The following is a 65,425-nucleotide window of genomic DNA, read 5'->3' as shown; positions in this document are numbered from 1 at the left end:
TGTAATTTAGAGTAGCAAGTCGACTGGCCCATGTTTTTTGCATACCCACATGATCGATGTCCAACCCATATGATTAAAAACAGAATTGATTCTTCTATTATTTCCATATAAAGATTATACACCGATCAGCCATACCATTAAACCACGTCCTTGATTCTACACTCACTGTCCATTTTACAGTGGTGTTCAAAATAATAGCAGTCCAACACCATTAACCTGATAAATCACTGTTTTTAGTAGAAATGCTATTTCTACATATCAAAAAATTTACTTGAAAGTGTAGTAGAGTAATGACAACAAAACAAACCCAACAATTAGAACATGCATCCCACTCATTCTGAGTAATCAAAGCATTGATTGAAAGTGGGTTGTTCAAAATAAAAGCAGTGAGGTTTTTAATTGGTGAAGTCATTCATTCTGCAGAAGAACGGGTGTCAGTTTTGGTCCTTATTTAAGGTAGGATGGTGGCAAATGTTGCACAGCTTGGTCATAGCGTGTTTCCTTCTGAAATACTGGGTAAAATGGGTTGTTCCAGACATTGTTCTGATGAACAGCGTACTTTTATTAAAAAGTTGATTGTAGAGGAAAAAACATACAGAGAAGTGCAGCAAATTCTAGGCTGCTCAGCTAAAATGATCTCAAATGCCTTAAAGTGACAACCAAAACCTGAAAGACGCAGAAGGAAGCGTGGAACTACTGTTCGAATGGATCGAAGAATAGCCAAAATGGCAAATACTCAGCCAATGATCACCTCCAGAAAGATCAAGGAACATCTGAAGTTAGCAGTGAGTACAGAAGATGATTAAGTGAAGCCAATTTACCAGCAAGAACTCCTGTAAAGTCCCGTTGTTAAGACAAAGACAAGTCCTGAATGGGTTCAAATCTGCCAAGGAACACATTGACTGGTCCAAAGAGAAACGGCTCAACATTTTGTGGACTGGTAAAAGCAAAATTGTTCTTTTTGGGTCTAGTGGCCGTAGACAGTATGTCAGAGGACCCTCGAGCACTGAATTCAAGCCACAGTCACTGTGAAGGTAGTAAAGCACGGTGGTACAAAATGATGATATGGGGATGTTTTTCATACCATGGTGTTACGCCTATTTATCACATACGAGGGATCATGGATCAGATTAAATATATCAGAATACTTGAGGAGATCATGTTGCCCTATGTCAAAGAAGAAATGTCCTCAAAATGGGTGTTTCAACATGACAATGACCCAAACCATCCTGGTTACAGACAAACAAGATTGAGGTAATAGAGTGGCCAGCCCAATCCCCTGACTTCAATCCCATAGAGAAGTTGTGGGCTGATATCTGAAACACGTTTTTTTGAGGCAAAACCCAAAAATGCAGAAGAACTGTGGAATGTCGTCTAATCATCCTGGACTGGATACCTGTTCAGAGGAGCCATGCAACACAGATCTCAGAAACAATTGTTATGCCACTAAATATTAGTTATTATTAGTTAAATATTAAAGTAAAGTGAAACCTCAAACATTTTTTTCAGTTTATAGATACATTTTTTGAGTTTTTAAAGAAAAATGCTGGCACTGCTATTTTTTTGAACAGCCTAATATTTATTTTTCTTAACTTTCTGTAAAGGATAAACACAAACTGGCTACATTTTGTTAATGTTTTGAATTAGAATTGAAAGTGTAGTATTTTCAGTGCATTTGCATTTATGGAAATAAAAGTTATCATAATGATTTTGTGCTTTATTCACTTTTTTAAAACCACTGCTATTTTTTTTAACACTACTGTATCTGCTCCACTTACCATATAGAAGCACTTTGTAGTTCTACAATTACTGACTGTAGTCCATCTGTTTCTCTGCATGCTTTTTTAACCTGCTTTCACCCTGTTCTTCAATGGTCAGGACCCCCACAGAGCAGGTATTATTCGGGTGGTGGATCATTCTGAGCACTGCAGTGACACTGACAATGGTGGTGGTGTGTTAGTGTGTGTTGTGCTGGTATGAGTGGATCAGACACAGCAGCGCTGCTGGAGTTTTTAAATTCCATGTCCACTCACTGTTCACTCTATTAGACACTCCTACCTAGTTGGTCCACCTTGTAGATGTAAAGTCAGAGACGATCGCTCATCTATTGCTGCTGTTTGAGTTGGTCATCTTCTAGACCTTCATCAGTGATCACAGGACGCTGCCAACGGGGCACTGTTGGCTGGATATATTTTTGGTTGGTGAACTATTCTCAGTCCAGCAGTGACAGGGAGGTGTTTAAAACTCCATCAGCGCTGCTGTGTCTGATCCACTCATACCAGCTCAACACACACTAACACACCACCACCATGTCAGTGCAGTGCTGAGAATGATCCACCACCTAAATAATACCTGCTCTGTGGTGGTCTTGTGGGGGTCCTGACTACTGAAAAACAGCATGAAAGGGGGCTAACAAGCATGCAGAGAAACTACAGTCAGTAATTGTAGAACTACAAAGTGCTTCTATGTGGTAAGTGGAGCTGATAAAATGGACAGTGAGTATAGAAACAAGGAGGTGGTTTTAATGTTATTGCTGATCGGTGTAATTGGTAAATGTAATTTTCTGGCATCACTGAAAACCTTATTCATCTGCCAGGCTGCCAAATGGCAAAGTGTTAAAGTTGCAAGCCAAAGCTCACTGACATGATAAGGGAATTTTCTACATTTGGACAGACTGAACGTACGTCTGGCGCCAAGTGTTCTGTAGTTTAGGGGATCCGTATGTCATGGCCAGCAATGGCACAAAGCAATGATATATGACAATAAATCATAAATTAATTTTAGAGGACCTGGCAACCCAACAGTGCAAATGCTCTTATATTCCCATATTTCATGATTATAATGCTCCCATAGGTGCTTGGGTGGCACAAAAGTCTGTCCGGGCTCGAATCTCAGCCGTGCTATCTGTCGGATACAACTGGCTAGGTCTAGGTGGTGAAGCCATGCGATGGATTGGCCCTGTCCAGTGTATCTTTGCCCATAACAATTCTGACCAGGAAATGAATAATGCATCCATACTTAATTCAATAAGACGTCAAGTGCCTTTCATGGCCTCAACAGCACTGAACCTTTAAAGGAAATTCTTGCCAATCCAGTTCAAAGAGAATTTGTGAGGTCTACAGTGCAGGTCAATTGAGTTCCCTTGTCCCAAACACCTTAACTAAAATATTAGCAAGGGTGTCCATATACTTTAGGCATTATAGTGTATTGTTAATCTTCTGTACTGTACACAGATTAGGCATGACATTAAAACCACCTCCTTGTTTCTGCACTTACTGTCCATTTTATCAGCTCCACTTACCATATAGAAGCACTTTGTAGTTCTACAATTACTGACTGTAGTCCATCTGTTTCTCTGCATGCTTTTTTAGCCTGCTTTCATGCTGTTCTTCAATGGTCAGGACCACCACAGAGCAGGTATTATTTGGGTGGTGGATCATTCTCAGCACTGCATTTACACTGACATGGTGGTGGTGTGTTAGTGTGTGTTGTGCTGGTATGAGTGGATAGGACACAGCAATGCTGCTGGAGTTTTTAAACACCTCAATGTCCCTGCTGGACTGAGAATAGTCCACCAACCAAAAATATCCAGCCAACAGCCATGGGCAGCGTCCTGTGACCACTGATGAAGGTCTAGGAGATGACCAACTCAAACAGCAGCAATAGATGAGCGATCAGCTCTGACTTTACATCTACAAGGTGAACCAACTAGTGCTGAGAATGATCCACCACCCAAATAATACCTGCTCTGCAGGGGTCCTGACCATTGAAGAACAGGGTGAAAGCAGGCTAAAAAAGCATGCAGAGAAACAGATGGACTACAGTTAGTAATTGTAGAACTACAAAGTGCTTCTATATGGTAAGTGGAGCTGATTAAATGAAGTTAGTGTAGAAACAATGAGGTAGTTTTAATGTTATGGCTGATCGGTGTAAATTACTATAGTATGGTGCTTCCCCCTGCAGGTAGTGCTATGAAATGCAAGTTTTCGTAATTTAATTTATTTAAACTTTGAAAAACAATGTATCTTAGTAACTGCCATTGTGAATACAAACATGCTAACATGGAATGCTAAATGCTAATTTTCATTATATGATATTTTGTGGTTTAAAAACTGCCAATACGATTATTTAAATTAAAAGCTAAATGCTGAAACATTTAGTTTTTAACTAGTTAAAGTTAAATAGTTAATTAATCTTAATACACAAAATACACTATATGGTCAAAAGTGTGTGGACACCCCTCAAGATGTTTCAGCCAAATTCAATACTAATGGGTGTATAAAATCAACTATATAAAACAAATGCAATGACTTCCATTAGACGGCCACTTTCTGTCTCAGGACAACAGTACACAAAGGTAAATAAGGATGGTTTGGAGAAACTAAAGCTGTTAGCGCAAAGGCCTGATCTCAACCCAAAAACCTGATGTAATGGGTACAAATTTCCCAAAACGCCTCTAAAATATGAATATTTTGGATTAGCAATGATATTAAAGTACTAAAATATGTATAATGAGATATTTTATTTATTATATAAATATATTAAAAGAATATTTAAACTCCAATATGGGTCTTGAGGACCTGGAAGTGTTCACTGCCTCTGGTCACATTGGCTATGAGGAGTTTTGTATGTTCTTCTCATGTCATGTACGTCTGGATTTGTTGATGCTTTTATACTTATAATAATAATAATAACAATATCAATAGTATTATTGTTGTTATATTTACTCATCTTTTAACATGCTATTTATAATATTACTACTATTATTATTATTATTAATAATAATAATAATAATAATGATAATAATAATAATAAATGATAATTTATTACACCCTGACCAAGATAAAATGGAAATAAAAATAAAAATGATATAAATAAATATAAAATCCGATATTCCACCTCTATAGAGGCCCATTCCCATTTCAACATTTCTGCTATTTATAATAATAATAATAATAATAATAACAATAGTATTATTGTTATTATATTTCCTCATCTTTTAACATGTCTGCTATTTATAATATTACTACTATTAATAATAATAATAACAATAATAAATGATAATTTATTACACCCTGACCAAGATAAAATGGAAATAAAAATAAAAATGATATAAATAAATATAAAATCCGATATTCCACCTCTATGGAAGCCCATTCCCATTTTTTGATTTTTTTGTCATCATTTTAAGATAATAAATCATTATTTAAGGACGTAGTATCTCCAAATAATGACAAAGCAGTTTATTTTATAATTTAAAAAATAATTAAGGGCTTGATAATAAGCTTCCATACGCCACAGCTGAGATTCGAATTTGGCTTACATAAACTTTTTCTTTTCAGTGGCGTATTAATATGGAATGATGTGAGGTGGTCGGTCATAGGTTTGCGTTTATCGGGGATTTTTACAACGGCTTCAAACGCGGCTCAGCCAATCAGATTTTAGGAACGGAACTATCCGTTTTATAATTAAAATGACATCTCGAAGGTTTTCTTTGGGTCATTTAGTGAAAGTCACAACACTTGTAACCTTGACTTGTTTTGAGTTATGAGATTTGCAGTATGACTGTTGTTTGGTATTTGTTGGTGATGAAAAAAAGGCTGGTCTATAGAATCCACAATTAATGCCAACTTCAGTGGTTATAGTTTGAAAAAGTTTTATGGGATGGTCTGTACTAAAATGACACATTACACATCCCTAAATGTTTTAAATGTTGTATCAACATGTTTTTTCTATTATATTTTAATTAAAAACAACTATTGTGAGATTTATATCCACTTGTCCTGTTTGCATTACACAGGAGAGACACCCCTCCTTCTGTTAAAAAAGTAACGTTTACTCTGAGTACATTTTAAATGAGTTACTTTTTACTTTTTACTTGAGTAGATTTTTATACTAGTAATTTTACTCGTACTTAAGTAAAAATTCATTAAAGAAATAGTACTTTTACTTGAGTACAATATTTTAGTACTCTTTCCACCTCTGATTATTATTATTATTAGCATCATTAGCATTATTATTAGCATCATTAGCATTATTATTAGCAACTGCGCTACAACAACTATCACTGGCATGTCGGTCAGTATTATGTTTATACGTGTTTCCAGGAGTCTCATTTGAGCGGTGCACCATCGCGTGTGAGTTTTGGAATGTCATTTGTTTGTGTCTTAATATAAACCATACATGAATAATAATAAATAATAATAATAGTAATAATAATAATAACCTATTTGAAAGAGCACAATGAAACGGAGTTTTTTCGCTGTAATGTAGCAGTTTATTAGCTAGAGAACGGAGCTGAGTTCACGTCAGAATAATGAGCAGTAAATATTTCAGTTCTGATTGATTAACATCACATTTACCGATGCAGTCTGGAGTGACATTTAGCGTCCTACGTGGGGTAAGAACCTTTACATGTGTCTAATATCACCAATTACTAATTATTATTATTATTATATTTTACACTAAAGCTCTCTATTACAGCCTAACAGACCATCCATGATACAAGTCTATACATTTGTATGGGAAGAGGCTATCAACATTACATTGCTAATTGTGGATTAGTAGGCAATTTTGACTAACCAGAATATTGTTTGTAGATTATTCTTAAATAGTTAAAACGTTTGTTTATCTATTTTTTAACCTTAACCTGATTAGGGTCATGGTGGTCCCAGAACCAGCATTACACCCTGGACAGGGCACCAGTCCATCTTAGGGCACTTTAGTTACTCCTACACCCTCCCACAAACAATAAGACGGTTAAGTAAACTTTACAGAATGACCCATTCTTTTACAAATGTTTGTAAAGGATGTAGCCTAGTGGTTAAGATACTGGACTAGTAATCAGAAGTAAACAGTGGCACCACCATTGCCAGGTTGCTGCTGTTGAGCCCTTAAGCAAGGCCCTTAACCCTGAATTGCTCAGACTGTATACTATAACAGTACTGAAAGTCGCTTTGGATAAAGGCATCTACTCAATACCAAAAATGTAAGTCAAGTTTATTTATATAGCGCTTTTTACAATGACATTGTCTCAAAGCAACTTTACAGAATCCAGGACCAACAGACCAAAAAAGACCCTATTGAGCAAGCCGAGGGCAACAGTGGCAAGGTAAAACTCCCTTAAAATTACAGGAAGAAACCTTGAGAGGAACCAGACTCAGCAGGGCCCATCCTCTTTGGGTGGTCTGGAGGATAATTTAAATAAATAGGATTTACACAAATTATACAAGTAAACTTTACAGAATAACCCATTCTTTCTTAAATGTTTATAAAGGTAGACTGCATCATGGCTAGATGCTTGATTTTATACACCTATGGCAATGAGACTGAATGAAACACCTGAATCCAATGATTTAAAGGCATCCCAATACTTTCGTCTATACAGTGTACAGTACTGTGGTGGAAAAACCCTTATTTAAATACCTTCAAAGACTGGATTATGAGGAGAAAAGAGTTTCACACAAGCAATAAATCAGCCTTTATATTCCTGTCTGTGTCCCGGTAGGACTGGAAGATTCCACCATTAACAGATTTCTTGGCTAGAACACAGGAACTGGTCTAAATCAGCTAGAACTGGGTTTCGGATGTTATACAATGCAACTGACGCACCTCTTATCATGTACAGTGTATCACAAAAGTGAGTACACCCCTCACATTTCTGCAAATATTTCATTATATCTTTTCATGGGACAACACTATAGACATGAAACTTGGATATAAGTTAGAGTAGTCAGTGTACAACTTGTATAGCAGTGTAGATTTACTGTCTTCTGAAAATAACTCAACACACAGCCATTAATGTCTAAATGGCTGGCAACATAAGGGAGTACACCCCACAGTGAACATGTCCAAATTGTGCCCAAAGTGTCAATATTTTGTGTGACCACCATTATTATCCAGCACTGCCTTAACCCTCCTGGGCATGGAATTCACCAGAGCTGCACAGGTTGCTACTGGAATCCTCTTCCACTCCTCCATGATGACATCACGGAGCTGGTGGATGTTAGACACCTTGAACTCCTCCACCTTCCACTTGAGGATGCGCCACAGGTGCTCAATTGAGTTTAGTCCATCACCTTTACCTTCAGCTTCCTCAGCAAGGCAGTTGTCATCTTGGAGGTTGTGTTTGGGGTCGTTATCCTGTTGGAAAACTGCCATGAGGCCCAGTTTTCGAAGGGAGGGGATCATGCTCTGTTTCAGAATGTCACAGTACATGTTGGAATTCATGTTTCCCTCAATGAACTGCAGCTCCCCAGTGCCAGCAACACTCATGCAGCCCAAGACCATGATGCTACCACCACCATGCTTGACTGTAGGCAAGATACAGTTGTCTTGGTACTTCTCACCAGGGCGCCGCCACACATGCTGGACACCATCTGAGCCAAACAAGTTTATCTTGGTCTCGTCAGACCACAGGGCATTCCAGTAATCCATGTTCTTGGACTGCTTGTTTTCAGCAAACTGTTTGCTGGCTTTCTTGTGCGTCAGCTTCCTTCTGGGATGACGACCATGCAGACTGAGTTGATGCAGTGTGCGGCGTATGGTCTGAGCACTGACAGGCTGACCTCCCACGTCTTCAACCTCTGCAGCAATGCTGGCAGCACTCGTGTCTATTTTTTAAAGCCAACCTCTGGATATGACGCCGAACACATGGACTCAACTTCTTTGGTCGACCCTGGCGAAGCCTGTTCCGAGTGGAACCTGTCCTGGAAAACCGCTGTATGACCTTGGCCACCATGCTGTAGCTCAGTTTCAGGGTGTTAGCAATCTTCTTATAGCCCAGGCCATCTTTGTGGAGAGCAACAATTCTATTTCTCACATTCTCAGAGAGTTCTTTGCCATGAGGTGCCATGTTGAATATCCAGTAGCCAGTATGAGAGAATTGTACCCAAAACACCAAATTTAACAGCCCTGCTCCCCATTTACACCTGGGACCTTGACACATGACACCAGGGAGGGACAACGACACATTTGGGCACAATTTGGACATGTTCACTGTGGGGTGTACTCACTTATGTTGCCAGCTATTTAGACATTAATGGCTGTGTGTTCAGTTATTTTCAGAAGACAGTAAATCTACACTGCTATACAAGCTGTACACTGACTACTCTAAGTTATATCCAAGTTTCATGTCTATAGTGTTGTCCCATGAAAAGATATAATGAAATATTTGCAGAAATGTGAGGGGTGTACTCACTTTTGTGATACACTGTACACATCCAGTAACATCCTATTGTAGCAGTGTTCTTGGAATATTGGAATATGACCACTGACAACCATGCCCTAAGCATATCTACTAGGGCTGTCACACGATAATTTTTTTTATTCGAGATTAATCACGATTAAAGAACCAAACTAATCGCAATTAAAGAACCAAATTAATCGCGATTAATCGACTCCAAAAATAGCTAAGCACAATTTGAACAGTTATGCACATTTTTATTGCAAGAAAATGTTTACCAATAAAAATAATTCATAAAATTATGATAAAATTATTAAATCTAATTTATTTTTAGAAAGCCAGCCAATGCCTGCCTATACAGAGTTGTTAAAAGCTACCCAGCTTTTAGCCCGTTATTTAAAATGACAAATCTGTTCACATTATCCGGCAAAAGTGAGGATCCTTTCCTGTTCGTAACCCTGCCACTGTAAACAGGTGCTCAGGGTACTAATACGAACCATTTCTAGATGCAACACCTACACTTATCTACACGTTCTAAGTGGTAATTCATTATGTATTAATACTTTTAGTGTAAATTAATGTTTTTCACGTTATCTTTGTGTTGAAATGGTTGTTGACTTTGTGTTTCAGTAATGCTGTTTCATATTTATGCCATGCTGACACTGTTTAAGCATCACTACATTTGTGTTTGCAGTGGGTGCGACTCTGTGGGTGTTCATCATCCCGTCCATGGAGCACACAATGGAGAAGATGCTACAGTTTCCTTAAAGGTAAAAATTGAAGATATGTACATAATAATGTGCTTTTTAATGCTTATTCCATACGTTTATTATCACTGTAGCAACACACACTTACTATTTATTTGTTTTGCAGATGATGTTAAGTCTCCTCGAGCTGTGGTCAGCCCAGACATCTCAAAGTAAGCCCCTAATTATAGCACAGTGCAAACAGTTGGTAAAGAGGAATGTATGTGCATGGGGTGGTTTCACTTTCCAGATAGAAATATTAGTTTGTAAATAATGTAGTAGTAGTAGTAGAACTTTGTGTCTAATATACACGAATTGGGCATAACATTATGATCACCTCCTTGTTTCTACACTCACTGTCCATTTTATCAGCTCCACTTACCACATAGAAGCACTTTGTAGTTCTACAAGTACTGACTGTTCCCATCTGTTTCTCTGAATGCTTTGTTAGCCTGCTTTCATGCTGTTCTTCAATGGTCAGGACTCTCCCAGGACCACTACAGAGCAGGTATTATTTGGGTGGTGGATCATTCTCAGCACTGCAGTGACACTGGGATGGTGGTGTGTTAGTGTGTGTGTTAGAGTTCTGTAAAAGCATCCTAAAGGTGCACAGACACACCACGAACAATGCATGCAGGGCAGAATTAGGCCGATTTCCACTAATTATCAACATACAGAGAAGAGCAATCAACTTCTGGAACCATCTAAATAAGAGCGACCCCCAATCTTATCATTATAAAGCCCTGAAACACCAAGAGCTGAGCAAACATACCAGTCCCCTCATCCAACTGGTCCTGAGTCACTACAGCCATACACCACTAACACACACAGATACACCACTAACACACACCGATACACCACTAACACACACAGACACTGTAATAACACACGCCGACACACCACTAACACACACTAACACAATAAAGACTCAGGAACAGGAGAAATCTGCAAACCCAATTAGAATAAACCAAATTACACAAAAACTCCGAACTAAATATCTGAATTATTGGGAAACTGAAACTAAAACTCAAAGTAAAATGCAGTGTTATTTGGCCCTAAACAGACACTACAGTGCAGCAGATTATCTGAGCGCAGTATCCGACCCTAAATTAAGAAACACCCTGACGAGGTACAGACTGAGCGCACACGACCTGGCCGTGGAGACGGGGCGACACACCCGGTCCTGGCTGCCAGTACAGTAGAGACGGAGCTGCACTTCCTCACCCGGTGTACCAAGTACCACCACGTCCGCTCCCAATTCTTTCCTAAATTTAATAACATCATCCCCAACTTTACCTCCCTCCCAGACCCCGACAAACTGCCCCACCTACTGGGGGAGCACAGAGAGAGCTGCACACTAGCAGCACTCTATACACACACCTGCTGCACCAGGTGAGGGACAGTGGGTGACCATGTCTCATACACACATACACACACGCACACACAAACTGATCGTTTTTCTACCTCATTAATGTAAATATTATAATTTTTATTGTTATTATTTTTGCACTGTTTTTATTAATATTTTATTCTATTTTATAATATTTTTTGCACATGTAACTGTTCTGTATATTTTTGTTTTTTCTTATTTTTATTTTTATATTTCCCTGTAACTTGCTTTGGCAATACGAATGTCCTTATTTGTCATGCCAATAAAGCTTCTTTTGAGTTTGAGTTTGAGTGTGTTGTGCTGGTATGAGTGGATCAGACACAGCAGTGCTGATGGAGTTTTTAAATACCTCACTGTCACTGCTGAACTGAGAATGTCCACCAACCAAAAATATCCAGCCAACAGCGCCCCGTGGGCAGCGTCCTGTGACCACTGATGACGGTCTAGAAGATGACCAACTCAAACAGCAGCAATAGATGAGCGATCGTCTCTGACTTTACATCTACAAGGTCTCTAATAGAGTGGACAGTGAGTGGACACTGTATTTAAAAACTCCACCAGCACTGCTGTGTCTGATCCACTGTCACTGCAGTGCTGAGAATGATCCACAACCTAAATAGTACCTACTCTGTAGTGGTCCTGTAGGGGGTCCTGACCATTTTAGAACAAGGTGAAAGTAGACTCAAAAGGTATGTAGAGAAGTTCTCCTAAGTGAAGCTGATAAAATGGACAGTGAGTGTAGAAACAAGGAGGTGGTTTTTATGTTATGGCTGATCAGTGTATAGTTGTAATACTAAATGTATACAGGCATCTTTGAACATCATTCAGCACATTGCTGCCATAATTTAATTCAGCTTACATAAAAGCATTCCTGATATTAATACTGCATACAAAGTATATGGTCATGTGATCCTTGCTTCATTTTATTAATTGTATTTGTAATTTCTTAACATGTAGAATCCGTAACATTGGCATTATGGCCCACATAGACGCTGGGAAAACCACTACAACCGAGAGGATGCTTTACTACTCTGGATACACACGTGCCCTTGGAGGTAAAAGTTCTACATTCTGCTCAGTGTTGAACAAATCTTGTAGTTTTGTTGGGCAATAAGTGCTGTATGTTATTTTGGTGAATAACATACATACGTTGCATAGACGTGGACGATGGGGACACTGTGACCGACTACATGGCCCAGGAGAGAGAGCGCGGGATCACGATCCAGTCAGCCGCGGTCACATTCGACTGGAAGGAGCACAGGATTAATCTCATCGACACACCAGGTATGATCGCACACCCATATATAGAAATAAAACATAGACAGGAACTCGTATTAGAGACTCTGGTGTGTTTCAGGCCATGTGGATTTTACTCTGGAGGTGGAGAGAGCTCTGCGTGTGCTGGATGGAGCAGTGGCTGTGTTTGATGCCTCAGCTGGCGTGGAGGTGACCTTTTTAATATTTCAGAAAGTAGTCAGACCCTTTTATTTTTTTGCGGACTTTGTTGTTGTGTGAATTTGATTTGAACTGAAATTTCTTATACACAAAAGTATTCAGACCCTTTGCAGAAGCACTTCAAATTGCAATCAGGTGCATCCTGTTTGCTTTAATTATTTACAAGATGTGTCACTGTACATCATTTGGCTCATACCATCCCTACAGTGAAACATGCTGGTGGCAGCATCATGCTTTGGTGTGCTTCTCAGCAGCAGGGACATGAAGATAAGTATTGTGGAATATATAAACACAGTTAGACTGGGCTGACAATACACCTTTCAACACAACAATGACCCAAAGCAAACAATCAAAACAACACTAGAGTGGCTGTAGTGTACATTTCTGAATGTCCTTAGGTGTCCCAACCAAAGCCCAGAATCAAATCCAATAAAAAAATGTTGGACGATCGGGATGAACTGCCCAAATCTAGTTGTGCAAAGCTTGTAGAGAAGTATCTTAGAAAACATGCGGCTGAATATTAAGGTTCTGATCATTTCTGTAAATAAGAGATTGAGAAAACGTTTTTACTTTGTCATTAGGAGGGATTAAGGGGTGACTGAGGAGTAAAATACCAATTATGTCCATTTAAAATCAACCAGTTCATTTTGTATTTCAATCTATTGATATCTTTAGATATTAGGCTAAGATCAAGTGTAGTGTAGCACTGTCGCCTCACAGCAAGAAGGTCCTGGGTTCGATCCCCAGGTGGGGCGGTCCGGGTCCTTTCTGTGTGGAGTTTGCATGTTCTCCCTGTGTCTGTGTGGGTTTCCTCCGGGTGCTCCGGTTTCCTCCCACAGTCCAAAGACATGCAAGTGAGGTGAATTGGAGATATAAAATTATCCATGACTGTGTTTGATATAACCTTGTGAACTGATGAATCTTGTGTAATGAGTAACTACCATTCCTATAATGAACGTAACCAAAGTGTGTTAAACATGACGTTTAAATCCTCAAGTGTAGTATCTAGGCTTCGAGGGACAGTGGTAGCCTAGTAGATAGAGCTTTGGGCTATCATTCGGAAAGTCATAGGGTTGAATCCAGGCACTGTCATCGGCTCCAGGGGTGTGCAGTACAATGGCTGACCCTTTGCTCTGACCCCAGCTTTCAAACAATCTGGAAAACGTACTTGTGTACATGTATATATGACAATAAAGGCATTCTGTCACCTTCACAAATATTGGCACCCTTGAACACATGAACAAAACATCTTTACTGTGCATCCTTTCAATCATTTGACTTTTAATAAACAAGAACATTTTGTTAATATTTCGAATAAGAGATCAAAATGATGGTCAGTAAGAATGTTTTAATAAAGAATATTAAAATAGTGTAGGAGGTAAAAGTGGTGATTCTGCTATTTAGGCTGTCAGGTCTGTTGGGTTTTATCTTAATTGGTCTGTGCTGGATGAGCACACATTTATTGTGTGACCATTTATTTATACATGAATATTTTTTACACCCTCTGTCTCAAAAAAATAGTTATAAGTATAAGTGTGTGTTCCTCATTGAATTTCAGGCACAAACTATGACGGTGTGGCGACAGGCAGAAAAACATGAAATACCCTGTGTGTGCTTTCTTAACAAGATGGATAAATCAGGAGCCAGGTAATCAACACAGTAACACAAACACATTATTTAAAAGTCTATATATTACCCAAAGTTACTACAGACCCAGTTTCCAGAATAGTTGAGCCTTTTGTATAAACAAGAATCAGTGACTACTTAATTCTCTCGAACCTTTAACTAATAAAAGTACAAAGAAAAGATTTGGGAACTGAAGGCTGTAGTTGTGCAAGTGGATTTTGCGCTGTTTTTGCTTTAATACAATCTAATACAATTTGTGATGCACCAAACATTTTCAATGGAAGACATATCTGGACTGCAGGCAGAATGCAGAATGAGGTCATTGTCTTGCTGAAATAACCATGGACTTCTCATGAAAGACATAGTTACTTACCACTGTCTGTATGAAACTTACTCTTTACGCTATAGAGTTTCAGGTAGCATTGGTTGATGCACCAGTGGGTGACAACGCTTTTCTGAAGTACCCACGAGCCCATGTGGCTGTATTTATTACAGTAGCATGACAGTTTCTTATGCAATGCCAGAAGGGTTTGAAGGTCACACACAATCAACGGTGGTTTCCAGCTTTACCACTCACAGACTTCTCTGGGATTCTTTGAATCTTTTTACAATATTTTGTATGGTAGATGTTAAAATCCTTATCTGTTTGCAATATGCATTGAAAAATTGTCTTTTTTTTAATGCATTTTCTCCCCATTTTTCTCCCGATTTAGCGCACTCAATTTTTGTCTTCTGCTGCGTACAGCCCTCCTCTTCTCGCCCCTGCTTTCTGCAGAGGCGTCTCTTCCGCCAATCAGGGTCCTTACACAGTGTATGAAGAACCACCCACCCACACATACTACAGCCCCCACCCTGCAGACACGGTGCAGCCAGTTAGTATCTGCTCCAGGCACTGCCAATTATGCCCGCCGGATGGCGCCCAGCCGACCAGTGGCAACACCGAGTTTCGAACCGAGGAGTTCAGAAACTCAGTGCTGGTGTGCTAGCGGAATATCCCACTGCGCCACCTGGGCGTAAAATAAAGCAATAAGCCACGAGAGACCGTGCGTTGCTGCGATTTTATCACGGGGAAGGTTGTTTCATAGCAGTAACGCACGGTCTCGAGTGGCTTATTGCTTTTATAAAACGGTGGTCAACGTAAAATATAATAAAATACAACAATGTTCAATTTATAAATGTTTTTATTTACAAAAACACTTACAAAAAGCATTCTTCTGCGACCCCAGGTAGTTCGTTAAGTGTTGCTAGGCAACATGAGGGCGAACATAACATTCACTTTTTCTTTTCAGTGGCGTATTAATATGGAATGATGTGAGGTGGTCATAGGTGTGCGTTTATCAGGGATTTTACAACGGCTTTGAACGCGGCTCAGCCAATCAGATTTTAGGAACGGAACTATCCGTTTTATAATGTTCTTTAATGTTAATAATACTCTCTTGATGTTTGGCACAAAGTGGTCACCCACAACCCATCTATCCTTTCATATCCAATTATAAAACCCACAACAATTATTATATCATCTGTGGAATGTTTCAAAACAGTGTAACTTGAATATTTTATGGACTTTTTACGTGTTGCAGGCATCAAATTCAAAATACAGTACAATCAAGTTAGTCAGTCGAAACATGTAGTCATTTTTAATGCTGTTTTATTCTGTTAAATAAAGGTTCAAATTAATTTCCAAGTCACAGACTCTTGTTTTTATTGCTTTTTACAAAATGTCCCAACTTTCCTGGAAATGGGGCGTGTACATAACGCAAAACCTCAATACAGTATCTGCAGTAGTACTCCAAAAATACATGAACTTAAAGGAGTTTGAAATGATGTTTACCATAATTAAACAGCACTTCCATTAAGTTCCATGTGAAATGTCCTTTATTGTCTTTCATCAGCCTGAGTTACTGTGTAGAGAGCATCAAGACAAAACTGAAGGCCAACCCTGTTGTCCTCCAGGTAAGCCTCTTTATGTCTTTAAGTAACTCATTAATAAAATGAAAATCTTTATTTATTGATACGTTTCTGTAACTGACTTCTTCAGCTTCCGATTGGCTCAGGAAAAGACTTCACTGGATTGGTGGATTTGATCACCAAGCAGCAGATTACGTGGCAGGGCAAGTCCCGGGCCGAGGACGGGCGAGTTTTTGAGACGAGAGAAGTCCAGACTGCTGATGACCGGATGACAGAATTCCATGAAGAGGTCATCCAGGCCAGAGCAGCACTTATAGAGCAGGTATTATACAAATACTGATAACTGCCAGTGGTTCATCCTATCAAAACACACAATTAAATAAGAATGTGTTTGTACACACTGTGTGCAGGTTGCAGATCTGGATGATGAGTTTGCTGAGTTGCTTCTGAGTGAATATGGAGAGAACTTTGATGCAGTACCTGCTGAGAAGGTTAACTTCATGTTTTTATATGCATTTCATCATGTATGTGTTTATGATCTGACCTAGCATTTTTTTCACCACTATTACCATACAATAATCACCCAAAACTATAACAACTAAAATACATTTACACAAAGTTGGCCAGTATTATAATTTTATATTTTAATTTAATAATATTTAATAATTACCTATTATTTAATTTCTATACATACTGTATATATTTTTATTTTTAGTTAATTTAGTTGTGTTACTTTAGTTTTGGTTATATTTCAAAAGGTCAAATCATTTGTTTAGAGCTTTTTACAATAGTTTTAAAGCAACTTTACAGAAGGTTTACAGACCAAAAACTCCTGTTGAGCAAGCCGAGGGCGACAGTGACAAAAAAAAAAAACCTCCCTTAAAATTACAGGAAGAAACCTTGACAGGAACCAGACTCAGCAGGGACCCCCATCCTTCTGGTGTGGCCTGGAGAATAAGTTGAATTAATTTAAACTAAAAGTTATAATTAGCGAAAAGAATAAACAAGCAATTAAGAGTTCTTAGTCTAGTCTGTGAAGTCTGTAGTGAGTTCTAGACATTTTTGGTGCAAACACACCAGGTTTCCGTCATATCTAGCAGGAGCAGCATTGTTGGCACAGCAAATTATTTGTTTTATTTTTTGTAATTGTTTAATTTTTACAAATTTTTTTTTTTTTACATTATTAGTTTAGGTATTAGCATGAAAGGACTTATCATTTCTTCAAAATAATTGTGTAATTTAAGCTAACAAGTGCATTATTTAACTGTTAATTCAAGGTTGATAAAATATAAAGGTATAAAGGAGTAATTTTATATACTGTATGTCATTTTAACTTGTTAAAAACAGCTTTTTAGATATGCAAGACTCTCAGTATCAACTTATGTAAAGAAATATTAATTGCTGATTGCTTAACCAGTAGGCTATAAATGCAATTTATTATTGTCATGGTAAGAAAGTTCCATAGCAAACTTCCACAAACGTCCTAGTCCCAACTTTTTTTTGTAATTGGGTTTGTGTTAATAACTTCACGTAATAATAATGTGGGTATAAATAATGGGTTCTAAACTAATGGTAATGTCATTTGTAGTTGCAAGAGGCTGTAAGGAGAGTAACTCTGTCTCGCAAAGGAGTGCCTGTGCTGTGTGGAAGCTCTTTAAAAAATAAAGGAGTTCAGCCTTTACTAGACGCCATCACAGCATACCTCCCCGCACCTGATGAAAGGAACCATGACCTGGTGTAAGTCCTGTTCTCCTCCTCTATGATACCTGGACTGCTTTTACTGCTCCTAAAAAAGATAGCTTTTCATTATCCCACAATAGGAAATTTGCATTGTTACAGGAAGAGTGAAAACAGAACATACAGAAATTTAGCACAAAATTTATTTATAACTGGGCGGCACGGTGGCTAAGTGGGTAGCACTGTCGCCTCACAGCAAGTAGGTCCTGGGTTCGATCCCCAGGTGGGGCGGTCCGGGTCCTTTCTGTGTGGAGTTTGCATGTTCTCCCCGTGTCTGCGTGGGTTTCCTCTTGGGTGCTCTGGTTTCCTCCCACAGTCCAAAACAATGCAGCCGGGCTAATTGGCGACACTGAATTGTCGTATAGATACCAGCCGCTAGGATTAATAAACCAGTGCATTGTAGTGCTGCTTCCAAGCCCAGATAAATAGGGAGAGTCGTGCCAGGAAGGGCATCCGGCGTAAAAACTGTGCCAAATCAATGATGCTGATCACGATCCGCCTGCGACCCGCAGTGGGAGCAGCCGAGGAAATAGATATATATAAACTATAAACTCTAATAATGTAAAGATACAAATAAAATAGAAATATAAAGATATAAATGGTACAGAACATAAAATTACACTCAAGAATAAATAGCACTCTCTCTCACATACTTGTCTTTAGTACGCAGTGTATTATTATTATAACAGAATTAGCATTTACATACAGTGTAGACTATTAAAACAGATCCACATAAGTGGAAAAACTGTAGCAACTTGACATACACCATATTTCCGAAGGTACGAGGGCTCCCTACTTATTAAAATCAGTTGTTTCAGCCACACCTATTGTTAACAGGTGAATGACAAATTATATTACATACGTTATATGCTTCTGTTCGGCTAAGACCTATCATTTACATTTACATCTTCGGCATTTAGCGGACGCTCTTATCCAGAGCGACTTACAGAAGTGCTTCCATAGTAAACATTACCTTACTCTAGTTTAAGTAAACAACAGTCCAAGAACACAAATCTGCTAAAACCCTGTTGGAACCAATCAAGTTGAGCGAGACTAGTGGCTCGGAGGTTGCGTGGTACAGAGCGGGGTTTGATTAGACCACGAAGGTAACTTGGGGCTGGTCCATTTTTGGCTTTGTAGGCGAGCATCAGTGTTTTAAACCGTACGCGTGCAGCTACAGGAAGCCAGTGAAGAGAACGAAGCAGTGGGGTGATGTGGCGGTGTTTAGGTTGGTTAAAAACCAGGCGAGCAGCTGCATTTTGGATGAGTTGTGAGGGTTCAATAGTGGACATGGGAGCACCTTCCAGGAGGGAGTTACAGTAGTCCAACTGTGAGATTACAAGTGACTGCACAAGAATCTGAGTGGCTTCCATGGAAAGAAATAGCCGAATCTTCCTGATGTTGTACAGGAGGAACCGGCACGATCTTGTCATGTTGGCTACATGAGAAGAGAAGGTCAGCTGGTTATCCAGGACAACACCAAGGCATTGACAAAAAGACAGGAGAAAGAACTGGAAGTGGCAGAACTGAAGATGTTGAGGTTCTCCTTGGGAGTGACAAGGATGGATAAGGTTAGGAATGAGATAATCAGAGGTACAGCACAGGTTAAACAACTAGGAGATAAAGTTAGAGAGGCCAGGCTGAGATGGTTTGGACATGTCCAGAGGAGGGACAGCGGGTATATTGGTAGAAGGATGTTAGAAATGCAGCTGCCAGGAAAAAGACAAAGAGGAAGGCCAAGGAGGAGATATATGGATGCAGTTAGAGAAGACATGGAAGCAGTTGGGGTGAGGACAGAGGACGCAGTGGACAGAGTGAGATGGAGGAGGATGACTCGCTGCGGCGACCCCTGAAAAGGGAAAAGCCGAAAGAAGAAGAAGAAAAAGATAAAGACATGTACCACTATATTAATGTTTATGGCTGTGGAATTAGAGTGTCCAGCAAGCTCATGTTAAGTTGTCCACATACCTAGTGTGACAGTAATAGTGTGGAAAGATTCTCGGTCCGGGGAGTTCACAGGTCCCTGAGGACTTTTATTTTTTTACTTCTAGTGTCCACATATTGCCCATACGTTTGTTTGAGTGAATACATTATGCTTTGTAATGACACCCTGGACATGGTGTGTATATAGAGGTCATATTCCATCTGGCTCTTGCTCCCACTGACGAGGCCGATTTTGTCCGTTGGGCACCCAGTCAGGCTGGTTGTCTGGTTGTCTAGTCAGTCTAACTGAGATTTTAAGAACAAACTCTCAGAATAAAAATACACTTACAGTGGGTTGGTTGAAATCACTTTGCAATTATCAAAAGTATGTGGACATTGATATGGAATTGCACATCTTTTTCAGCTTTAAAATTTAGTAATTTCTTTTGGAATGGCTTGCCACAAGATTTTGGATTGTGTGTCTGGTAGGATTTGTGCCCATTCAAAAGGGCATTTTAAATCTTAGATAAGTTAATAAGAAGGCCTGGCTCACACTCAGTGCTCCAATACATCCCAAAATTCTTCTCTGTGGTTGAGGTCAGTGTTTTGCCTGTGTGTGTTCAGGCGCTGGTACAAGGATGACTTGTGTGCCCTGGCATTTAAGGTGGTCCATGACAAGCAGAGAGGTCCACTGGTGTTTCTGAGGATCTACTCCGGCTCTATGAAACCTCAGTCGGCAGTGTACAACATCAACCGGAATGGAACGTAGGTCTAAAATTCCACATTTTCCTGATCTGTTTCTCTCTTATCGACTTGTAATCTGAATTTGACAATAATGAAAATCAAGCTAAACTGAATGCTTTGTATTTTTTATTTATTTTGGCAGCGAGAGAATGAGTCGCCTGTTACTGCCATTCGCAGATCAGCATGTTGAAATCTCCTCACTTCCTGCAGGCAACATCGCCCTCACCGTGGGCCTTAAACAGGTATGATTATTAATAATCTCAGGAATGTTCCTGCCTTAGAATTCCAGTGGCCTCCAATTGGTCCTTCTCAGCTCCACAGATCTGCTCCCTCTTCTTGCTAGGAGTTTCAACCCAATGCTAATGCCCATAGTTTAGGAATAGTATGTCCAGCAGGCTTATTGATAGATGTGTGTATACACCGATCAGCCATAACATTAAAACCACCTCCGTGTTTCTACACTTATTGTCCATTTTATTAGCAGTTTATTACCATATAGGAGCACTTTGTAGTTCTACATTTACTGACTGTAGTCCATCTGTTTCTCTGCATGCTTTGTTAGCCCCCTGTCATGCTTTTCTTCAAAAAAGCAGCTATTATTTAGGTGGCAGATGATTCTCAGCACTGCAGTGACACTGGCATGGTGGTGGTGTGTTAGTGTGTGTTGTGCTGGTATGAGTGGATCACAGTAATGCCGATGGAGTTTTTAAAACACCTCACTGTCACTGCTGGACTGAGAATAGTCCACCAACCAAAAACATCCAGCCAACAGCACAGCCTGCCAACAGTAGGCAGCGTCCGGTGACCACTGATGAAGGTCTAGAAGATGACCAACTCAAACAGCAGCAATAGATGAGCGATCATCTCTGACTTCACATCTACAAGGTGGACCAACTAGGTAGGAGTGTCTAATAGAGTGGACAGTGAGTGGACACTGTATTTAAAAACTCCAGCAGCGCTGCTGTGTCTGATCCACTCATACCAGTACAACACACACTAACACACCACCACGACGTCACTGTCACTGCGGTACTGAGAATGATCCACCACCTAAATAATACCTGCTCTGTTGTGCTCCTGTGGGGGTCCTGACCATTAAAGAACAGCATGCAGAGAAACAGATGCACTACAGTCAGTAATTGTAGAACTACAAAGTGCTTCTATTTGGTAAAAAAAATGCTAATAAAATGGACAGCTAGATTGGTGATATCTAGTACAATTACTGGCATGTTTCTGGAATGGCTCATGTATGAACCACAGCTATCGACATGATGTCTTTATTTGAAGTGAGTAAACTACAAAATAAATTGCCCACTTTTATGCTGTCAGCCAGCTGGGCGACTACACAGACATGATTGGCTTTGTCTGAATGGCTCGTCCAGTGTTTCCTGGTGAAACTGGAGCTATTGGTTCTAAAAAAATGTTTTTTTTTTTTTTTTATTGCCACAGGTTGCCATTATTAGTAGACCAGTAGGCAAAGTAGTATTTGAATCAGTATATCTTGTGCCCACTCAGACAGTGACGGGAGACACCATTGTTTCATCCAAAGCCTCGGTGGCAGCTGCTACACAGAGGGCGCAACAAAGTGGAAAGAAAGGGACAGGAAGTCTGGTACTGGCAGGGGTCGAGGTGCCTGAACCTGTCTTTTTTTGCTCTATAGAGCTACCTTCCATGGCCAAACAAGCAGGTAAGCTCCCAGTCTTTTATTTACGTATTAGGTCATTTTAGATATTTAAATATTTCTGGGCATTTCTTGCTTCCAAGGAGGGTATATTGCCGGACACACACAGTCTATCGACACCTTCTCATTCACCCATACTTTGGTGGATTTGCATGTGAGGCCAGTATGCCACACAGAGAGTCACACACTGATCTCCACGTTCCTCCGATTCAATCCAGGTGCCTCTGGTTACTAAAAAGGGTCCTTACACAGCATTGAAGACCCCACTTCTTTTCAGTCAAGTATTTTCCTACCCTGTAGACTTGGTGGCCAATTTTGTCTGCTGTAGTTACTGTCTGTAATTGTGCCTGTTAGGGGCTGCCCAGCCGCCCGGTAGCAAAGCTGAGATTTAAACTTTAAACTTGGGGAGTTCAGAATCCCAGTGCTGATGCATTCGCAGAATAATATAGAATTGTATAGGAGGGACAGTATGATATGTTTTCTTCATCTGCAGATCTTGAGCATGCTCTGAACTGCCTTCAAAGGGAAGATCCCAGTCTAAAAGTCAGGACCGACCCTGACTCTGGACAGGTAATCTCTCACTACCACTATTAATAAAATATTTGTTTATGAACTCAAGCTTGAATCTTACATTTTTAAATAGACAGTTCTGTGTGGTATGGGGGAGCTTCACATCGAGATTCTACACGATCGCATTAAGAGAGAGTACAACCTGGAAACACACCTCGGACCCCTACAGGTAGCCTACAGAGAGACCATCCTCCAATCAGCAACCACCACAGGTAGGAGTTCTGATCAATTAGTCACTCAATATGACTGTTTTGACTCAGAAATGTAGTGAAATCAGGAATGTGTTCCTCCAAAGAGTCAGTGAACTCCATAAAATACCAAAACATTTAAAATCAATCTGTCTGCCTGAGTTTCTGAAGAAACTAAGAATTGGTTGTTTTTGGATCTTCTGGCAGGACAAAAATCAAAAATATTTGTCCAGAACTACAAGAAATGCATCAAGTGTTAGAATTGACCTTCTCAGTGCACTTATCTGAAACCTATAGACAACCTGTAGGGTGAGCTAAAGAGAGGACCAAGGACCCTGGATGATCTGGAGAGATTCTGTCTCAGTTTCCGAATTCTGGTCTCAAATTCCTATAGGATGTTACAGGAAAAGACTTGGTGCTGTTTTATTGGTTGTGGTTGGCACTAGGGCTGGGTATCGCCACTAATTTCCTGTATTGATTCGATTCCGATTCACAAGGTCCCGATTCGATTCGATCTTCGATCTTCGATTTTCGATTCAATTTCGATTCAACACATTTAGGCATATTTGAGTTACATTAACAGGTTTTGTTTAAATATGTAAAGATGTTCAGAGAACGAATGTGATAATTGTACAAAGAACATTTATTATTAAAAATATTTGTGTATTTTGTTTACATAAATAATTAATCCAAAACAGAAAACAGTAACATTCAACAGCCAGGTGTATGTTTACATTACATTTACAATGTTGTAGCATGTCAGACAAATGAAATAATAATAAAAAATGAATGTTACTGTTTTCTTTCATTTGTCTGACATGCTACAACATTGTAAATGTAATGTAAACATACACCTGGCTGTTGTACAGCTTATGCCAAGTTTACACTACACGACACTCTGATTAACACCTGGTCACTGTAATGTTCACACTACACGACTGATCGGCGATGGGGAGTTTTACACTACACCATCCATCACCAGGGGGAATCACAGGCGAGCTTCTCTGCTCTCCAAAACTACGTTTTGTCACGAAAACACACGTGAGAAGTGATGAAAGGTTTAATGATACCACGTCCAAACATGCACATCAACAAGTAGCGAGCAATCAAAGTTTGTGCGCTGATGAAATAAATGAATCTGAGTGGATTTGGCAACACGAGCAGCATGGATCGTTCTGTAGTGAGTTGGAGGTTAATAAATATTTTGTTTTGTAGAGAACGATCTCGCGTGTGCTGATGTATTCTGATAGAAACTATATTGCGCTCCACCACCTGTTTCCAACCTCTCCCCTGTGTTTCCCCTCGCTGTTTCTCACATTGATTGAGAGCCGAGTTTTGATCGCAGAGCGAACACCGAGTTCCTCCCGAATCCAGAGCCGAGCGAAAATCAGTGCAAAAAGTTGTGTAGTGGTCATAACTTGAGCTTCTGCCATGCTAAACTGATGTGCAGGTCAGATCTCGTTGCATGAAAAAACAGTGGCTGGTCACGCGAAATTAAAGGGGGTAACAATAGTAATAGATTTCCGTGTGCACCGTAAAAAGGGGCGTATTTAAAAAATCGATCTCGCATTTATATGAATCGATATCGGATCGTTCAAATAAAGATCGATTAAAATCGAAAAATCGATTTTATAAACCCACCCCTAGTTGGCACATATGGTTTTATAAAAATAATTCTTTCCTGGTGAGGGATTTTTGAATACATCCTCTGAACACATTTACTTCAGTTAAATCCTTCTTAATCCTCTTTATAAGGGGTGCAGTTGTGAAGGGGACTGTACAAATACTGTATTCGGTCACTTGCTCTGTACACTTGGTGACCCATCTACACCATCCATAGTGTGGAATCCTAAAGAACCATCATAGACCAAAGATCTGTCTGAAAACCGAGTGAGCTGCCGTGCTGCCTACTGCCCACCTAGGCAGCTGCCTAAGTAGAGAGGATTCTATTAAGACATCAAACTTATAAGGCACTACATAGCTTCGAAATAAGACACCTTAGTAGGCAGCAGTTTAAGGTATATAAGAATTCAGACAGCCTTCTTCTGGGGAGCATGTAGGTTGACGTAAAATGTGTCTATGTAGAGAGATCACTAGGTTTTTAGACAGACACGAGATAGTATTTGGGTAGTAGACTTTTCTAAGCACTGCAAAGACACTAATACAGTAATGACATGGTGGCGTACTAATAATAGGGGGTCATGTATAGCAGTCACTGGCTATACTCGTTACTTATTAGAAACACCTTCCTTCTTAGTACACCGATCACAGGATGCTGGTGGCTTCAGAGTTTTGAGTGCTTTTGTGTTCTGCCATTAGAGTCAAGGTGTTTAAAATTCCCATCAACACTGCTGCATCTGATACACTCAGCTAAATGCAACACAAATTATATTAGTGTCACTGAGAGTTGAAAATGGTCACCACCCAAATAATATGTGGTCAGTGCAGTCATATAGTCATTTTTCATTAATAGATGGGCTAGTGGTAGTTAAAAGTGTACAGCTCTGCAGTGCTGTAGGAAAAATGCCTGCATCTAAGCTATTGCTTAATGTTCTTTTCTTTTTACAAAATAAAAGTAAACAAACCTAGTGCAGCATTGTAGTAGTAAAACTAGAACACTCAAAATGAGTGACATAATTACAGTTTCACTTTGAACTTTACATTCAAAGAACATAATTCTGTTTAATGCAGTGATACACTAAAAATGAACAAAAATCTCCACTCACAAGTGGTGTAGCAGCTTAACTTGAATATAAAAAAAAACAAATAAGTTACTTAACAGCATTACAGTAAAACCTGAATACCAAAATAAAATGGAAAGTCACTATTTTGTTATGAAGGAAAGCCAGTTCTTAAAGTGCTTGTATTGTGATAATGGTTTGATGGAAGTTTCTATGCGAAGTGAGTGTGTTTTGACCCTTTGGGGCTTCCATAGTGCATGGAATCGCGTGCTTGGCTCTAGCTGTCCGCTATTCGGTACCGTAACAGAAGAAGTTAATAAAGTGTTTTGCTCCTGACAATTTGTGAATATAGAGTGTATTTATTTCTTTATTAAGCGAGTGCATCACTACGACGCTCGGTTACATAACTAAGCCAATCAGAGTGCTTGATACTTGATACTGTCGTTCAGTCTTGTAACACATACAGTGTATCACAAAAGTGAGTACACCCCTCACATTTCTGCAGATATTTAAGTATATCTTTTCATGGGACAACACTGACAAAATGACACTTTGACACAATGAAAAGTAGTCTGTGTGCAGCTTATATAACAGTGTAAATTTATTCTTCCCTCAAAATAACTCAATATACAGCCATTAATGTCTAAACCACCGGCAACAAAAGTGAGTACACCCCTAAGAGACTACACCCATAAATGTCCAAATTGAGCACTGCTTGTCATTTTCCCTCCAAAATGTCATGTGATTTGTTAGTGTTACTAGGTCTCAGGTGTGCATAGGGAGCAGGTGTGTAGTACAGCTCTCACACTCTCTCATACTGGTCACTGAAAGTTCCAACATGGCACCTCATGGCAAAGAACTCTCTGAGGATCTTAAAAGACGAATTGTTGCGCTACATGAAGATGGCCAAGGCTACAAGAAGATTGCCAACACCCTGAAACTGAGCTGCAGCACAGTGGCCAAGATCATCCAGCGTTTTAAAAGAGCAGGGTCCACTCAGAACAGACCTCGCGTTGGTCGTCCAAAGAAGCTGAGTGCACGTGCTCAGCGTCACATCCAACTGCTGTCTTTGAAAGATAGGCGCAGGAGTGCTGTCAGCATTGCTGCAGAGATTGAAAAGGTGGGGGGTCAGCCTGTCAGTGCTCAGACCATACGCCGCACACTACATCAAATTGGTCTGCATGGCTGTCACCCCAGAAGGAAGCCTCTTCTGAAGTCTCTACACAAGAAAGCCCGCAAACAGTTTGCTGAAGACATGTCAACAAAGGACTTGGATTACTGGAACGATGTCCTATGGTCTGATGAGACCAAGATTAATTTGTTTGGTTCAGATGGTCTCAAGCATGTGTGGCGGCAATCAGGTGAGGAGTACAAAGATAAGTGTGTCATGCCTACAGTCAAGCATGGTGGTGGGAATGCCATGGTCTGGGGCTGCATGAGTGCAGCAGGTGTTGGGGAGTTACATTTCATTGAGGGACACATGAACTCCAATATGTACTGTGAAATACTGAAGCAGAGCATGATCCCCTCCCTCCGGAAACTGCGTCGCAGGGCAGTGTTCCAGCATGATAATGACCCCAAACACACCTCTAAGACGACCACTGCTTTATTGAAGAGGCTGAGGGTAAAGGTGATGGACTGGCCAAGCATGTCTCCAGACCTAAACCCAATAGAACATCTTTGGGGCATCCTCAAGCGGAAGGTGGAGGAGCGCAAAGTCTCGAATATCCGCCAGCTCCGTGATGTCGTCATGGAGGAGTGGAAAAGCATTCCAGTGGCAACCTGTGAAGCTCTGGTAAACTCCATGCCCAGGAGAGTTAAGGCAGTTCTGGGAAATAATGGTGGCCACACAAAATATTGACACTTTAGGAACTTTCACTAAGGGGTGTACTCACTTTTGTTGCCGGTGGTTTAGACATTAATGGCTGTATATTGAGTTATTTTGAGGGAAGAATAAATTTACACTGTTATATAAGCTGCACACAGACTACTTTTCATTGTGTCAAAGTGTCATTTTGTCAGTGTTGTCCCATGAAAAGATATACTTAAATATCTGCAGAAATGTGAGGGGTGTACTCACTTTTGTGATACACTGTATGTATGTTATGGTCCTGAAGTTTTCATACTCGGATTAAAAGTTATTGTTTTGTAAACCGGTGTAAAACAAAAGATCGGGATTACGATCGGCATTAGTAAAGCCGATACCGATCAGTTAAAAAATGCCTTGATCGGCCCCGATTCCGATCTTTGACATCGGATCGGGACATCCCTAGCTATTATTGTTTGTATGTAAAATATGGTAGTACATGGAACAGCGGTTTCTTGCCAAGGATGAAATGAAAACTCTATAATGAACAGCAGATTGTGTCGGTTTGCTGTGTGATGGTTGGCTCTGAATGAAGCTGTTGGAACAGTAGTGACACTGTCCATGGTCACGCAATGCCTACATCTCCATTGGCTTAGAAGGTGCTGCATTAAAAACAAACCACTAGTTCAAACTTAGCTAATAGACAAAATGAAAGCAGCAAAGTAAAGCACTTGTACCTTGTAAGATCTTGAATCAATCCAAAATGATTAAACACTAACTGTTCTTTTTGTTTCAGACACTCTGGATCGCACACTGGGTGAAAAGAGACATGTAGTGACTGTAGAGCTGACTGTAAGCCCACAGGAGGAATCTGACGCTCCGGGCGCTTCCTGTCATTTAGCCTATGAGGAGGAGGTGAAGGCTCAACTTTCTGCTGACATTAAAGAGGCAGTGGATACTGGGGTTCAGAGTGCCTATCTTCAGGGTAAGCATGAGTATTTCTGAAAATCCTAGTACTAGTATGAAAAAGACACTGGTACTCGTGAGGTACCTGAAGAATAAACAAATTATACTATATGAATGTCACAAATCTCTGGGTCTTACACAGAGTTGAAAACATACAGTATAATAAAAGTAACTGAAGTGCCACCCCATAAACATGATGTTAAAATCCTAATAAAACAAACATCTGTTTTTTTTTTTGTATGTTACCACTATTATACTCATTTATACTTATATCTGATACTATATTTTTATATTTAGTATTTATATTTATAGCAATGTATATTATTGCTCCTACTGTATATATTTATACCTATAACTGATGTATTATATGTACTTATATCTATAACAATATATTTTTCTTTATTTATATATCTGTATATATACTTATATATCTGTATATACTGTATTGTTTATATGAATTTATATAAGAATATAAGTTAGTTCCGACCTTACAATCTGATTGGTTGAGAAGCGTTCTAACTGTGCTGATACAGTGCCTTGCAAAAGTATTCAGCCCCCTTGAACTTTTCAACCTTTTGCCACATTTCAGGCTTCAAACATAACGATATGAAATTGTAATTTTTTGTGAAGAATCAACAACAAGTGGGACACAATCGTGAAGTGGAACGAAATTTATTGGATATTTTAAACTTTTTTTAGAAATAAAAAACTGAAAAGTGGGGCGTGCAATATTATTCAGCCCCCTTGCGTTAATACTTTGTAGCGCCACCTTTTGCTGCGATTACAGCTGCAAGTCCCTTGGGGTATGTCTCTATCAGTTTTGCACATCGAGAGACAGAAATTTTTGCCCATTCTTCCTTGCAAAACAGCTCGAGCTCAGTGAGGTTGGATGGAGAGCGTTTGTGAACAGCAGTTTTCAGCACTTTCCACAGATTCTCGATGGGATTCAGGTCTGGACTTTGACTTGGCCATTCTAACACCTGGATACGTTTATTTGTGAACCATTCCATTGTAGATTTTGCTTTATGTTTTGGATCATTGTCTTGTTGGAAGATAAATCTCCGTCCCAGTCTCAGGTCTTTTGCAGACTGCAACAGGTTTTCTTCCAGAATGGTCCTGTATTTGGCTCCATCCATCTTCCCATCAATTTTAACCATCTTCCCTGTCCCTGCTGAAGAAAAGCAGGCCCAAACCATGATGCTGCCACCACCATGTTTGACAGTGGGGATGGTGTGTTCAGGGTGATGAGCTGTGTTGCTTTTACGCCAAACATAACGTTTTGCATTGTGGCCAAAAAGTTCGATTTTGGTTTCATCTGACCAGAGCACCTTCTTCCACATGTTTGGTGTGTCTCCCAGGTGACTTTTTATAGATATCTTTGAGAAATGGCCTTCTTCTTGCCACTCTTCCATAAAGGCCAGATTTGTGCAGTGTACGACTGATTGTGTCCTATGGACAGAGTCTCCCACCTCAGCTGTAGATCTCTGCAGTTCATTCAGAGTGATCATGGGCCTCTTGGCTGCATCTCTTTAGTTTAGAGGGACGGCCGGGTCTTGGTAGATTTGCAGTGGTCTGATACTCCTTCCATTTCAATATGATCGCTTGCACAGTGCTCCTTGAGATGTTTAAAGCTTGGGAAATCTTTTTGTATCCAAATCCGGCTTTAAACTTCTCCACAACAGTATCTCGGACCTGCCTGGTGTGTTCCTTGGTCTTCATGATGCTCTCTGCGCTTTAAACAGAACTCTGAGACTGTCACAGAGCAGGTGCATTTATACGGAGACTTGATTACACACAGGTGGATTCTATTTATCACCATCAGTCATTTAGGTCAACATTGGATCATTCAGAGATCCTCACTGAACTTCTGGAGTGAGTTTGCTGCACTGAAAGTAAAGGGGCTGAATAATATTGCACGCCCCACTTTTTAGTTTTTTATTTCTAAAAAAAGTTTAAAATATCCAATAAATTTTGTTCTACTTCACGATTGTGTCCCACTTGTTGTTGATTCTTCACAAAAAATTACAATTTCATATCGTTATGTTTGAAGCCTGAAATGTGGCAAAAGGTTGAAAAGTTCAAGGGGGCTGAATACTTTTGCAAGGCACTGTATTCGTGATAACAGCACGGTCTTTTCACACCACAACTGTATAACTCCGCTGGCGCGTTGCCAGTAACGACAAGCTTCATGCACACTAACGCGCACGCAGGCGACACAGACTTTATTCCCGATCGCGTTTTAAATCCGTTATCTGATATACAATCTAGCGCAACTGTGTTGGGAACATAAATCAATTGTCTAATATATTGTCTAGTGCACTATGTAGTGAACATGAATGCGTTATCTGATACAGGGCTCTAGAGTGCGACCAATTTGGTCGCACATGCGACCTAATTTCTCAATGGTGCGACTAAAAAAAATCTCAGGTCGCACCGGTGCGACCAGCAGTTCAAGGGGAAAAAAGTCTCCGCTACTCTGAAAGTTTTCCCGTGGTTCAACAACAGACACACATCAGGCCCATATCATGGTCTAAACCAATCAGAGACAGTGAAGAGCGGGACAATATTGTATCGGTGATATGTGAGCGACATTCAGCTCAACCAATCAGAATGCAGCACCGGACGTTCAGTTAGTTTAGTTTTGTATATGAGACTCGCCGGACGGCCAAAGTATAAAAGTTCGGTTTCTGGAGCTAGGCAGTTTAAAGTGTTGTAACGCTTACTGAAGTACTGACTAAACCGTTACAGTGAAGTCTACCTTGTCGTGTGCTTTTATTCCCACACATTCATCACCACACAGCAAGAGACCCGTAACAGTGGTGAGCCGACCCTCTAGTAGCAATAGGCTAATGCTAGCGGTTAAGTGCGACGATAGCGAAAGTAAAAACACAATAATATTTTCGTTAAGTAAAATATAAAAATAACTAAAAGACAGTGAAGTGTTAGAATACATGTAATCAAAATACACAGTGAGTCCACCGCAATCGATTTTGGGAATCTGTGTAAAAGATCCAGTAAAGCCGATAATATAATGCACTTTATTTAAGATTACACTCTAACACTAGAGCCCCATACACACACACACACACACACACAAAAATAAAAAAATTATATCTATATCTATCTATATATATATATATATATATATATATATATATATATATATATATATATATATACATACATACATACATACATACATACATGAATAGATATACTCTATTATTATTGTTATAATTTTTATAATAGTGTACTATAATGAGATTATAATACTATAATTAACTGTAAAGAGCATGGGAAAACCATGGCCGTCAAAATTGTATTTGTGACTGGTTCTAATACATTTTGAATTGAAAGGATGAAAAGCACAATGCATCTATAAAACACATTACATGCCGCAGTAAATGCACTGCCCATGGGTCCCCTCTCCCCACTGCCTTTCAGCGGCAGACAGCAACAAACATCAACAGACGAGGCCATGTTGACCAGACTGTTATTTAATCATTTACAAGTCAATATTGCCTATATGGACAGCGAAAAAACAAGTGAACCTGTAAAACTAAGGTGTTAAATGCGATGCAGTTGAAAATTAGGGTGCACCTAACTTTTGTGCTGGTGCACCTAAGAAAAAAAGTTAGGCGCACCAGTGCAACCAGTGCAAAAAGTTAGTCTAGAGCCCTGTGATATACAATCTAGCGCACTATGTGGGGAACATAACCAATTGTCTAATTCACTATGTAGTGCACTATGTAGGGAACATAAATCCGCGATCTGATACACAATCTAGTGCACTATGTAGGGAACTTTAATGTGTTTGTAACGCGAACATTTAGCTTAATAGCCCAGTTAGCAGCTCCTAAGAGTTCTGTTATCACCCATATCCTTTGGTGTGTGTGAGAGCTTTTTTATTTCTTTTTTTCCCTTCGGAGGTTCTTGCCTTTTTCTTCTTCTTGTTCTTACCACTCTGAAATGAGTTTTTGCAACTTAAGATGTCTGCTTTGTAGTGTTAAACTTTATATCCGTTGTGGAACTACTTTTTGGCGGAAGGTATTGTCAATATTAAAGCATATTTAATATGAAATTCAGGGCTTCTTTGATTTATTTTCTTTCTTTATTTTGTAAAAACTGTTGTATAAAAGCAATAGAACACTTGAGGTCGTGTGTTATCGCGAATAACATAACATCACAGCTGTGATGTTATTCGCGATACACTACTGCTCCTATTATTGTTATTATTACAGATGCACAATTTGGGGTGTGCCTGTGGACAGTTATGCCTATTCATTTAAAAGAACACTTGTGAGGTTAGGTACCCATGTTAAGCAAAAAACATTGTACATATTTGGAGAAATGTATTATATTTAACATAATTGATTTTAGACCTCTGATGGTAATGATTTTGATCGATATATCTGAGTTCAATAATTAGAAGGGGTATCCCAATACTTTTGTCCATATAGTGTATTTCTTGCTGATGTGTTGTTAAGTACTGAATCTCGTCAAACACGGCTCTGCCGTCTCATAAAAGACCAACAGTCTGTTTTCTTGACTTTGTTTTGTAGGTCCCATGCTGGGTTACCCTGTGCAGGGGGTGAGCACAGTGATCCACAGTGTGTGTATAGAACCCGGTACATCTCTAGCCATGGTGTCCGCCTGTGTGTCCCGCTGCATGCTTAAGGTACTTCAACATACATTGTGTGTATCTATGTGATAGTCACTATAGATCATAGAGTCAATGATTCATGTTATTAGTAGTCACATTTGTTACAGGCTGACAGGAGTGGGATTTTACTATTTAATTTAATTATTAATATTTAATATTAGACAAAGATAACCCAAGTCACCTTTGTGAATGATTATTTAATTTATTAATAAGGAAAAATGCTGTAGAAAAAATAACCACTGCACCAACCAATAAGAGCTGCAAAAAATATCTTTTGGTATAATCTGTAATGTCTGTGGACCAATACACAGATTAGCCATAACATTAAAACCACCTCCTTGTTTCTACACATACTGTCCATTTTATCAGCTCCACTTACCATATACATAGAAGCACTTTGTAGTTCTACAATTACTGACTGTAGTCCATCTGTTTCTCTACATACTTTTTAAGCCTGCTTTCACCCTGTTCTTCAATGGTCAGGACCCCCACAGGACCACTACAGAGTAGGTATTACTTGGGTGGTGGATCATTCTCAGCACTTTTTTAAACACCTCACTGTCACTGCTGGACTGAAAATAGTCCACCAAACAAAAATATCCAGCCAACAGCGCCCCGTGTGCAGCAACCTGTGACCACTGATGAAGGTCTAAAAGATGACCAACTCAAACAGCAGCAATAGATGAGCGATCGTCTCCGACTTTACATCTACAAGGTGGACCAACTAGGTAGGAGTGTCTAATAGAGTGGACAGTGAGTGGACACGGTATTTAAAAACTCCAGCAGTGCTGCTGTGTCTGATTCACTCATACCAGCACAACACACACTAACACACCACCACCATGTCAGTGTCACTGCAGTGTTGAGAATCATCCACCACCTAAATAATACCTACCCTGTGTTGGTCCTGTGGAGGTCCTGACCATTGGAGAACAGGGTGAAAGCAGGCTAAAAAGATATGTAGAGAAACAGATAGACTACAGTCAGTAATTGTAGAACTGCAAAGTGCTTCTATATGGAAAGTGGAGCTGATAAAATGGACAGTGAATGAAGAAACAAGGGGGTGGTCATAATGTTATGGCTGATCGGTGTAAATCAAAGGTGGAATATTTTGGAAGACACAGCTCTAGTTACATCTGTCTTGACGCTAACATCACATTCCACCATAAGAAAAACCAACAGTCAAACATGATAGTTTAACTCTGCAACCTTAAATTCTATCAGAGAATGCCAATCTATCAGTTTGTGACCTAAAGCTTAAACACTGTTGGGTTATGCAGCAGGACAGTGATCCCAAGCACACGTCTACCTCTTAATGGCTCAGAAGCAGCCGAGTCAAGGTCCTGACTTAAATTCCAATGAGATGATGTGGCAAGACCTTAAAACAGGCAGTTTATGCTCAAAAACTCTCCAATGTAGCTCAATGCAACAATTGGTTGCAGTTTTTACTGCCAAGGGTTGCACAACCAGTTATTAGGTTTATTATTAGTGGGGAATTTCTTTTTTTACATAGGTGATAAAGGTTTTGAATTAATCTTTTATCTATAATAAATGGAATTATCATTTAAGTTAAAATGAGTTGGCAGATTTGAAACATTTTAATGTGACAGTAGCAAAATTAAAAGAAATCTGGTGATGGATTTTGTAAATAATGGTAGCTGAATTGTGTGTGTAGGGGCTGAAGCAGGCAGGAGGGCAGGTGTTAGAGCCTGTAATGTCACTAGAGGTGATGGTAGGGGAGGAGTATTTGAGCTCTATACTCGGTGACCTTGCTCAGCGCAGAGGATCGGTGCAGGACATCCAGAGCCGCCATGACAACAAGGTGCTTTTGGCCATCGTTCCCCTGGCAGAGATGATGGTGAGTATATCTAAGTATATGCCCCCCCTCCCTTTAATTCATTCTGATCAGCATACATCATGTATATATATATACAGTGCCTTGCAAAAGTATTCAGCCCCCTTGAACTTTTCAACCTTTTGCCACATTTCAGGCTTCAAACATAACGATATGAAATTTTAATTTTTTGTGAAGAATCAACAACAAGTGGGACACAATCGTGAAGTAGATTAAAATGTATTGGATATTTTAAACTTTTTTTAGAAATAAAAAACTAAAAAGTGGGGCGTGCAATATTATTCAGCCCCTTTACTTTCAGTGCAGCAAACTCACTCCAGAAGTTCAGTGAGGATCTCTGAATGATCCAATGTTGACCTAAATGACTGATGGTGATAAATAGAATCCACCTGTGTGTAATCAAGTCTCCGTATAAATGCACCTGCTCTGTGACAGTCTCAGAGTTCTGTTTAAAGCGCAGAGAGCATCACGAAGACCAAGAAACACACCAGGCAGGTCCGAGATACTGTTGTGGAGAAGTTTAAAGCCGGATTTGGATACAAAAAGATTTCCCAAGCTTTAAACATCTCAAGGAGCACTGTGCAAGCGATCATATTGAAATGGAAGGAGTATCAGACCACTGCAAATCTACCAAGACCCGGCCGTCCCTCTAAACTTTCAGCTCAAACAAGGAGAAGACTGATCAGAGATGCAGCCAAGAGGCCCATGATCACTCTGAATGAACTGCAGAGATCTACAGCTGAGGTGGGAGACTCTGTCCATAGGACACAATCAGTCGTACACTGCACAAATCTGGCCTTTATGGAAGAGTGGCAAGAAGAAAGCCATTTCTCAAAGATATCTATAAAAAGTCACCTGGGAGACACACCAAACATGTGGAAGAAGGTGCTCTGGTCAGATGAAACCAAAATCGAACTTTTTGGCCACAATGCAAAACGTTATGTTTGGCATAAAAGCAACACAGCTCATCACCCTGAACACACCATCCCCACTGTCAAACATGGTGGTGGCAGCATCATGGTTTGGGCCTGCTTTTCTTCAGCAGGGACAGGGAAGATGGTTAAAATTGATGGGAAGATGGATGGAGCCAAATACAGGACCATTCTGGAAGAAAATCTGTTGCAGTCTGCAAAAGACCTGAGACTGGGACGGAGATTTATCTTCCAACAAGACAATGATCCAAAACATAAAGCAAAATCTACAATGGAATGGTTCACAAATGAACGTATCCAGGTGTTAGAATGGCCAAGTCAAAGTCCAGACCTGAATCCCATCGAGAATCTGTGGAAAGAGCTGAAAACTGCTGTTCACAAACGCTCTCCATCCAACCTCACTGAGCTCGAGCTGTTTTGCAAGGAAGAATGGGCAAAAATTTCTGTCTCTCGATGTGCAAAACTGATAGAGACATACCCCAAGGGACTTGCAACTGTAATCGCAGCAAAAGGTGGCGCTACAAAGTATTAACGCAAGGGGGCTGAATAATATTGCACGCCCCACTTTTCAGTTTTTTATTTCTAAAAAAAGTTTAAAATATCCAATAAATTTCGTTCCACTTCACGATTGTGTCCCACTTGTTGTTGATTCTTCACAAAAAATTACAATTTCATATCGTTATGTTTGAAGCCTGAAATGTGGCAAAAGGTTGAAAAGTTCAAAGGGGCTGAATACTTTTGCAAGGCACTGTATATACAGGGGTTGGACAAAATAACTGAAACACCTGTCATTTTAGTGTGGGAGGTTTCATGGCTAAATTGGACCAGTCTGGTGGCCAATCTTCATTAATTGCACATTACACCAGTAAGAGCAGAGTGTGAAGGTTCAATTAGCAGGGTAAGAGCACAGTTTTGCTCAAAATATTGCAATGCACACAACATTATGGGTGACATACCAGAGTTCAAAAGAGGACAAATTGTTGGTGCACGTCTTGCTGGCGCATCTGTGACCAAGACAGCAAGTCTTTGTGATGTATCAAGAGCCACGGTATCCAGGGTAATGTCAGCATACCACCAAAAAGGACAAACCACATCCAACAGGATTAACTGTGGACGCAAGAGGAAGCTGTCTGAAAGGGATGTTCGGGTGCTAACCCGGATTGTATCCAAAAAAACATAAAACCACGGCTGCCCAAATCACGGCAGAATTAAATGTGCACCTCAACTCTCCTGTTTCTACCGGAACTGTCCGTCGGGAGCTCCACAGGGTCGATATACACGGCCGGGCTGCTATAGCCAAACCTTTGGTCACTCGTGCCAATGCCAAACGTCGGTTTCAATGGTGCAAGGAGCGCAAATCTTGGGCTGTGGACAATGTGAAACATGTATTGTTCTCTGATGAGTCCACCTTTACTGTTTTCCCCACATCCGGGAGAGTTACGGTGTGGAGAAGCCCCAAAGAAGCGTACCACCCAGACTGTTGCATGCCCAGAGTGAAGCATGGGGGTGGATCAGTGATGGTTTGGGCTGCCATATCATGGCATTCCCTTGGCCCAATACTTGTGCTAGATGGGCGCGTCACTGCCAAGGACTACCGAACCATTCTGGAGGACCATGTGCATCCAATGGCGGTGCCGTGTATCAGGATGACAATGCACCAATACACACAGCAAGACTGGTGAAAGATTGGTTTGATGAACATGAAAGTGAAGTTGAACATCTCCCATGGCCTGCACAGTCACCAGATCTAAATATTATTGAGCCACTTTGGGGTGTTTTGGAGAAGCGAGTCAGGAAACGTTTTCCTCCACCAGCATCACGTAGTGACCTGGCCACTTTCCTGCAAGAAGAATGGCTTAAAATCCCTCTGACCACTGTGCAGGACTTGTATATGTCATTTCCAAGACGAATTGACGCTGTATTGGCCGCAAAAGGAGGCCCTACACCATACTAATAAATTATTGTGGTCTAAAACCAGGTGTTTCAGTTATTTTGTCCAACCCCTGTATATACTGTATATATATACAGTGTATCACAAAAGTGAGTACACCCCTCACATTTCTGCAGATATTTAAGTATATCTTTTCATGGGACAACACTGACAAAATGACACTTTGACACAATGAAAAGTAGTCTGTGTGCAGCTTATATAACAGTGTAAATTTATTCTTCCCTCAAAATAATTAAATATACAGCCATTAATGTCTAAACCACCGGCAACAAAAGTGAGTACACCTCTAAGAGACTACACCCCTAAATGTCCAAATTGAGCACTGCTTGTCATTTTCCCTCCAAAATGTCATGTGATTTGTTAGTGTTACTAGGTCTCAGGTGTGCATAGGGAGCAGGTGTGTTCAGTTTAGTAGTACAGCTCTCACACTCTCTCATACTGGTCACTGAAAGTTCCAACATGGCACCTCATGGCAAAGAACTCTCTGAGGATCTTAAAAGACGAATTGTTGCGCTACATGAAGATGGCCAAGGTTACAAGAAGATTGCCAACACCCTGAAACTGAGCTGCAGCACAGTGGCCAAGATCATCCAGCGTTTTAAAAGAGCAGGGTCCACTCAGAACAGACCTCGCGTTGGTCGTCCAAAGAAGCTGAGTGCACGTGCTCAGCGTCACATCCAACTGCTGTCTTTGAAAGATAGGCGCAGGAGTGCTGTCAGCATTGCTGCAGAGATTGAAAAGGTGGGGGGTCAGCCTGTCAGTGCTCAGACCATACGCCGCACACTACATCAAATTGGTCTGCATGGCTGTCACCCCAGAAGGAAGCCTCTTCTGAAGTCTCTACACAAGAAAGCCCGCAAACAGTTTGCTGAAGACATGTCAACAAAGGACATGGATTACTGGAACCATGTCCTATGGTCTGATGAGACCAAGATTAATTTGTTTGGTTCAGATGGTCTCAAGCATGTGTGGCGGCAATCAGGTGAGGAGTACAAAGATAAGTGTGTCATGCCTACAGTCAAGCATGGTGGTGGGAATGCCATGGTCTGGGGCTGCATGAGTGCAGCAGGTGTTGGGGAGTTACATTTCATTGAGGGACACATGAACTCCAATATGTACTGTGAAATACTGAAGCAGAGCATGATCCCCTCCCTCCGGAAACTGGGTCGCAGGGCAGTGTTCCAGCATGATAATGACCCCAAACACACCTTTAAGACGACCACTGCTTTATTGAAGAGGCTGAGGGTAAAGGTGATGGACTGGCCAAGCATGTCTCCAGACCATAGAACATCTTTGGGGCATCCTCAAGCGGAAGGTGGAGGAGCGCAAAGTCTCGAATATCCGCCAGCTCCGTGATGTCATCATGGAGGAGTGGAAAAGCATTCCAGTGGCAACCTGTGAAGCTCTGGTAAACTCCATGCCCAGGAGAGTTAAGGCAGTTCTGGAAAATAATGGTGGCCACACAAAATATTGACACTTCAGGAACTTTCACTAAGGGGTGTACTCACTTTTGTTGTCGGTGGTTTAGACATTAATGGCTGTATATTGAGTTATTTTGAGGGAAGAATAAATTTACACTGTTATATAAGCTGCACACAGACTACTTTTCATTGTGTCAAAGTGTCATTTTGTCAGTGTTGTCCCATGAAAAGATATACTTAAATATCTGCAGAAATGTGAGGGGTGTACTCACTTTTGTGATACACTGTATATATACGTATATACAGTATATACAGTGTATCACAAAAGTGAGTACACCCCTCACATTTCTGCAGATATTTAAGTATATCTTTTCATGGGACAACACTGACAAAATGACACTTTGACACAATGAAAAGTAGTCTGTGTGCAGCTTATATAACAGTGTAAATTTATTCTTCCCCCAAAATAACTCAATATACAGCCATTAATGTCTAAACCACCGGCAACAAAAGTGAGTACACCCCTTAGTGAAAGTTCCTGAAGTGTCAATATTTTGTGTGGCCACCATTACCACCCAGAACTGCCTTAACTCTCCTGGGCATGGAGTTTACCAGAGCTTCACAGGTTGCCACTGGAATGCTTTTCCATGACGACATCACGGAGCTGGCGGATATTCGAGACTTTGCGTTCATCCACCTTCCGCTTGAGGATGCCCCAAAGATGTTCTATTGGGTTTAGGTCTGGAGACATGCTTGGCCAGTCCATCACCTTTACCCTCAGCCTCTTCAATAAAGCAGTGGTCGTCTTAGAGGTGTGTTTGGGGTCATTATCATGCTGGAACACTGCCCTGCGACCCAGTTTCCGGAGGGAGGGGATCATGCTCTGCTTCAGTATTTCACAGTACATATTGGAGTTCATGTGTCCCTCAATGAAATGTAACTCCCCAACACCTGCTGCACTCATGCAGCCCCAGACCATGGCATTCCCACCACCATGCTTGACTGTAGGCATGACACACTTATCTTTGTACTCCTCACCTGATTGCCGCCACACATGCTTGAGACCATCTGAACCAAACAAATTAATCTTGGTCTCATCAGACCATAGGACATGGTTCCAGTAATCCATGTCCTTTGTTGACATGTCTTCAGCAAACTGTTTGCAGGCTTTCTTGTGTAGAGACTTCAGAAGAGGCTTCCTTCTGGGGTGACAGCCATGCAGACCAATTTGATGTAGTGTGCGGCGTATGGTCTGAGCACTGACAGGCTGACCCCCCACCTTTTCAATCTCTGCAGCAATGCTGACAGCACTCCTGCGCCTATCTTTCAAAGACAGCAGTTGGATGTGACGCTGAGCACGTGCACTCAGCTTCTTTGGACGACCAACGCGAGGTCTCTTCTGAGTGGACCCTGCTCTTTTAAAATGCTGGATGATCTTGGCCACTGTGCTGCAGCTCAGTTTCAGGGTGTTGGCAATCTTCTTGTAGCCTTGGCCATCTTCATGTAGCGCAACAATTCGTCTTTTAAGATCCTCAGAGAGTTCTTTGCCATGAGGTGCCATGTTGGAACTTTCAGTGACCAGTATGAGAGAGTGTGAGAGCTGTACTACTAAATTGAACACACCTGCTCCCTATGCACACCTGAGACCTAGTAACACTAACAAATTACATGACATTTTGGAGGGAAAATGACAAGCAGTGCTCAATTTGGACATTTAGGGGTGTAGTCTCTTAGGGGTGTACTCACTTTTGTTGCCGGTGGTTTAGACATTAATGGCTGTATATTGAGTTATTTTGAGGGAAGAATAAATTTACACTGTTATATAAGCTGCACACAGACTACTTTTCATTGTGTCAAAGTGTCATTTTGTCAGTGTTGTCCCATGAAAAGATATACTTAAATATCTGCAGAAATGTGAGGGGTGTACTCACTTTTGTGATACACTGTATATATACATATATACATATATATACATGATGTATGCTGATCAGAATGAATTAAAGGTACTCACTCAGAAGCCCCAGTGCACCTGCACCACCCCGCCCCCCCGGTAGTTACGCCCCTGATCGTTGCACCTGGTCTGCTCACCTAGTAGCTTTATGTATTGTTGCATTTAAGTCTTTGTAAATTGGACAAAAAGGAGTGAATCAACAATATCTAGGGCCCTACTAAATTCGCAGGAAAATGTGCTTAAATTCACAGACCTCGTTACTAGATCATAAATAGAAGCTACAATACACAACACAGCCTGTTTTAGCTGCTTTACACTTCGACATCTTGGACATTTTGACTAACCGTTGAATAATTGAATTGCTGTAAGATTGCTAGGACCACCTCATAGTGCAAATTAACCAGTAAATGTGAAGCACTTGAACGATACATGAATGAACAATGTTAAATTGCTAAACACAAACCTTAAATTTAAATTACACAGCAAATTGCATAGTCCATGGTAAAAGGCTCATTTCAAGTAGGACCTACTGTCACCTCACAGCAAGAAGGTCCTGGGTTCGATCCCCAAGTGGGGCTGTCTGGGTCCTTTCTGTGTGGAGTTTGCATTGTTCTCCCCGTGTCCGTGTGGGGTTTCCTCCGGGTGCTCCGGTTTTCTCCCAGTCCAAAGACATGCAAGTGAGGTGAATTGGAGATATTAAATTGTCCATGACTGACTGTTTGATATAACCTTAAGGAACTGATGAACCTTGTGTAATGAGTAACTACCGTTCCTGTCATGAATGTAAGTGTAAAACAGGACATCAAAATCCTAATAAACAAACAAGTAGGGCCTTAGCAATATCCAACTAGACAGGATACATTTACCTGTCTGTCAAATCTCTATCACTAATGTGCATCAGTTTCAACTTTGCTGCTTCAGTGAACTACAACCTAAATTGCTGACTGACCATGTCTGTGTTTTTTTTTTTCCAGGGCTACTCCACCGCTCTACGCACTTTGACCTCAGGAAATGCCACCTTCTCACTTGAGCTTTCCAGATATGAACCAATGAACCCTCAGGACCAGAACACATTACTCAACAAGATGGCTGGACTGGCCTAGTTTACAGTGACTGGACAAGGCTGGGTCACTTTGGGGGTAAAAACAGACAGTTAGCTTTGTGGACTTAATGTTTTATTTATTCATTAATAAAATCATGAAATATTTCTTCATATTAATAAAATTACCATTTTCCCAGATTTGCTGTGAGGTACAGGGTAGTGTTCATATAAAAAAAAAAAACTTATCAAAAGTGTCTCAAACCCAGAGAACATAATAAAGATTCCAGTTCCTACATTTTGTAAAATTGTCAAAGTGCACAAAGTAAAAAAAAAACAAAAACAAAAAAACCAGAAGACTGGCACAAATCTTGCAGCTTCACTTTGGTCGTGTTGGTGCTTACAAGCCATCGTACTCATGACGACAATAACCCACAAACAGAGGCTCGGCAGGTATACCTCTCCTGAAAACATAAAAATGGAACCAGTTAAAAAAAATTGTTTTTAATGCAAGGCAGAAATGAATCTTTAATTATTTATTAAAGAACCAGGCGTTTTATTGGGCACATTGACTATACACTCACTCACTTTCTTAATCATTTATCCAATCAGGGTCATGGGGGGTGCTGGAGCCTATCCCAGCTTTTCAATGGACGCAAGGCACACAGTAACACCCTGGACGGAGAGCGCCAGTCCATCGCAGGGCAGACACACACCCATTCACCTATAGAGCAATTCGGTGTCTCCAATTAACCTGACCATGTTTTTGGACTGTGGGAGGAAACCCACACAGACACGGGAAGAACATGCAAACTCCGCACAGAAAGGACCCGGACCGCCCCGCCTGGGGTCTAGGACTCACCTGAGCATGCGACAGCGATGTTTGGCCAGACGGGTGTAAGCGCTGTTGACATCTTTTACATTCTCATCACTCCACAGTCTTTCACCTACTGCACTTGCTCTGGGCCTGCAAAGACCAAACAAGCTGTGCTTAGTGACTGAAGGTCAAATGTACTCTGTTTCAACTTGGAGAGTAAAGGCTAGCACATGAGATCTGTAAATCCAGCCACGACAGAACTAATACTTCACACTAACATATGGCCATGGCATCATCTGGCCATGAATTCGGAATAGAATGAACAATTATTGCTTTTTATTGTATTAGGATTTTAACATCATGTTTTACACACTCTGGTTACACTCATGACAAAACAGGTAGTTACTGGTTACACAAGACTCATCAGTTCAGGTTTTTAATGTCAAACACATTCACAGACAATTTTGAATCTCCAATTCACCTCACTTGCATGTGTTTGGACCGTGTGGGGAAACCGGAGCTCCTGGAGAAAACCCAAGCAGACACAGAGAGAACATGCACACAGAAAGGACCCAGAACGCTTCACCTGAGAATCGAACCCAGGACCTTCTTGCTGTAAGGCGACAGCGCTACCCACTGATTTACCGTGCCGCCCCAATTTTTGTTATTACTTATACATTTGACATTTAGCAGACGCCTTTATCCAAAGCGACTTACAGTACTGTGACAGTATACATTCTAAGCAATCGAGGGTTAAGGGCCTTGCTAAAAGGCCCAACAGTGGCAACTTGGCAGTGGTGGGGTTTGAACCAGCAACCATATGGTTACTACTCCAGTACTTTAACCATTAGGCTACAACTGCCCAGTGTATTAGTATAGATTTATATATAGTACTAACTTATATAATACATTGTCTTACACCAAACTGACCAATAGAGCTAAACAGTGATCACAGACTTTCATCAGGAAAATAATTAAAATAAGATGTACCAAAACAATAAACAACAGAAAATTCAATCCAAATTATTATAATCCAAAAAGCATGAATAAAATTGTCCTAGTTTATATACTGTATGTTGGAGATAAAACCTTCATAACTGCTTCATAATTTTATCGTTTAACATTTATTGTGTCATTTATTTATTAGGATTGTAATGTCTTGTTTTACACTTTGGTTACATTCATGACAGGACAGGTATTTACTGGTTACACGTGATTCATTAGTTCAATTTCAATGTCAAACACAAGCATCAAGGGCAATTTGTATCTCGAATTCACCCAGTCTTTGGACTGACGCAGGGAGAACAAGCAAACTCCACACAAGGACCCGGTCTGTGCTACCTGGGAATCGAACCCAGGACCTTCTCGCTGTGTGCGACAGTGCTGCCCACTGCATTGTGTGTTTATATTTATAGTAGCTTGACTGAGTTTGTTTGGTTAGCTGGTTTCATTACTCTATTGCAATCTTTCCTAAGAAAACGAAACGTACCAGAGGCGAGGAGTAAGGTTGGTGGCATCCACGTACTCCCCCCACAGACAGGCCTCTCCACCAATCACAAGCTGCTTCTGCTCTGCTGTGCCTGAAATGAGAAATTGGAATCTGTTAGACAAAATGTTAAGTGCTCGTTTATAAAATGAGCCAGCTGCGCAGATTGTTCACAGGAAGCTGGACTAAATAGACATAATGTCCTTTATGTCCCAGTGTAGTCATATCCAATTCCCAATTGTGAATCCACTGCTGATCTGATCAGGGACAGCCGAATCACCACACCCCCTCTGACAAGTGTCTTATTTTAACACAGACGGTATCAGGTACGAAGAAACCCACAAATCCATCGAACAAGCTGGCATATGATTTTGTTAACGTTATTATGGTGGGTGACAGAAAATAATCCATTCATTTTACATAAACAAAATATTTTGCCACGGCATGTAAACCTAACCTACTAGATTGTAGCTCAGAACTGTTCTGTTTTGGCCGTTCTTTGGCTCAACCCATCAACCTCCAGAAACACTATAAAAAATGATTTCCCGTTTCCCTTTACACACCGTTGAAGCTCTGAGGGTCGGCCCTGTAAATGCCTTGCCAGTCTTGGCCGTAGCTGATGCGGTTAAGGTACCAGGGAGTCGAAAGGAGGGCGTGAAACCCAGCCGCGGTTACCCGCGCCATCTCGTTCTCATACTGCGGCTTTTCCTTCCACACGTGGATCAGTGTGTCCGCGTTCAGCTACGCACGACACACACATACATACATGCATACAGTTACTTAAATGATTGCAAAGCATGCATCAGCAAGTTCCAAGCAAAACCACTGGGGTGAGGATTAGGATGCGAGAATTGGAACGCTGTTGAATTTTGGGTGTTTTAGATGCATGAAATGGAATTTTAAAGCCAATTTGTTGACAAACTAGTGTCATTATAACAAGGTAGCATTTCAATCACAGTCGATTTTAGACTGATTCTAAAAAACAAACAAAAAAAATAGGAGGCTAGGCTAAATATTTAACTCTATTGTTTACACTGATCAGCCATAACATTTAAACCACCTCCTTGTTTCTACACTTACTGTCCATTTGATCAGCTCCACTTACCATATAGAAGCACTTTGTAGTTTTACAATTACTGACTGTAGTCCATCCATTTCTCTGCATGCTTTGTTGGCCCCCTTTCATGCTGTTTTTCAATGGTCAGGACTCTCCCAGGACCACCACAGATCAGGTATTATTTGGGTGGTGGATCATTCTCAGCACTGCAGTGACACTGACATGGTGGTGGTGTGTTAGTGTGTGTTGTGCTGGTATGAGTGGATCAAACACAGCAGCGCTGCTGGAGTTTATAATCACCTCACTGTCACTGCAGTGCTGAGAATGACCCACCATCCAAACATATCCAGCCAACAGCGCCCTGTGGGCAGCGTCCTGTGACCACTGATGAAGGTCTAGAGGATGACCAACTCAAACAGCAGCAATAGATGAGCGATCGTCTCTGACTTTATATCTACAGGGTGGACCGACTAGGTAGGAGTGTCTAATAGAGTGGACAGTAAGTGGACACGGTATTTAAAAACTTTAGCAGCGCTGCTGTGTCTGATCCACTCATACCAGCACAACACACACTAACACACCACCACCATGTCAGTGTCACTGCAGTGCTGGGAATGATCCACCACCTAAATAATACCTGCTCTGTGGTGGTCCTGACCATTGAAGAAGCAGGCTAAAACAGTATGTAGAGAAACAGATGGACTACAATCAGTAATTGTAGAACTACAAAGTGCTTCCACATGGTAAGTGGAGCTGATAAAATGGACAGTAAGTGTAAAAACAAGAAGGTGGTTTTAATGGTATGGCTGATCAGTGTATAACAGTCCAAGTTTATCCAAATAGGGTCAGTATGGCTGAAGATTTCATCAAGCTGGTGGGAACTACACTACACTGACATAACACCAGAAGAGACCGACAAACTGATTCATGATTCCAATAAAATGTAGCTTACCCAGTACTGAGTCACACATTTTTAAAAATTGAAAGAAGAATGACTCCTGACAATCTCTAAAGCCAAGTGTGATACAAAATCCGAGGGAAGTGCTGGATAGTGCTAGATTATAGTAAAATCAAGACTAGGGGGTGAAAATACTAAATCTGTGAAAGCAGAAGTTTCATTAAGAGCACCAACCATCGAAACTGAGCGGCTCGACCTTGTAGTACTTCTGCCAGTCCTGTCCATAGCCAATGTAGTCCAGGTACCAGGGGGCGGAGAGAATGGTGGCATAACCTGCCTTAGTCACATTCTGAAGCTCCTGCTCCACCTTGTTGTTGATCCATACTTCCACCACTGTGTCGGCCTTTAACTGCAACAAGCACACACTCGTTCACGCCAGCTTCAAAATACAACAGAGCCTGACAAAATCTAGACTTTGGGTGCTGCATGCAAAGTGTGAAAACACTTGAGCAAACCATTTCTGCATCTTTAGTTTAGTACTGAAGTTCTGAGCCTGATGTAGCTAACTATTATATAAAGTGTGCAATGCACAAGGCCTTTACATCTACACTGATCAGCTATAACAATATAACCACCTCCTTGTTTCTACACTCACTGTCCATTTTATCAGCTCCACTTACCATATAAAAGCACTTTGTAGTTCTACAATTACTGACTGTAGTCCATCTGTTTCTCTGCATGCTTTTTAACCTGCTTTTATCCTGTTCATAAATGGTTAGAACCACCCTCCACCCTGCTGGCTGAATATTTTTGGTTAGTGGACTATTCTCAGTCCAGCAGAGACAGTGAGGTGTTTAAAACTCCATCAGCGCTGCCGTGTCTGATCCACTCGTATCAGCACAACACACACTAACACGCCACCACCATGTCAGTGTCACTGCAGTGCTGAGAGAGATCCACCACCCAAATAATACCTGCTCTGTAGTGGTCCTGGGAGAGTCCTGACCATTGAAGAACAGCATGAAAGGGGGCTAACAAAGCATGCAGAGAAACAGATGGACAACAGTCAGTAATTGTAGAACTACAAAGTGCTTCTATATGGTAAGTGGGGCTGATAAAATGGACAGTGAGTGTAGAAACAAGGAGGTGGTTTTAATGCTATGGCTGATCGGTGTATATTACAGTAAGTAGTTCAATAATAGTTCACATAAGCATTTCTAATAGGCTTAGTTAGTCCATTTAGGAGGGACTGTGGGAAGTAGACCACCACAACCTAAAGTGCTTACATAGCACAAGCGGCTCCATACAATTCTAATATTTCTAGCATATTTCTAATGGAGATTTTAATGTCAAGACAAGGACTTTATGCACATATTCGGCTGCTCATGTTTATATATAGGGGTTGCAACATCGGATCTGGACTGTACACCTAACTTGGCGCAGTTTTTACTGCTGGTTGCTCTCCCTGAAGCCACCCATTCTATTTCTATTTGGGACAGGGACTGGCACTAAGAGTGCATTGACAAGTGCAACTCCCAGTGGCCAGGCTGTTTTGACCACCTCGAGGAGAGCCGTACCAACCACACCCCCCTCCGACACGTGTGTGGCAGTGAAGCGGTCTTCTTTTCACACAGAGAGCAGTATCACGTACAGTTGGTACTGTCTGGTTTAAAAACAATCATAATGGGAGTTTGGGATTAATTATAATAATGGGAGTTTAGTAACTAGGCTTTTAGCAGAATTCCTGGACAAGGATGGGCATACGGCTACAGTGTTGAGATGTCTGAGGGACCTAATTCTAACTGGAACCTGACTGCCAGGTTCTGCAGGTTTAGACCCATGCAAACAAAACATAAAGCTGTTTTTTAAGGTGGAAATCAATGTTTACACAGACACAAAAGAACAAAGAGTGCTTGTGAATGTCAGTGCTATTTTACATACATCAGCCATAACATTAAAACCACCTCCTTGTTTCTACACTCACTGTCCATTTGATCAGCTCCACTTACCATATAGAAGCACTTTGTAGTTCTACAATTACTGACTGTAGTCCATCTGTTTCTCTGCATACTTTGTTAGCCCCCTTTCATGCTGTTCTTCAATGGTCAGGACTCTCCCAGGACCACTACAGAGTAGGGTGGGTCATTCTCAGCACTGCAGTGACACTGACATGGTGGTGGTGCGTTAGTGTGTGTTGTGCTGGATAAGACACAGCAGCGCTGATGGAGTTTTTAAACACCTCACTGTCACTGCTGGACTGAGAATAGTCCACCAACCAAAAATATATCCAGCCAACAGCCCTCTGTGGGCAGCGTCCTGTGACCACTGATGAAGGTCTAGAAGATGACCAACTCGAACAGCAGCAATAGATGAGCGATCGTCTCTGACTTTACATCTACAAGGTGGAACAACTAGGTAGGAGTGTCACAGTGAGTGGACACGGTACTTAAAAACTCCAGCAGCGCTGCTGTGTCTGATCCACTCATACCAGCACAACACACACTAACACACCACCACCATGTCAGTCACTGCAGGGCTGAGACTGATCCAACACTCAAATAATACCTACTCTGTGGTGGTCCTGTGGAGGTCTTGACCATTGAAGTTCTACAATTATTGACTGTAGTCCATCTGTTTCTCTACATACCTTTTTAGCCTGCTTTCACCCTGTTCTTCAAAGTGCACACATATGGTAAGTGGAGCTGATAAAATGGACATTGAGTGTAGAAACAAGGAGGTGGTTTTAATGTTATGGCTGATCAGTGTATATGCTCATTCAAAATTTGCTTATACTTTGATTATAATAAGCCATAGTTTCAGTGTGAGTCAGGTCTGGACTGCAGGCCTGCTGTTGCAAAAGGTGCTAAATACGGGTTGCTGTTGTCATGTTGAACTACATACAGGTGTCTACGTGCAGGTACCTTTTATTACATTAATGGTGCACAGGCTACCCATGCCATCTGCCATAAGCATTAATATACCACAATAGCCTCGACCCATGCTTGCTTGCAAAAACTGGGTCTTTCCAAGCGTTTATACACACATACGCACTAATACACAGCATATACTTACAAAGACTTCATTAAATTAACAAAATTATTGTATTATTTTAAACCCAGTGATTTTGCTTGGAATTTAATCACAATCATAATCAAAGCTCAGAATTTTGTTATGTAACTATCATGACAGCCTGCCAGGTAGGATCTCTTACCTTAACCTCATTGTCAAAGACCTCCTGCCAAACCATGTAGCCTTTATTGGTGGCCTTCACAATGTCAAGGATACTGAAGTTGAATATAAATAAAGCATTATTTACAACATATAGAGGTTTATTATACTTGTCATAATGATTATTTATAAAAATTGAATAGCCTACCGTTGAATATAATAGGATTCAAGCTTGCTATAGTCCTGACCAAAGCCCTGCTGGGCCATAAACTTCTGAATATCAGGGTTTGACTTCCTAAAGACAGAATAGGTAAAAACAATGTAAGAGTATAATAATTCTGATTAAAACTGGAGTTTCAATGATGGCCACCAATTCTGCCTGAGATTAGGTTGCAGATTTTCCCCTAGAGTCCGAGTCCGAGTCTCCACTGAAATAACACAGTCAAGTGCATTTTACATTTGAAAAATAGCCAAAATAAGATAAATGTTATGCTTTATACCCTTAAATTCTGCTTGTCCAGAGCAAATTAAGTATAATTGTGCTCTGCACAAATTAAGTGCTTCCAAATAGAGCACTTTATTTACCAAGGTAGCTTTCTGATAATACCTAGGAACACTTACGGCTCCTCAGTGCTCAGCTATACTAACTTTTTGTTGGTGCTCAACTAACATGATGCAAAAGCAAAATGATGACATCATTAAAAGACCTAGACAAGCTGATCAGGTGACGCAGCTGTAAAACACACGCTAGCGCACCAGAGCTGGGATTTCGAATACATCGTATCGAATCTCAGTTCTGCCTTCCCAGTGGCCACATGAACAACGATTGGCCTGTTCAAATAGGGGTGGGGTATTAAGCCAGATAGGGACTCCTCGTAACTGATGCACTGTGACCTCTGCTGGCTGACTGATGGCGCCTGCACAGAGGCGGGGAAAGAGTGCGGATCAGGGTGTGTCTCTCCGTACACAAGGCTGATTTGCATATATGCACTCACGTAGTATGGGTGACAAATTGCATACGGCTGCTGCCCACGTGTCGGAGGGGGCATGGGTTAGCTTCGTTCTCCTCAAATCAGAGCGGGGGTCGGCATTAATGGAGAGGAAGCGTGACGCAATCGGGCAACTGGACGTGCTAAAAATTCAGGGAAAAAAGGGGAGAAAATGCATAAACAAACAAACAAAAAAGACCTAGACAAACACAGTTATGAAAAGACTGGAACGTGTCGCTTTTCCCAGGCTTAAAGGTAAACATGTTTTGGCTCTGCTATCAGCCGACCAGGAGCCTAAACAGACAGCTGTCTGTAGGGGAAGGGGCAACAGATTAAACAGGGTTCCTCATTGCTGGTGCCATCAAGGTGCCTCCACAGGCTGTGGCTTTTTTCAGATGGCAGAATATGGCACTCCGCATGTGATTCTGAGATCTGTGCGACTACTGCTCTGGGAGGCAAAAAGAAGCTTTAAAAAATACATTCTCTTACCAGCAGGAAAAATCAACCTCGTCTCCTCCGAGGTGGATATAGGCATCAGGGAACACGGTGCTAATCTCTTTGAAGAAGCTGGCCATGAAGTCATAGGTGGTGTTGAGGATAGGGTTCACTGGACCAAAGGTACCTGAAGGAGTGCTACCGCTGTAGCATGGGGTCAACAGACCAGGCTGACCTAAACAAAACAAAACAAGCATGATTTTAAGGAAGCAAACGCATTTGAGGAGAAACCAAATTCTGACCTTTAGTTAAATTTAATACATTTTTATTAACTATTATTTAAAATAATAATAATAATGTGGTTACAATTACTATCCCAACACACAACTGCAAACACTGCAGCAATAATGATAATAAAACAAGTTAATTAACAGTATTTCCCTTAGTTTTCCCCCAGTCTAGTCATATCCCGTTACCCAGTTGCATCTCCTCTACTGCTGCAGACTTCTACCCTGACCGATGAGGGCCAAACCCAACACACACCCCTCTGACATGTGCAGTGGCCAGCCGCTTTTCAACTGCCCGGAGCGTATTCACACAGGGATTAGCATCGTTCAGGAAGCAGAGGCCGCAGATGCAGCAGCAATAAGGAATCCTTTCGTCCGCCCTCGCTCAGACATAGCTAAGCATGTCTGTGTAGGTGACTGGCTGGCCGATAGCTGAGCCGAGATCTTAATTCAAGCTCTCGAGCTCAGACTGAGACGAATTTAATTAAAGCTTGTATTTAAATGTGTTGTTTAACCGGGCAGCTGAATGACCAGTTAGCTTGTTGCTATGTACAGGAAGCAGAATTTGCCAGAATCCAGATAAAAAAATTACAGTAACAAATCTTGGTCATTACAAAAAAACAAGCCAATACTAATACCTTCTTTACCTCTGGTATTTCCTTCAAGATATGCCTGTCACATAACTACAGTTACTGCAATTTTTCTTAAAAGACCATAAAGATGGGAGCGTAGATCAGTGGTCCCCAACCACCGGGCCACGGACCCGTACCAGTCCGGAGGTCATTTATTACCGGGCCGCACAGAAAGAATAAACAATTAGAGATAGATAAAAAAAACACATTTCGGGTGTTATTGTCTCCTATCACCCCTAGGTGGGAGCAGCATCTCGTTGCAGCAAAAAAAGCTCAATTTCCATCATGTTAAATCTTCCCGCCCCCACCAGTCTGTGAAATAATATTGCATATGAAACCGGTCCATGGGGCAAAAAAGGCTGGGGACTGCTGGCGTAAATGACTGGAGTAAAGTTATATGTTCATATGTAATAAGTTTTTTAACCCAACACTGGTTAAACGATGACCTGGAGAAACCTACAAGCTGCAGTGTCGCAGCTACTGTGAAATGAATAATTGATCCCATGCTTACCTTTTCCCCATGACTGGGTGTGTCCTGGTGTATCGAACTCGGCAATGACCCGGATGCCGTGCATGCGCGCAAACTCGATCACCATGTTCACATCAGCTGAAGTGTACACGTGTGTGTAGGGTTGATAGGCTCCCTTTGGAAAGACAATACATAATATATGGACAGTAAATACAACTGTTTGTTTGTCTGAGTACGTAGTATCGAATCCAGCTCTGCTTCACCGGTTCGAAGCCGAGTGGCTGTATGAGCAACGATTGGCCGGTTGCTCAGTTGGGGGGTGGGACAAAGAACCGGATGTGGGTCTCTCTCTGTCAGAATGCGATTACGACCTCTGCCGGCTGATTAGAGGCGCCTGCACAAGAGATGAGGGAGGGTGCCCTTAGGGTGTGTCTCTCCGCATGCAACGCTAGGTGGCACCAAACTATAAAAATATAAAAATGTGTGGGTGGCAAAAATGCATCCGGCTGCTGCCCATGTTTCGAAGGGGATATGGGTTAGCTTCGATCTCCTCGGTCAGGGCAGGGTTCGGCATAGACAGAGAGGAAGCACGATGCAAATTGAACAATCGGATGCGCTAAAGGGGGAGAAAAAAAAAAAACATTTAAAAATGATCGGATAGGACATGGAAGTCAGGAGAAATAAAATGATACCCGGAAATACATGGTGTTACAAAATCACATTTAATGAGATTAAATGGCCTCTTCATGAGTGCTTTGTAACAGTAATAATGTGGCACAAATCCACAAAGCAGAAATAAGAAAAGGAAACTGGAATCTTCAACTGGGGAGATTTTATTTACCACTCACCTTTTGACTGAGGTCAGGAAAAGTCGGACTCATGTAGGGAAAGGATTGATCATCCACGATGTGCCAGTGGAAAACGTTGAACTTGTTCATCGCCATGGCTTCCTACAAAATTACAATAAAAGCAGCTGTTAGACTGTGTCTAGGTGTAATTTCAGATGTCTGTTTACAGCCATTAAAACTCCAATTTATATTTTACTGCTAAGATCTGGGGATGCAGGGTTCAAATCTCAGCGGTACTACAGCCAACTATAGCCAGCTGGGTGTATGTATGGACATGTTTGGCTAATAATCGAGGCATGGCTGAAAAATTACACCCCCCCCCCCCCAGAGGTGCAGCATGTAACATGGAGTCAAATTCCGTACAGACTCCATACTCCAGGATTTTGCATAATTGTTCCATCGTTTATGATTTAAATAATTTTTTGACCAAATCTACTTAAGCGTTGTTTGGTTAGATTAAAACATTACTGTGAACTAATTAAAAATGATTATATTCCATGGGCATGTCATAAATTAATTATTTTTACTTAGTTCACAAATGAACCTGGAACGCTATCACTATAACTAGAGATGCATGAGTACCGATACTGGTATCGGGTATTTGCCCGATACAGCGCTCATTAACTTGTACTCGTACTCGCAAACGAGGGTTAACACTGGTTAAACGATGACCGGATTGAGTTTTCTAGCACGTCAGATATCGGAGATGTGCGACTGGGAATGAGTGGCATGTCGAACAGCCAATGAGAACGCAGGATACGGTGTGAGGGGAAACGCAGGAGAGGAGTGTAAACAGGTGGGACAGGGGGATAATATAGTTTATATCAGAATACACCTGCACACACACGTTTTACAGTATTTCTGACCTGATCGTTCTCTACAAAACATAACAACAAAACACCAACATTGCAAAAATATTTATTAACCTCCAACTCACTACAGAACAATCCATGCTATTCGTGTTGCCAAATCCACTCAGATTCATTTATTTTTCCTCCTTGATTTCATCACATCAGCGCACAAACACTTTGATCACTCACTACTTGTTGACGTGCATTTTTGGACGTGGTATCATTAAACTTCATCACTTCTCACGTGTGTTTTTGTTTAAAAAAAAAACGGTATTCTAAATGGGTATTGGTATCGGTAAGTACAAAAATACATGTACTTGTACTCGGTTGGGAAAAAATGGTATTGATGCATCCCTAACTATAACTATTACACTATAAAAGTCGCAGTCATAGCACCACCCACAATCCCATAATGAAAATACACCCGACCCAATTTTACTTGGTTAAGAACACAACGCATTTTTTAAACTGTGTCATTTAAACAAGGTCTTGTGATGTGCATTTTGTGCTTGGGAAAGAACGTGATTGTCTAGTTTTACAGGTAACGCCACTCTCCCCTAAAGTTTTTTATTGTTAAGATTACACTACAGAAGACGTGTATAAAGGCATGGCGGTGTTGCTGGGGTTTTGTTGGTGTAGAAAGGTGTACTTTTTCCAAGCACAATTTCTTAGACATCATAGTCTAGTCTTTAACCAGTCTTACATCCTGACCACAGAATGCGGTGGGCTGGATCATTTTGGTTGATGGACCGTTTTCTACCCAGCAGTGACATTATGGTGTTACACATCTGAGCTACATCTGGGCAGGTTCGATTTTCTGAAATGCTTAAAAGTGATTAAGTGTTTACATTCTGTTTGTGTCTATGCAAAACATCACTAGCCACAATTACATGCAGGCTGATAATCCGTTAATAATCCGACTAGTAGCTGCATTGGAACAAAATGCGTCCATGTATGCACATAAACTGGAATAGACTAGTCCAGTTGAGGCCATTCTCAATATAATTTCTATGTGATTGAGGAAGTTGGGTAATCCTTTAAATAATAGCCATGTAAACACCTGTATTCAATTATGTAAGTATGTGCTGCACATATTCACATACGCATTTGCGTCATAGTGGAAGTTTAAATTCAACATGGCAGGACCGAAATGGTCTGCAGAGGAGACAAAGTTCATGTGCTTCGGAATGCTGCAGGACATAACATCTTTATCTTGCCCCCATGTCATGGTAACTTTTGCACTAAGTGGTACTCTACACATGCACGTCATTTTGAATTCAGATTTTTCAGATAATTCAGATTACTTGTAGCGTTCAGGTAAACTAAGATTTTTATCAGACTGTTGAGCGCACAAATAAACACCTTTATAATCGGAATGAATTAAATCTTCGATCGGATTTAAAAATATATTCGCAAGCGCAGCGGGATATTCCGCTGAGATTGAGAACTCCTCTGTTCTAAACTCGGCGTTGCCACCGGTCGACTGGGCGCCATCTAGCGGCCATAATTGGCAGTGCCTGCAGCAGACTCTAATTGGCTACCGTGTCTGCTAGGGGGGATGACCGGACTATGTGGGTGGGGTCTTCAATCGCTGTGCAAGGACCCTGATTAGCAGATAGAGGCATCTGTGCAGAATGCATGGGCAAAAAGAAGGGGTTCGCTAGGAGTGGGCACGTGTCGGCGAGCAGCAATATACCCTCCTCGAATGCAATCAGGGATCCCGCAGCAGCCGAAGACAGATTGACTATGCTAAACCGGGAGAAAATGGTAGAAAATTAATGAATAAATAGAAAAAAAGAGCTTTTGTATTTAAAAACAAATCTGTTTTGTGAGTTTTATTATGAGTGTTTGCATGTGAACTGCCTACGCAATTTTAATAATGTGTTTATGCAATATTAACCTTTATCCATCAAATAAAATCATGAATGCTCGCCCACAGAAATCCTAATAAATGACTGAAACCAGTCCATAAATAGCTACAGGGAGGACACACTTCCGTAGAGGTCAATGGTATGGGCCAGCAGCAATGACCTATGGATTAATATGTAGGGAGCTCCACCCACAGCATTTTGGTCCGGCCCAGCAGGCTGGATGGAAGACTTTAACAGGTTAATAAATAAGAACTTATTTATTTTATTGTAAGCATTCATCTGAAATATTTTTTTTTTATTTAATATTGGTATTTCTACATTAAGTTTATTATAAAATACTTGAAGACCTCAACTTTGTACTAGTTACTCATGATCACTAAAACTTGCTTTACTAGTTTAGTGTCATGTTATTAAGGAAGCAAGGACAGAGTTTATTGTTCAAGCACATGACAAGACCTGTAAAACCATAACCATCACATGACAAAGCATCCAAAGCAATACTGCTTTCTTTCTTAATACTTACATACTTCAGTAAATGTAAACCATGTGGATTTCGCTTACCAGATTGACCAAAATGACTTTCAGGGGCAGGTAGTGACGAGATGTGTCCAGCAGGATGCCTCGATGGGCAAACCTTGGGAAGTCCGATATGTCTGTCTTGTTGATTTTTTTCTGGAGTAAAAGATGTCACGCACAAACCACACAATTGTAATATTTAAATCTAAACCTGTTAAAATCACTATAAGGGGAAACTGTATTATTATGAATAATAATGAACTTACGACTCCATATTTATCTTCAAACACTAGCTGAGTAAAGGTCTCAAGTCCTAAAAAATAAATAAATAGGTCAAATATGGGTTACAGTACATTATAAAATCATTATAAATGTTATTTACCATCTCAGTCACTTTTTAGAGAGACAATGTAAAATGCAAATGTAATTGTTTACTCCTTAAGGAGCAGATTTGCAGCACATGGTGCATTATTTTAAATATTATTCTAGTTTATTATTCTATTATTAATATTAGTCTAGTTTCTGCTTCATTCAGATAAGAGTTGAGTTTACCCTCTGCATCAAATAGACACAGTTTCATTATCAGGTATCCTTGGCTTTAAAAGGAGGATCCAACAAAGGCTCAAAAATGTCTATTAAATGGGTGGTGGGTCATCACTTGTACCAAACTTCAGGAAAGAACTAAAAAAAAATGCAGTTAAAGCAATTAAATGATAATTGAAGTCTTTCAACATCTACTGCACATAATATTGTGAAAAGATTCGCGGAATCTAATGAAACTTCAGTCTGTGTAGGGTAAGTCCAGAAACCACTGTTGAATGTGTGTAACCCTCCAGCACATAGATGGCACTGCATGAAAAACCATCATACTACTGTGATAAATATAGTCACATAGGCTTAAAAATGCTTTAGAAATTCATTGTCACTTAACACAGTCCACCACAGCATTAAGAAATTGCCAAATGTATTTGTTTAGCCATTAACTAGACCAATAAAAATCGTAATTTTGTTTCCTTTAAAACACACAGAGGTCAACTCTATGTTTTAATCTCTAAACCAAACAATAAAACAAGATACACTGGTAACTAAATCTCTAGTCTAGAACCAAGATTTGCTTACCTCGCAATGCTCCCCAAACAGTTGGAGCCTTAAGGACAGAAGTGGGTTGGTCCACTGAAAGCTGATCTAAACAACATAAGATCATACACAATTTTTTAATGTTTTAAACTTGTTGGACAAAAACTGCACTTCTTAAATCCTTCACAGCTAATACCACTCAACCTAAAATCATAACCTTGGCAAATTATCCTTTCCAGTCTTATTTTATAAGGCTGATACTTAGCAAATGATTTGATGTAAGGCTAAAACTATATTGCTGTGTTGAGTCATCAGTATGGTGATATTAAATTAGGCCTGTGGTAGTACCGGACTAGTAATCAGGAGGTTGGTGGTTCAAGCCTCACCAGTGCTAGGTTGCTACTGTTGAGTCCTTGAGCAAGGCTCTTATTTTTGAATTTCTTAAACTGTATACAGTCACAATTGTATGTCACTTTAGACAAAAGCGTCTACTGAATGCCATAATATGTAAGTATAGCCACATAGGCTCAATAGTACTTTGGAAATTTGTAGTCAGTAAACACAGTCTGACAGTCTGAGTCAAGAAATGCAATGCAGTAATAATGCCAACACCATGTGATCATCTCCAGATTTAGGAATAGGTTAGATGGCATGATTAAATAATATGTGAGTTACCAGCCATCATCAGCCCAGCCATCAGAAAGCAAGCACCATAATACAGACCTGGAATGGTCTTACTGATATGCCTTAGATATACACTGATCAGCCATAACATTAAAACCACCTCCTTGTTTCTACACTCACTGTCCATTTTATCAGCTCCACTTACCATATAAAAGCACTTTGTAGTTCTACAATTACTGACTGTAGTCCATCAGTTTCTCTACATACTTTTTTTAGCCTGCTTTGACCCTGTTCTTTAATGGTCAGGACTACTACAGAGCAGGTATTATTTAGTTGGTGGATCATTCTCAGCACTGCAGTGACACTGACATGGTGGTGGTGTGTTAGTGTGTGTTGTGCTGGTATGAGTGGATCAGACACAGCAGCGCTGCTGGAGTTTTTAAATACCGTGTCCACTCACTGTCCACTCTATTAGACACGCCTACCTAGTTGTTCCACCTTGTAGATGTAAAGTCAGAGACGGTCGCTCATGTATTGCTGCTCTTTGAGCTGGTCATCTTCTAGACCTTCATCAGTGGTCACAGGACGCTGCCCACGGGGCGCTGTTGGCTGGATATTTTTGGTTGGTGGACTATTCTCAGTCCAGCAGTGACAGTGAGGTGTTTAAAAACTACAGCAGCACTGCTGTGTCTGATTCACTCATACCAGCACAAGACACACTAACACACCACCAGCATGTCAGTGTCACTGCAGTGCTGAGAATGATCCACCACCCAAATAATACCTGCTCTGTGGTGGTCCTAACCATTGAAGAGCAGCATGAAAGGGGGCTAACAAAGCATGCAGAGAAACAGATGGACTACAGTCAGTAATTGTAGAACTACAAAGTGCTTCTATATAGTAAGTTAAGCTGATAAAATAGACAGTGAGTGTAGAAACAAGGAGGTGGTTTTAATGTTATGGCTGATCGGTGTATGTGATATATGTGAGTAGCCCAGCAAGAAATCAAGCACTATAATACAGACTCAGAATGGTCTTGTGCCTTCTGTTTACCCGGAAACAAACATGGTTTTGTTTAAATGCTTTTGACTCTTTAAGCGGTTTGGTTTATACTGGATTATTACCAATTGTGTATAAACATTTACATGTTTATCTGACTATATGATGGAGGGGTATTCAAGATCTTTTTATTGCCTGATAGATAATCTGAACCCAAACTACTTTAAAGGGCCCATGTACTTGGCAGTTAGTAGCACCATAAAACCCCACTTATCAAGTTTAATATGGGTCACAAGATCATGCTAGCTATAATTTTTATATGTGGTTTAGGCTTAGAATAAATATTAACTTTTTGGATTACCTTATCTCATGCAGAACATTAAACTATGCAAAATGCTAAGTATAAGAGAACATAATATAAGGTGTGCTACAGTAAAAAGTCAGGCTATGATACAGTGCTATGATTTCTGTGTTTCATTTCTTCTATTGCATATTTGTTACAAGTATATGTTTCAGACCATCAAAGTACTTTTATTATGCTTTATTGAATGATGATCATTTATTGAAGAAAAAATGCTGTTCAGCCCTACCTGACCTGATGTAAAAAAGTAATAGCCCACTTTGCGACTAAATCAACCACTTAACCAAATTCAATTTAAAATTGGGCTTAATTTCACTAGCCACACCTAGGCATCATTATTGCCAGACCTGTTGAATATAACCATCACTTATAAACAACCTGTCTGACAACGTGAAGCAGACAAGAAGGTTTCAAACTGCAGTACATGGTGCCACATTCTAAAGAGATTCTAATACAGATGTGAAACAGTCACTGAAATCTACTAGACGAAGGGGTACTGAGGCACTGGGACTCCAGCAAACCACAGTAAGGGTCATCTATCCACAAACAGAGAAGACCTGTATTAATGATAAACCTCTCCAGGTGTAGCTGGCCTATCGAAATTTCGAAAGGGGTGCACTAAAGAATCTAGACTAACATCTAAACAACTGCAGGCCTCACTAGCCTCAAGTAAGGTCAAAGGAGTCAGTGTCCAGTGTAGCGGAGTTAAACAATTCTAAAATTCTGTAATTTGTGCTGTTACTGCCAATGGGGGCACAACCAGTTATTAGGTTTGGGAGGGCAATTACTTTATTACGAGTGTTAAAAGTATGAATAAATCTTTAATAATTAAATTATCATTTAATCACACTCCATTGACCCAAATGTATTACTAACTACCAAATATACAGGCCCAATTAAGTAATTTGGCTTCAGACTACATATAACGCACTAGAGTAACCCCACATACCTCTGTATATCCTTATTTTTGAGCAATTAAATTTTATCAGCTCTGTAAACTCATGATTCACTTTTATAATTTTAAATTATAATCGCAGTGTGGGTAATTCCACTCTGCCCAATCATATACTATGGCCTCTGATACTCATTACCCCAACTAGAGAAGCAAGGTTATACAAGACTGTTCAAAGTACTGCATTTACAAATAGTTACAGACAGTACAATGGATCACTTTAATACTCAGAAATGTGGTTAATATGCTTAATTAGTTAATGTTTTTACTCTAGGGTACTGTACAACACTTTCCCCATTTTCTTTTTTTATAAATAGACCTTCTATTAATACAATGCCTTAAATAGTTGTGATTTTGTCTGTGCGAATAATTAAAACGAATAACAATCATTTATATGGCAGAGGATTAGAAAGCCAATCAACAAAGTTTGACTACAAAGTGCACATGGACATTTAATAAAGAAATGCAAACTATTTGATAACATAAATATGAAAAGAAATCTATAATGATTTTTGGTCTGATTTTTACATGACAAAAACCTGGCATTGTAAAAGTGGTGTGTGTGTGTTTTTATATACACCGATCAGCCATAACATTAAAACCACCTCCTTGTTTCTACACTCACTGTCCATTTAATCAGCTCCACTTACCATATAGAAGCACTTTGTAGTTCTACAATTACTGACTGTAGTCCATCTGTTTCTCTGCATGCTTTGTTAGCCCCCATTCATGATGTTCTTCAAATGGTCAGGACTCTTCCAGGACCACTACAGAGCAGGTATTATTTGGGTGGTAGATCACTCTCAGCACTGCAGTGACACTGACATGTTGGTGGTGTGTTAGTGTGTGTCGTGTTGGTATGAGTGGATCAGGCACATCAGTGCTGATGGGGCACTGTCACTGCTGGACTGTGAATAGTCCACCAACCAAAAATATACAGCCAACAGTGCCCCGTGGGCAGCGTCCTATGACCTCTGATGAAGGTCTAGAAGATGACCAACTCAAAGAGCAGCAATAGATGAGCGACTGTCTCTGACTTTACATCTACAAGGTGGACCAACTAGGTACGAGTGTCTAATAGAGTGGACAGTGAGTGGACACTGTATTTAAAAACTCCAGCAGCGCTGCTGTGTCTGATCCTCTCATACCAGCACAACACACACTAACACACCACCACCATGTCAGTGTCACTGCAGTGCTGAGAGTGATCTACCACCCAAATAATACCTATGTATAATACCACTTACCTATATGGTAAGTGGAGCTGATATACATACAGTATATACATATATACATACATATATGCGCCCAATGTTTCTGGGTGTCACAAGTTCATAAAGTAATAAAACTGAAAAAGCTATTTTAGTTCAGTTAAATAAAATGCAGTTAAATAAAATGTATGTGTTAATAAATAGAAGCCAAACTATTTAAAGGCATAAGTAAAGGGTTTCTATTTAGAGGAAGGAAGTGCAATGACATCAAAACAAAGAGGAACTCACATGACTCGTCAGATTTAACAGTCGGATAGGAGTCACATTCAGAATCAGGTGATGTGATGAACACCTGAAGTTCAGCTAAGTCCGAATCAAACACCTTCACATTCTTCTTATGCTTCTTCCCATAGCCAAAGATGTAATCAATGTACCTGAAACGATCAGATCGGTGTTAGAAACACTGCTTTGTTGGGGAATCACGTGACTGCTAGATACACTGAGGTAAAAGTGCTTCAGTCAGTTCTGTCAAATGTTCAGTCTGGCTAAGCAAAATACAACACTCCACTGGTATTGTTAACCAGCAATAGAGTAAATAATACAAACTTAAGTTATAAAAACACTCAGCTCATAATAATAAATAGGTAAACCTGCGGAACGCGTTCTGGAGCAGAACGCAGCTCGGCCCGGCGGAGGAACCTTTAGCGTGGGCTATTTGAAAAATGTAAGCGCTCAGCTGGAACGTGACAGGGGACGCCTGGTATTTCTGTGGCTGCGGCCATACAGAGACCTCTTCCGGCTCTTCATATATCTCACCAAAATCCTCAGAAAGTGAAGACTTACAAACGTTAATACTTAATAACAGCGAGGCAAAGTATAACGCGCGCATTGTTACTTCAGTTAAATCAGGTGACTCCACACAGCACGACGAGCTGCGTTTGTACGGCAGGATGTATGGCAGCCTGCGAGCCAACGTACCGCCCCTAAAGAGCTCAGCCAATCAGAAGATAGAATCATTTGACGTCCCCAAGAAGTGTCTCGTATGCACCTCTTTTAAACGTTTACTCAGTACTAGTGGTGGTAAATTCGGTTCATTTTAAGGACTCGGGTTAATCTGAGTCACTCAGTAATGTGATCCGGTTCACTTGAGTCAATTGAGTCAGTTGTACTGACATCTTGATTGCGATTGGTTTACTAAATGAAAATGCATCCAAATTAGTGATGGGAATTTCGGCTCTTTTTGGAGAGCCGGTTCTTTTGGCTCGGCTCACTAAAAAGAGCCGGCTCTTTCGGCTCCCAAGTGGCTCCTTAGATTTTTTTGTTGCTTAAATTAATTTATTACCAAATTACATGTAAAATGAATTACTAATGTAAAAAAACATTGTATCAAATGTTTATTATTTAAATGGCTGTATTTATATACCCAACATGGAACAGCGCTACAACAATAAATTATAAAAAACAAAAACCCATCTCAATTAGACAAAAAGGTCTGATTGTGTATATTATTTGTAAATTTGCATCTAGAGTGGGGCGGCACGGTGGCTAAGTGGGTAGCACTGTCGCCTCACAGCAAGAAGGTCCTGGGTTCGATCCCCAGGTGAAGAGCCCGGGTCCTTTCTGTGTGGAGTTTGCATGTTCTTCCCGTGTCTGTGTGGGTTTCCTCCAGGTGATCCGGTTCCCTCCCACAGTCCAAAGACATGCAAGTGAGGTGAATTGGAGATACTAAATTGTCCAAGACTGTGTTCAATATAACCTTGTGAAGTGATGAACCTTGTGTAATGAGTAACTACCGGTTCTGTCATGAATGTAACCACAAGTGTAAAACATGACGATTAAACCCTAATGAATAAAACAAAATAAACAAGCATCTAGAGTGAAACAACACAACATCAACAAAGCATCCCTCAACAAAATATAAATGAAAATGTGCAAAACAGAAAGAAAAATCAGCATCCAGGTGACAGTATTTGTAAGTATTTAGTGAAGATTAGCATTCAGAAAAACCAAGGAGCTCATCTTTGATGGGTTGATCCTGTTTCTCCTTTCTGTTATGATCTGCCATGTTAAAAAAGATTCTCTCTGAGGGGACAGATACACAGTCTATGTGCCATCACATGTATAAGATGTGGGTAGACTGAACACTTGGTCTCCAAAAGGGGCTCCTCATGTCCAAACTTTACTATGTCTCCTCTCACTCATTTTCCTCACCTTTCCAGCATGTAATGTCTGGCTGTGTAAAGCGCTGAGTTTGTGTGCACGCTGTCTCTGTGTGTGTGTGTAACCCCTCCCCTCCTGCTCAGTGTAAACTCACAAACGCCACCACGTATCTTGACCAATCACGTGCGGCTTTGACAGAAAAAAAAACCCGGAAAAAAACGAATCGGCTCCCAATGAGGAGCCGGATCCCGTCATTCACTTTAAAGAGCCGGATCTTAGAGCCGGATCGTTCGCGACCGACCCATCACTAATCCAAATATCACCTCAATTGTCTTCCGTGAACTGGACTAGTAATCAGAAGGTCACTGGTTCAAGCCCCACCACTGCCAGGTTGCAGCTGTTGGGCCCTTGAGCAAGGGCCTTAACCCTCAATTGTTCACACTGTATACTGTCACTACTGTAAGTCGCTTTGGATAAAGGCGTCTGCTAAATGCCGAAAATGTAAATGTAAATAACTCATTTTCTGTAAATAAATCCTTCTCTCTTAAATCTCTTGGCACCTCACACTTCTCGTCAGTGACAAGTTCAAGTTGACACTTTATTCTAAGTGGAATCTTGGTCATGGGGGATAGGGACAAGGATGGGGGAGAGGGGGGGTGGACTCACCTACCAATCAGATGGGTATATTAATGGGTCAGGGGTTCAAGGGGGATAGTCAACAAAAAATTGACCCACTAACTTGACCCAGTCAGGCAGCCACAGTGGCACCAAAACAGTCAATAAATTACCATGGGGGAAGGGCTATGATACTCCTTAAGTGGTACAGTCCTAAAGTAGCCTGTAAGCATTTGAATTTTAATAATAATATAACTATATTTTGTTGTTGTTTCTGCTTACAAGTTTCTGCTTACAAATATGCTGCATTACTAATCTATACCACTACTACTGATTATAATAATAATAATAACATGTGCATAAAATCAGCCACATAACGAACACCAGTGAGTTTAACTTATTACTTAGATTCACGGACTGGAGTAAAGTCGGTTCAGACAAATCATGAGTCTGCGGTTTCCGATGAGTCTGCTCACTCGCTGTATATACTTAACAGCAGCCAGTCAGAGGGCTCCTAGGATCTGGGTTACCTGAGATTTCGTGATTCCTGATTCAGTACCGCCCAGCTCTATTCTGAAGCGAGAACTGTTGCATTAAAGCAAGAAGGTCCTGGGTTCAATTCCCAGGTGCAGCGATCTGGGTCCTTTCTGTATGGAGTTTGCATGTTCTCCCCGTGTCCATATT

At 40.7% G+C, this 65,425-nt stretch overlaps 2 protein-coding genes across 4 annotated transcripts; one reads left to right on the top strand and one right to left on the bottom strand.

Moving 5' to 3' along the window:
• Positions 1-6,268: 6,268 nt before the first annotated feature.
• Positions 6,269-42,619, top strand: gfm2 (GTP dependent ribosome recycling factor mitochondrial 2). The gene is made up of 20 exons (XM_062988316.1): positions 6,269-6,400; positions 9,879-9,954; positions 10,058-10,103; positions 12,278-12,375; positions 12,479-12,604; positions 12,678-12,766; positions 14,334-14,422; positions 16,294-16,354; positions 16,440-16,631; positions 16,720-16,800; positions 17,898-18,046; positions 20,594-20,734; positions 20,856-20,955; positions 22,229-22,400; positions 22,888-22,964; positions 23,038-23,176; positions 28,437-28,625; positions 33,169-33,284; positions 34,945-35,127; positions 42,354-42,619. Exons 1-20 carry the CDS (start codon positions 6,365-6,367, stop codon positions 42,480-42,482), a joined length of 2,289 nt encoding a protein of 762 aa, XP_062844386.1. The 5' UTR covers positions 6,269-6,364; the 3' UTR covers positions 42,483-42,619.
• Positions 42,538-62,900, bottom strand: hexb (hexosaminidase B (beta polypeptide)). 3 transcript variants are annotated; one of them, XM_062988318.1, is made up of 14 exons: positions 62,617-62,900; positions 62,255-62,400; positions 57,862-57,927; positions 57,009-57,055; positions 56,788-56,898; positions 53,505-53,606; positions 52,699-52,831; positions 51,323-51,503; positions 50,053-50,139; positions 49,888-49,960; positions 46,911-47,085; positions 44,725-44,815; positions 43,281-43,385; positions 42,538-42,882 (listed from the first exon to the last, which is right to left on the bottom strand). In XM_062988318.1, exons 1-14 carry the CDS (start codon positions 62,853-62,855, stop codon positions 42,819-42,821), a joined length of 1,620 nt encoding a protein of 539 aa, XP_062844388.1. In that variant the 5' UTR covers positions 62,856-62,900; the 3' UTR covers positions 42,538-42,818. The 3 variants fall into 3 exon arrangements, with proteins under 3 accessions (XP_062844388.1, XP_062844387.1, XP_062844389.1); XM_062988317.1 differs by lacking the exon at positions 46,911-47,085 and adding an exon at positions 45,285-45,462; XM_062988319.1 differs by lacking the exons at positions 42,538-42,882; positions 43,281-43,385; positions 44,725-44,815 and adding an exon at positions 45,321-45,462.
• Positions 62,901-65,425: the final 2,525 nt, after the last annotated feature.

Source organism: Trichomycterus rosablanca, chromosome 26, assembly GCF_030014385.1.
Source record: "Trichomycterus rosablanca isolate fTriRos1 chromosome 26, fTriRos1.hap1, whole genome shotgun sequence".
Taxonomy (NCBI): domain Eukaryota; kingdom Metazoa; phylum Chordata; class Actinopteri; order Siluriformes; family Trichomycteridae; genus Trichomycterus; species Trichomycterus rosablanca.
This window is presented reverse-complemented; position numbering and strand designations above follow the sequence as displayed.

Coding starts and splice junctions, on each gene's coding strand:
- gfm2 (XM_062988316.1), top strand. CDS start 6,365: ATGCAGTCTGGAGTGACATTTAGCGTCCTACGTGGG. Junction 12,605..12,677: donor TAATCTCATCGACACACCAG/GTATGATCGCAC, acceptor GGTGTGTTTCAG/GCCATGTGGATTTTACTCTG. Junction 12,767..14,333: donor ATGCCTCAGCTGGCGTGGAG/GTGACCTTTTTA, acceptor ATTGAATTTCAG/GCACAAACTATGACGGTGTG.
- hexb (XM_062988317.1), bottom strand. CDS start 62,855: ATGCGCGCGTTATACTTTGCCTCGCTGTTATTAAGTATTAACGTTTGT. Junction 62,401..62,616: donor CTCCAGAACGCGTTCCGCAG/GTTTACCTATTT, acceptor TGATCGTTTCAG/GTACATTGATTACATCTTTG. Junction 53,607..56,787: donor AAGTCATTTTGGTCAATCTG/GTAAGCGAAATC, acceptor GTAATTTTGTAG/GAAGCCATGGCGATGAACAA.